The following is a 72,089-nucleotide window of genomic DNA, read 5'->3' as shown; positions in this document are numbered from 1 at the left end:
GCTTTGACTGTTTTCAACTATTTTTAAAACTTTGAAACTGCTTGATTTCTAAGTATGTATACTTTTCCTACCTAATGTTTTACACTATTTATTTGTTTGGCATACTCTCTTTTCCACTGTGTCAAAAAAGCTCTATATTAGACTCAAATTTTCAGAAATTCTAAATTAATCGTGTGAATTAATGTATGATAGACTCTAGACAGCAAAATCCCAAACGCTGGCAGAAATTCTGCCTTTGAATCAACCTCAACCGAAAAGTAGCAAAACTGAAAATAATCTCCATAAAAGCGCAATATTTTACAACATAAAAAAAATCACTATTAAGCAAAAAAATGAAAACAGTCTTTATTACCTATTTGAGGGTGTGGTAGGAAACACATAAATAAAATGTTTCCCATCCTATTACTTGTGCATTATCAGGAGACTTCAATTCTGCAACTTATATTCCTCCTGTCTCGTGTTAATTTTAAGAAAAGTTACTCTTTGCTTTTTTACTAAAGCGAGAGAGAAATGAAAACAGTACTGGGATTGGCCTGGTATAATGCATTTGTAAAGGTGAAAACTTAAAGTGAAATCCAATGAGACACAGGAAATCAAATGAGCTTAAAGTTTAACTATAACCAGGGAATAAAAGGTTATTCATTTTTGCAAAATCAAAGCAGTCTCTGACGAGTCTAATTAATGAATAAAATTCCTGTCTCTTTTACAATAGACCTTTAAACTATTTCTGCTCAGCAGTCTCAAAATGATTTCACTGGGAGGTACTGTAGTTATTGAGCTGAAATGGCAGCTGCTGTTTTTCTTAGTTTCCTTTATCCCATAAAACGATTGGTAACTTATGTTTGGTTTCAAAAACACTTCTCCATTGGTAACTCCCCTCTGCTTTGTTTCTCCCCAAAAAGTTTAATCTAATTTAGAGTATTCTAAGGGGAAAGAATCAGGTTCTTTTTAAAAAGTAATTAAAAGCATGATGCCTTTTATTCACTTGCTTCTGAATTAGAACTGCCCTTTCAAAAAAATATTAAGCTGAACCAGATAAAGTTCATCTTAGTAAATACTACAGTTATCTGGGGATGGAAGGATCTATATGTAAGCCAAGCTTTCCATACCTGTGGTTTAGCAATATCCACAGGAAAGAAAGATTAAGCTGCTCTCAAATTGCATTTTGAACTGTTCAATAGATGTCAACATATTAAATCCCTTACTCTTAAAGATCAATGAGATATATTTTCATATTTGAATATTTCTTTATCTCTCAAATATATTCAGTGCCTTCCTGGTAACAAAATAAGATCGATATCGACCATAGATTTATAGGCTTCAACAAAATATTACTTAGACAAAAGCATACAGTCTGGAATTTTTTAGTGAATCATTTTAGAGTGACAACACTAAATCAAATGAGCGAGGAGAAATGTAAAAAGGTGGAAAATTCTCTGATTGAATTAACTAAGGGCAAGCTCCCTCAGACTTTTCACAACTAACGGTTCTTCTGAGGATAAGTAGGCTAATTAACTAGGTAACTTCGTGCTTCTTAATTACTCTCATTTCTTCCCGAAAGATATTATATGAAATTTAACAATCATCCTATAGAAACTAAGACACATAGTTCAACTTTGTGTATTGAAATTGTTAGAAACAAGACATCCACAGATAAGTACCTATAAGATTATATATGCTGAACTCAAGTCAAGCTCATTGTACGTAGATGGAAGAATGATTTAAGTGATTCTTTATACATTTAAAAGGATTATAAATATATTCATTAATTGCGATGTAAATCTACAAAATACTGGAAATTCTTTATAGAAAAAACAGGTTTGCAGCAAATCAAGCATGGCAAATCAGTAATCTAAATATGGAACATTTAAAAAAAACAGATTGAATACAATCTGTAATGGCGTAATTTATCCATCAAAGTCTAAAAATAAAATAATCTATACAAAATAATTTTCTTTACAAAAGAACTTTAAAAATAACTAATCAAGGGCTTCAAAAACTTCTTAAATATATAAATGTAAAGGATCATTATTATTAATGTAATTTGTTATTAACTTTATATATAAATGTGGACCACTGTATTGAAATCATTCTGAAATGTATTAAAAATGTCTCTGTCTTATTAAAAGGAGTATAGGCAACAATGTTTAATGTTTCTCGTTGTCATCATTATGAATATCACAAAGTTATCGCGACACTGAACTCATCCTGATTTGTTTCTCTGCTTCCAAACCTAATGATACTTTTACCTACATCCTCACTATCATCCACTTCTTCTTTCCTAATCTATGTACAGCTGTAACCTAGAAAGAACTAAACAGCAGTTCTCAATTTGGGTACTGAAACTAGCCATATCCCTTCACATGAAAATTTTTTTTATCCAAAGGTTTCTGGATAGGAGTTCATTTCAAATTTTTTAAATAAGTGAGTAAATAAGCCTGTGAAGTCAGTAAGCAAATAAATAAGTACGTTTGAGAGATGGGCATGCTGGTAAAATAAAACAATGAAATTTTAGCAGGAGAAAATCTTCCAGAGCACCACAAGAGTGAGCATTTTGTATTTACAGATTTTGCACGTGCAGGGGACATGACTTGTTCTAAGACCACTGCTTGTCTAATTATATACCTGAATGATTTGAGAGAAAGCTTATAATGTGGGTGTAGGCAGCACAACTATACTATCGGCAGATACCACATTCCACAAGTGCCCATCATTTTGACATTTAGCATGTTTGAGCATTTCCATTACAACTGAAATACAAATCATATTTTCACAAAGGCCAATGGAGGCAAGTTCTTAGAGCAGTCAAACTTGACAAAGTTCTTTGTCATCAGTTTCCATGTGAAACTTACTTGTTCAAATGACAGTAACTAGATTTTTCTTTGCTTTTAATTTCTTTACTTTTATTATTGTTTAGCTATTCCCCATGGAAGGTAAGGGTTTTGTTGCAACCAAGAAATTCCTCTAAAGTCTCCTGCTGGAGGCTTAACATGCTAAACCAAAGTTTTGTCTCCAGTGACACATTCATAAATACTACCTTATATTTCTGCCAAAAAAAAAGCAACTATCAAAAAATAGAAAACTACTCTACATCCAGACATCCCTTTACTTTAAAAACCTTCCTGCCATTAGAATGACAGAATTATTTTAGTGGTTCTCCCACTAATTCAGTGTTTGTGGCAAATTGTCTAGTGCAAAAACATTCAATTTAGTGGCTAATGAGAAATCTACTTTAAAGCAACTCCTGAAGGAAACTTTAAAAAAGAACAGCTAAACTTGCATTTGTTTTCTCTTCCCATGGCACAACAACCATAGTCACTTACTAATAACCCACTCTGCTTCATGTCTGAGTTCTATTACCCTCACAAATTTCAGAGGGAAAAAGTACTTAATTTTAAACTAAGAGATCCTCTTAACCTGCTCTAATTTTCCTCTTCTCCAGAGCACTTTTTACCTGCTAACATACTAGATTATTTACTTTTTTAATCCATTCATTTGTTGTTGTCTGCACACACACGCACACACACATACACACTAAACTGAAGGCAAGAACATTCATCTGTTTTATTCACTCATGTATCCCAAGCACCTTGGCACATGGGAGGTGCTCCAGATGTATTTCTTGAATGAATAAATAAATTAATCAACCAAGATTTCTTGCCATTTTTCACCTCAAATTGAAGTTACATGGGTGTTACAAGTCGTTAGCTTCTGGAGGGCCCTATATTTAATAAAGTGAGTTCATAAAAGTAAAGGGTCTGAAATCTAGATTATCATATAGGTCCATTCAAGCACAACCTAAATAAATGATTTTGTCCTAGGCCATAGCCAAATAAGCAAAATAAGTTGGCTGGACTTCTTATATTGCAATATCCCATCTTAAAGATGTTTATTTATCTTTTATTAAACCTAAGCATCAGTAGTGAAAAAGATTGAGATTTCAACTAATGTATTTTTTTAAACTTTTTAGCAAGACATATTTCAGTGGGAATGTGGTACCTCTAAGCATAATATTTGTTTCAGGTGAAAAGATACTCATTTGTAACTTGCTATTTGACTCAGAAGCTATCAAAAATAGGGAGGATAAGACCTGGGGCCCATTGCATGTCTCCAACCCAAACAGGAGACTTTGGGTTGGTCTCCTATTTTAACTGACTTTCATGGCTTCGCTTTATTTTTAAAATGAACTTAGCTCAACACATTAGTTAATGTCTCCTTGGGTTAGAGGGTTATAAAAAGAGCTATATGGCCTACAGCTCTATGCCTTTTTTTTTTTTTTTTTTTTGGTGAGGACGATTAGCCCTGAGCTAACATCTGTTGCCAATCTTCCCCATTTTGCTGAGGAAGATTGGCCCTGGGCTAACATCCGTGCCCATCTTCCTCTACTTTATATGTGGGATGCCTGCCACAGCACGGCTTTATAAGCGGTACGTAGGTTCACGCCCGGGATCCAAACCTGGGATCCCCATCACCAAAGCGGAGCACACGAACTCAACCACTACGCCACCAGGCCGGCCCCTCCATGCCTATTTTAAACTCCAAATGCTTAAGAGTGTTCAGACTTTTCTGAATGCTGGAGAACTATACCTTATGAAAAAACAAATTAATTAGAAAGTACTTCAGAAACATTCAAGTTTAGAGAATTTATCTTAATGACCTTGAAAAACAGCAGGAAAAAAAAATGAAATAGTTTCTATCTGAATTTCTCTAAGTCTGCTTATTTCATATTAGAATTAATAATGCTTATATATCAGCTTGAGAGAAAGCAAATGATCCTAAAACAATTGGCCAGCATTAATATGAGCATTTGCAAGCAGGCATATCTATTTGAAAATTATAAGCTACACATGGGCCAAGAATTGCAAAGTAATTGAGTGCATTAAAATAAATAAACAGCTCATGGTGGCAAAGAGGACAATCAAAACAAACAAACAGATAAAAAACCCACACTGGAGAACACATAAAAATGAAGTTAGTATTGCTTACTTATCAGTGGTAGTACTCTGTAACATCAGCCCTATGCTGATAATTATTGACTTGACCCTGGAAAAGTGTCTGATTCTAATCAGTTCTCAATTTTCTCCTTTACGTATGAGGAATTTGGATTAGATAAAAGGATTTTAGTTTAAAAGGGAAAGGGGTGTGGTATTTCACAAAGTTCAATACGTAAAACAAAACAATAGGAAAACTTCAGGGCACCAGAGTTTGACCTGCTTGCCTCTTTGGTTCTCAGTTCCTCTCTCTCTGCCTCCCTCCCCCATCCCCCTACCCCGTATCCCCCATATGCTTCTGAGTAACCTTCATGAAACCTTCAATGCACTTTGTGAAAGTCTCTGGAAGGAATAGACTGCTGTAATGCCTAATGTTCTTATTCTCCTTGAGATGCCATGGTATGGCTATCGATCATCAATTTAAGGTTTATTCTGTTTCTCTACATCATTTATAATTTTATTATCATTCTCATGAATATAATCCTTTCAGAGTGGATATCAGGCCTAAAGAATAGTAATTTTGTACTTAACATTCTCAAAGATAGATATCACACCTCAGGATAGTAAATCAAGAAAGTATTGCATTTTTACAACTTGGCAATCAAAGCACATTTGCTTGTGACTTTTAAAACAGAAAATGTAAAGAGACAATAAAAAATTCTCTGTCGCTAGTTTGAGATATAATTCTAAGAATCCTTTCAGCTTTAAAATTCTGATTTTAATATTAAATCAACTGGTCAGTGAATATCATAGTCTTTCAAATTTATCTTTAATAACATTGAGGAAAAAAACTTCTTCACTATCTTTCAGAATAAACCTGAAATTTGAAATACTTCCCAAGAGCACTCTCTTATCCGAGGGAGTTTATTTGATGTTTTTATATTGGCAACAAAAAGGAGGAGGGAGTTTAGAATGGGGCTAGAATGAGAAAAAGCTTAAATATAAAATTGTTAACCAACTGAAATATCTTCTATATACCTGAAATAAAACATGGAATTTAGCTGTGTCTACTGCCACCTATAATTCATTGAAATATAACACATTCTTCTCAGATAAAAGAAGGAAATTCACAAATGTTCCTGAACACAATAAAAATTCAGCAGGGACCATGGGAACATCAGCAACTTAAGAAAAAACAGCACCATATTAAAAAGATGTCCTTCAATGCCATGGCCTTTATTTATTCCTTTATCCATTTAATTCAAAATTATTAAAGTTGAAATAAAACTCTAACATCAATAACATTTCTGCCTTTACTTCTAAAACTCTTTTTCATATGTGGGTAAAATTTAAGAGTACAGATATAAATAGAGGAGTTCTTGTTACAGTCTCTGATCTATGAATCAGATCTCATGCTCCCGTGCATGTCTTTATTTTAAACATAAAAATATTACATAAGTTATGAGGATGCTAGCTAAATTCAAACTACTAACTTTAAGGGGGGGGGGAGAAGAGCATTTTTTTAAAGGAGCATTCATTTTAAAATAAAAAAATCATGTGTTCTAGGTTGATATCTACTTATTCTTTGTCTTTCGGAGATAAACATAATCTTATATATTTTAAGTCTAGAAAAAATATACTTAATTAGATAAGGAACAATATACTAAAAGATAAATGAAGAAAGAAATTTTTAGAAAAATTCTAATGTGAATTTCAGTAAGAAATAACCATAAAACGGGCAGTAGCTTAGTTTTCCAATCAGAAGAGATTGTCCAAGCTATCTCTGCATAATAGAAACAGATCTCAGTATTCCAAAAAACACTCCCCACTTGGAATCTCAAAAACAGGTTACTATTTGATGACTCTCCGACTGAAAGAAGCCTCTTCCTAGAATTTCTGGGATCCCAAAGGCAAAAACTGGGATTTTTTTTTCCTGTTAATGAGAAATACATTGAAAGGCTAACAGCCTTAATTCCCTCTCTTCCCATACTAGTGTCAAAAGAAACACACGTTGCAATAACAAAGAGGTCGAAACTTTCTAGCCTGATTTACCCTTCCAGAATCTCTACCTCTTGCCACCATCAGTGGTTTCAGATGACAGGGGCTACGTAGGAGCACCTCCCATGAGAGGGTTACTGCTCTCCTTGTGAGTACTTTGCGTACTGGGAAGAGCTTCCCATTTCTGCTATCCCTCAGATATTTCTGTTAGAGGAGGTTTTATTCTTCCTGCCTTAAGGAGTAGACCTGAACAGTATAGTGGTAAGCTTTTCAAGAAGCATATCTAGAGTGATGTAAATATTCCATATGTGAAAGGATTTCAATCTAAAAATGCCTGATTTACAGAGAAGACTGAGACATATCTCCCGATCAGTGAACATCAGCCAAGAATCTCTCCCCACCTTCAAGCCAATGAACTTATTGCATGGATTGTGGCTGCACACTCTCTCCTCTTTGCACTCCTTGCCCATAAATACAGCCCACTCCAAACTCTCAACGGACTTGCCTGTAGGTTGCTACAGTTTACAGTTCCTGAATTGCAATTCCTCTGCTATTCTGAATAAACTCATTTTCTGGTAATTCAAGCTTGCCTCAGTTTACCTCTTTATTTAGGTTGACAGGTACTATTGTAGATCTACTTATCCTATGACTTTATATTTTTAATTAATGCTCAAATCTATCTAGAATTCATTTTTATATATTGTGTAAGATGAAAACCTAAACCTTTCCTTTCACAACAGACATGGAACTTCTCCACTGTAAACCAAGCAAACTTCCACATATAGTATCATTGGACTGTGTGTGACCTGTCCTGTTTCACTGATATGTGCATATTTTCTTATATCAAAAACAGTTTTAACTACTATGCCTTTTTTTTCTTACATGTGTGTATGTGTGTATACTTTATATTTACACTTAAACCCTGTCACTCTGGCCAACTAATCCCGGCTTTATTAGCCTGGGACAGCCTCACAGGATTATTCTTAATCCTGCATGTATAAAATAATTACTAACCTGATTATGGAAATAAGTACTTCTGAACTCCATAATATCTGGATCACAAACAATCTGAGTCTGTCAGTTATGGAATAAGGAAGCTTGGGAATAAGAAAAGAAAAATGAAAATACACTAGGGTGACCAACAGCCCTTTTTCGAACTGACATACCTCCATTTCAGGACACTGAAGAACAAAGAAGCTAGAAGCAAGGCAGTGTCCTCCTCGTCCTTGAAATTCAGGACATTGCTTTGAATCTACCAAGCCCATCAACCTTTGCTTCGAATCTACCAAGTCAATCAAATTTTCTTTTTAACTTCACCCTGAAACACACTTCTAAATTATAATATCTCCTGATTCTACTAAGGCAGCAAATGTCCTCCCATCTCAGCCATATTTACTGTTAACATCTAATGTTCTAATCACAGAGGACTCCTTAGCTTGTCATCTTGACCTTATAAAAAGAATAAAACGATTCAGAATACTGGCCATTGTACTTGCCCTATTTATATTTATATAATAAACATAGTATATATGAAGCAAGATGAACATTAGAAAACAAAGAAAATCATAAGATGATATATCACTTCTGAGTAGTAGCTTGGAGAGAGAAAGCTTGCATTTCATTAGCTGTAAGCAAGAGATAGAGTATTTTTAACACACATGTAACGAACAGTGGATTTTCCATCTTAGGTAAGTTTTCTTTGAAATAACCAACTTAAAAAGATCTTTCTCAAATACAGATTATTAAAAACATAGCTTTTGGAATTGAGTGTAATATCTTAGAAATAGCTTTTAAGATGAATCATAGTAGAAAGTTAAAAAGGTCAAACATTCATTCATTTAGCCAGCACATCTTTATTAAGCACTGGTTACGCAGCCAACAAATCCATCAAAAACGAGACCATTCAGCTGAATGTTTGTTAGATTCCTTGAGCTTAACAATACTTCTCTCTCCTGTCTTGTCCAGCAGAATGAAAATATATTCTTGTTAAATTAGATACTTGGTTTGGTAGTCTGACTAGACAAGGTTAAAAAAATGTTTTGAGAAAATCAGCAATCAGCATTTTTCCATTAAATTAGCAGCAGAAGCCAAGGTTTTCAAATATATATGATAATGAACAAGCAATAATATTAGGTTTTATCATAATTCTAAGGCTGAACATTGGCTATTAGCCCAAGCTGTACCCAAAGCATTACTCAGGTGCGAATGCTGAATGAGGATCTCACCCATGTCTGCTGACCTTAAATTTGGCCAAGTTCTTGTGGCTGCGGATAGGGGGAATAAATCAAATGAAACAAAATTGAGGCCACCTGGCATGATAGATTTAAAGAACCGAGTCCAAAGTCAGGATATTGTCCCATAATTGAGAAGATTAATTTGCTGTTTTTATGATCTCTATAGAAAAGCTTTTTGCCATCAGTGCCTTCACTTCTTTACTGTGCAAGTCCCTCTCACATGCTTCAGATATTTCTTTCCACTAATCTGTATCACTGTTGACGTTAAAATCAAAACAAAACTGTCCTTCTCTAGAAATCTTTGCTTAATTAACTTTAGTCTTTTCTTTACTCCCTATGCACTCAGCATTCATAGTCATTATGTTTTTCCATACTGTTTAATAAAGTTATTTAAACCTTTTTATGTATATCTCCATTTACCAAATTGAATATGAATTATTGAGAAATATATCCATGATTAACATTTATTTTCCATTCTCTCAGTATTCTTATGGCTGTGTTCCCATCACACCAGCACCAATGCGTGTTTTTGCTTCTAAAATTATAAGAAGTTACTAAAGGGAATACTAATAACAGCAATACTAGGCAGAAAAATGGCAAGGAGGAGAATACTGGAGATAAAGTCAAATACAGTTGAGGCTTGAGGCTCGGAATTGGTCATTCTAATAAATTCATTCTAAGTGACTGATTTTCACCAATTTGTTTTTAATTTTGAGAATTTCAGTACTCATCGACATGAGTAGTAGGTATTAATATTGTACATCAAGGAATTGGAAGAAAACTAAGTGAATTTATCAAATAAGAATCCTTTAATCCTAAAATTTTGATGAATATAAAAATAAGAAAAACAATATTTTACAATGAAAGATTCATGTTCTTTTCAAAATGATTTTAAAAATCTATCTAGTTTTATCGTATAAATTTAAACTTACAGAATATTTAAATTTATCTGGAAGAAAGCAAATAACAGTGTTAAAACAACATGATTATGAGAAAAGCTCACTATTGATTTTTAAGTTTTGAAGTTTACTTAAAATTTAGTTAGTCTTCTTATTTGCATCTAGTCTTCAAAATTATAATTTCCTGCAAAATAGGGACAATGTAAAATTGTTTTTGCGCCTCAAAGTAAATACTTTGGTTTGTGTTTCATAAAAGAAATAAAACCAACAGGAAAGTCAATGTTAACTATTCTCAATAAATATCTTATTTAAGGACTACCTCATTTAAAACATCTTGCTATAATAATAGTTAACATTTACTGGGAGTCTACTATGGGCTGAGAATTTTACATATACCATTTCAATTTAAGCCTCACACTGACTCAAGGTCAATATATCATCACATTTTAATAGATATTTAGAATGTCTGACACACTTTGACAGAGTTTCAGAGAAGTTAAGGAATTTGGCCTAGTTCAAATATTTGGAGAAGCAGGGATTTGAGCCCAATTCGGTTTCATTCTCAAGTTTATGTTCTTCGTAATTTACTGTATTGCGGTCTGCCACAGTTGGGCCCCTTCCGAAATGAGTAAGATATAGAACATACCCTATAGGGCCCACATTACACGTACTCTGAATTACTGGATACACTTCCAAAAGGAATATGATATTTTTCTTCTGTCAATACTTATTACCAAAATAACAATAGATATTTTACTTACAGTAAGTAAATAAGATTTCACAATCATCTTCCTTTGATTATTTCTTTGCATATTTAAAATTATTTTTAAATTTCCTTCCATTTCCTGCTGGTACAAAATTGTAAAATAAATTTAATTGTTTAGTTGTCAGAAATTTCAAATTAAAACAATCTTTTCTGAGCAACATTGAAGAAATTCGTATAAAGTGATAGTAGAGATTTTACTTAACAAAACAAAGCGTCCCTTTGAATTTAAGATCAGTTCAGAAATATATACAAAATAAACACTAACATTTGCATTGTGTAAAATGGGTACTCTTCTTGTTTTTTCCTAGCTGTTAACCTCTGATTAAGGCAACAAGGCAATACCTCAGGGACCATTGATCAACATGGTGTTTTTCATGAATGGATGGAGTAGAGGTGCCTTCCTTTTGGACATGCTTGTGTTATCAATTTCCATTCTGAGTCACTAAAATCGATGATTTCCATGTCAAGCACTTCCGCACGAGAAAGAGATGGTTGCTTATAATCTCACTCACTTGTAAGAAAACACATTCAAGCTTTGATTTCCTGACAAAACTTCAAAAAAGAAATAAAACCCTCAAACATATTTATGAATTCCTCCATGGCTCAACTCAATGATGTACCAGCCATTTTGACTAGGATAAAACCAGTATTCCTGTCAGAACAAAATCCGAATAAACCCCATCTCTGAATTAATTCACTTTTTGTTTTACCTCCTAAGTAAATCCAACTCAGACAGACTAGCAAAACATCATAGTGTAATAAAACGAGCCTCAACATGAGCATCAAAAGGCCTAGATTTGAATTTTGTATTAATTTGAAGAGTTACTTAAATTCTGAACATCCTTAGAATCCTTATCTATAATATTGGGATGATAATACCTATAGATGTGGGGGAAAAAAATGTTATAACTTACGTAAGAATGCTTGACATACATTGGCTGTTTAAAAACCATTAGTTATTTTCACCTAAAACAAACAAACGAACAAGAAATTACAATAAATTAAAGCATTTTACAACATAGCATTGTCAAGCCTATCAAATAAGACACCATGGAAAATATACATATACAAAGAGCTATGCTAAGCAGGCAGTCAAATTGAGAGAAATGCTTTTTTAAATTGAAGTACTTATTTTACTCTCTGTTCTGTTTACTATTGTAATTCTAATGACTAATGTAATTCTCAAGCTATGTTTGATATTCTTTCCATGGTGTCTGTCTCCAATAACATTTTCAAATTCTTCAGAAAATAACTCTATGACTTGTAACCCTAATTACAATTTGGGTAATCTCATTCTGTGTTTATAAAATCAAGGGGCTTCCTCTTAAGAAAACAATTTATACTCACCAGACAAACACCAGTATTATGCTGACTGTATCACTGTCAAATAAGAAGCAACCCACTGGGGATGAAAAAAGAGAGAATTCTAGACACCTTTTCTCTTGTTCATGTCAACTTAATGAGGGCTTGCAATTAATTTTTGAAATTGTTCTATATCGACCTTAATGTTTAAAGCTTCATTTCTACCTCTGGGCCCCATCAGTAAAACCCACACATCATCCCTGTTAGTAAAGCAGCTGGCTTTTTAAATGTGATGTCTTGTAGTTCTTATTTACAATCCGAATCACATCATTGATTCTAGTAATCTTTCAGTAAGAGTGATTATTAATGCTGTCAAAAGCAGAGGCTAGGATTCAATTCTTTTTCTTTTTTAAATAAACCTGGACAATTAAGATTAAGCTTAAAAATGCAACTCTAGAGGCCTCTGGGTAATTAGAAATTTCCTGTGGCTGAGTACGTATTACAGCAAAGACAATATCTTCACCTAAAATTCTACACACACCCCAAAATACCTACTTATATAAACCACAAATGGTTAAATAAAAATACTAGGTACTCATCATATCACAGAGGTAACTAGATTTTTTTTTTCAGACTCAAAAACAAGCACTAGATACAATTTTATCTGATTTTTTTTTTATAATTTATGACAGCCATAAGATCTATTTTGTCAACTAAGGTCAAAACAACAAAGACATATACCTTTTTACTAACTCTCTTTAGTCTATTAAAGACTCAGGCGTGTCTTTAACACACTAAGAAATTAAACAACGTATAGAAAAAATAGGATAAAACAAATATGAAGAGGATAAGAGACACTTTGGAGAAATCAGATTTTTCAATATGCAAAGCAATAAAAGAAAAGATTAAGATGAGATAATGCATTTTGATTTTCAGAAAAAGAGGTCATGATGTAATAAAGATTGTCATTCTAAGTCAGATCTATTTATTTGCATTCTGAAAGAAGGTGTGGAACAAAACCTAAGTTTCTAAAGGACATTTTTTTTTAAATCACTAAAGACACAATATGTGAAGGAGCTGACAAGAATGTTAGTATGTTCAGTGTTCATCACCACCCCCTATACTCAGGAAAAATATATATATTTGGAACCAGTACCAAGCACCATTGCCTATTTAAAAATATTCCTGGACCTCTTATTGATCAATCTCTCTTATAGAAAGGATGAGAGTATAGCATCTGAACTGAAACAGTGTTATTAGAAAATGATATCGTGAGCATTAGGATGTATAATTCATGTTGCTTTCATTTGCTCAGACCACTGTAAAAATCCATAAATCATTTTCTTGTTCATGTATTGCTTAAGTGCAATTTGTCATTTTGCATTAGAGGGCTGCTTTAGCTCATCAGTGTTTTTAATTCACTCTTCAGAGTTTAACAAAACGCTGGCCCGGTCTGATAACTGAAAAGACGCTGAAATGTGAAGCCACACTAATATTAACTAGGTTAAACAAAACAGAGAAGAACATTGCTACTTTGAATATTAAGTAATGCCTACAAGAATATCTAGTATTCTGGGTCCCCAAAACATGGATTAGTTTGTTTTCTGTTGGGTTCAAAGCTTTAGAACACAGTAACTAAAGAGTTACCTGAATGCTTATAATAGCACATGCTATAAATCTTTTCCAGAAACTCTAGTCAACGTTCACTCTTTACTGTAGATGATCAAAAACTAAGGCAGTGTCTGTGGCATTGGCTCCAAGACTTGCCTTCCCACCTCTCGAGTTAGGTCACGCTCCTACAAATAAACCCATTTCACGGTTACCCATAAGAGAGGCCACGCAGTCCAGGTCCTTTGCATTTGCTCTCTGCAAGCTCCTTGCTGGGAATGGCAAGCTCCAGGAACCATCCAGCTCAATCCTGGTGGAGGCTCGCGTTTGAAAGACTCCTTATTGACAATTTTAATTTTTTTTCTTCCATTTCTTTAAAAAAAAAATCTTCTCTCAAAGCTCTGGGCACACTGCAATAATAAGAGGATTTAGAAACAAATTGCTTTCAAGTAAAGTTAAGTCACTGCAAACACTCCTTTATCCAAACTCTGGTTAACAAACTTGTTTCCCTCCCGCCTTCACTAGAAAAGGGTAGAGAAGAAAGGAACGCGTTGCCTGGTTTCAAAGTTTGTAACTGTGTACACAGAACGCATTTGTGGGATCCTTAGCGCACCCTGCCTCATTTCTGCTGCACTTAGAGCCCAGTGAAATAGACGAATATGCTTTATCACTCTCATACACCAACCAGGACTTTTATGAAAATTGATTTGATAACCCTCCCCCAAATAATAACTACTTTCCCCCTCTGTTTTAGGATGCAATTTGTTTTGGCCCAAATGGTTGGCGCTCCTGGAGGGGGCGTGGGGGGGGTAGGTGTGAGGGTTATGTTCCCTAGAGATTGCTTCTCCCTTCCGATTCCAGCAATGGCGGGGGCTGGGGGGGCCGTCGAGGGAAGCAGTATACACGGTATTCTGCACTTCAAAGAGGTCGTCAACCTCACCACCGAGGCTGTTATTTATTTAATATGGCCTCGCTAATTTCTGGGGTCTACCGAAAGGAGAGTGAAAAAGAAAAGGCAAAGGGGAAAAAATCTGCTCGAGTCCAGCAAGGCAGGAAGTAAATCGGTTACATTTAAAGAGGCATTTTTAAAAGGCAAATTTAAAGTGTTTTGCTTTGTGGGCGACGGGGTGAGGCTGTTTAACGGTTCCACGGTAAGGACGCAAAGACGACAATTAATCCCAATATCTGAATCTTGGCCCCAAACTAAACGCTCTTGCAATTGCCCTTGGCTGGGGCCACCCGGAGGGAGGCGGACGGCCGGGCTCGGGTCTGCTCTTCCCGGCAGACCTCCCCAACGTCACCCCGCGGGTCCCGGGGCGCCTCAGAAACTAGAAGCCAGAGAGGCGAGACCTCTAGAGGACCCGGGCCGGCGTCGCCGGCGCGGACACAGGCCTCGGCGACCCGAGAAATCCTGCAGAGCCCCCAACAGGCGAGCCCTGCCGAAGGAGAGCTCCAAAGAATTCTCTGGCTTGCCCTACGCTGCTTTCGCCGCTAGGAGACGCCTGTAACCCACGTTTGCAGAGAGCGAGTTCCCCGTTCAAACACAACTGCTACCAAAAAAAAAAAAAAAAAAAAAGGTAGCGCAAGCGTTACAGTGGATGCAGTGATTATTTACAGGCAAATCTGGCCATCTCGCCACGTTCTCATCTCCACCTCTGGAAGCTCTCTGGCTCTCAGCAAACGCTCCAAGTCTGCTCACACTTCGTCTACATTTTGAGAGCACAAACCCTCTTCCCCAAATTCTGGATCTGCACTGTCATTCAGCCGCATGTCTCTCACACGTAAACACGCGCGCACACACACAAGTGTTTCCATACGTACAAATGAAAACATTAGAAAATTACCGTCATTTAAAAAATGCTTCAGGATTCTGATGAGTCAGCTTGAAGAGCTCAAAACATTTCATTTCAATCCTGCAGATGTAAGGAAAGAGCAGCGGGGGGAGGGGTAGAAAGTACAGATGCAATGCCGTGTTAATATTCAGATACACTCGAATCTCCTTTTCATTGATCCACAGGTCCTTTTATAAACTGCCGCTCCATTCTCAGCTGCAGACGTGATGCTAAAATCATTTTAACTGCGGCGGTTTTCGCTTGGCTTTGGCCAGTCGTCAATTTACTGCAGCTGGAAAAGGATTAGCCATTTTTGCTGGCATCCTTTCCTTCCAAATGCTCAAAGGCAGGACCCATCTCCAGGAAAGAGCCCAGAGGGGGCGGGGGGCAGGGCAGTAGACACGCGCTCGCGGGACTCGCGGGGGCATGCCTCAGTCTGCAGTCACGCCCGTGAACACACGCCCTCCTGCATTCCCTGCCAGGAGGGAACGGCAACGTACCTGGGGGTCGGGGAAATGACTCTCCTTTTCCCGCAGGTTGTGGCGGTATTACTCTCGGGTCATTCACTACCAGGAAGCCGCAAGGGACCTTCTTATCTTGTCATAAGGAGACTGAACAGGGGCTGCTTTAATGAATAAACGATCCCCTACAGCCCATTAATGAATATAAAATTATGTTTTGTAAATCTTTTCCTGGAGAAGTGACATTCAAGCCACTCGCTGGCATTGAAGAGTTCGCGCTATATTTTAACTTCATAAGAACTGGGTGCGTGGATGCGCCGCTTTGCCCTTGCGCCTCGGGAGTGGGGACTCAGAGCTGGTCAAACACATCCTTCTAGACCCGGGAGGGCGTGGGGACGGGGGCTCCATTGGGGCTTATACAGAGCCGTGTACCGGGCCAGGGAGGATGGATGTGAGCACCGTGAATACAAGCGCGTTGGCGGACACCCGCAGCGGCACACACTCGGACCCCGCATGTGCACGGCCCTGCCCCCCGCACCCCGCACCCCCACCCCATCTGCCTGCGTTCGCCGCCGCCCCGCTGTCCTCATCCAGTGCGCTTGCCCCAAGCTGGGCAAGAATCTGTGTCCCGGTCTAGCACGCGGGCGGGGTGGGAGGATCTCCAGTTGTCAGAAAAAGCAGAAAATAGCCTGTGCGCGCTGCCGCTGAGTAGCCCTTGGCGAGGTGAGGCGCAGGGATGTCCGGGGCTCGTTGCAGCGCCTGGCGGTGCTCGGTGCCCAACGCCCGCGAGTCGGGCGTTAGGCTGGGGGGCTCAAAGGCAGAGCTCAAATGAAAGTCCTCAGTCATTGATCAAAGCGCTCACAGCTCAAACTAGGTCCCCAAGAGAATTAATCTGTTTGGTAAGAATGCCGTGGATGTACCTTTAGGAAGGGAAGAGGCAAATCTAACGCGTCTGCACGTCTATAGGAGCCGCCAGCCCGCATCCCTTGGCGTGAATCCTCGGCTTTTCAAGACCCACCTCCGCCCCATACTCAACTGCTTCACTGTTTTTCCACACGGCCCCTTCAGACCCTCATGCTTGGTTTGACACAGGCCATATTATATCCGTTTTTTAAATGTCCTGCCAATCTCTACCCGAATCCCTAAATTGGGTAACCCCTGCCAATTAGTGGCTCCTCTGCAACTTTTTCCCGTTCTCGGTGATTTATTTCCACGATCAATAGCAAGGAAAATACCTTAAAGGAAAAAGAATGTCAGCGTCATTGGAAACCCCCGCTCCTGGGAGAGGATACCGCTGCTGTTGCTATTATGTTTTCGCGTTTGCTGATGCAAACAGGGGAACCTCTCTATTCCCTCTCCATTACCTGCGGCTGGGGACTGGGAACTTTCCGCGGCAGAGTCCCCAGCTAGCGCCTCGGGACCTGCCGGGCTGTTCCTGCTCTCACACTCACACTTACCCCTGCCGCCCGGGCGCGGGTTCTGGCCAGCCCCGCCCGGCAGCCGGGTGACGCGCCTACTTGACGGCCAGTTCGGCCAATTAGCGGTGTCTCGGTGGGTGGTGCTCCTCAGCGATTGGTTGGCAGAATGAGGGCGCTGCGTAAAAGCAGAGAAGCGGAGCGCTCGGAGCTCAGAAACTGCCAGCCGAGATCGCAGGCTTTGGGGCTGAGGCAGGAGGAGGAAAGGAGTGGAAGGAAGAGAGCTTAGAGGGAAAGAGGCTTGGGAAGGAAACAGCAGGAAAGAAACTGCTCATCACACTTACAGAGAGGCAAATGACCGTGGAGATGAGGACAGAGAGAGACAAGACTATGAAAGGCAAAAAATACAAATAGAGCGAAAGAGGAAAAAATGCCAAGAAGAACATCCATCCGGAGAAATGAAGAGAATGAAAGTTTTATGCTGCAGAGCCATTCTATGCTCTTCCGCCACAAAATTCTCTCGCTGTTTTTAAGCCCTTGTGCATTTGCCAGCCGTTGACATTAAGAGGCATGTTCAGCGGTGCCAGCAGCATCTCCTCTTCCTTCTCCTCTTCCTCTTCATCTTCCTCCTCCTCCTTTTCCTCCTCCTCCTTCTCCTCCCATCAGCAAGAAGACAAACCGAGGACAGTCTTGAAATATCGAAATTTCCTCCTTGGGATTTGCCAGCGCCGCGTTGCGCCAAGATTGTCGGAATAAAGGACGCTGACTATTGTATTATTATTTTATTAATTGGTCAGTGGGAAGATTACAGATGAGGAAAGGGGCCGACTGTCACCCTTCCTGCGCTAAGATTGAAAAATGAGGCTGAATTGGGGGAAGCCCTAAAATGAAGCGAAAGGAATAAGATTTTTAAGGACAGAAAGCCACAGGAGCCCCCCCCCCCCCACATAGCGCACTTTTATTTGTATTTTTTTGATTTTTTTTTTTCGTGGTGGTGGGGGAGGTGATTGGGTGGCTGACTGGCTGCGGGAAGCTGCTTCCTTTCCCTTTGGAGATGATTGTGCTATTATTCTTTGCCTTGCTCTGGATGGTGGAAGGAGTCTTCTCCCAGCTTCACTACACGGTGCAGGAGGAGCAGGAACATGGCACTTTCGTGGGGAATATCGCTGAAGATCTGGGCTTGGACATTACAAAACTTTCGGCTCGCAGGTTTCAAACGGTGCCCAACTCGCGGACCCCTTACTTGGACCTCAACCTGGAGACCGGGGTGCTGTACGTGAACGAGAAGATCGACCGCGAGCAAATCTGCAAGCAGAGCCCCTCCTGCGTCCTGCACCTGGAGGTCTTCCTGGAGAACCCCCTGGAGCTGTTCCGGGTGGAGATCGAGGTGTTGGACATCAATGACAACCCCCCCTCCTTTCCGGAGCCGGACCTGACGGTGGAGATCTCTGAGAGCGCCACGCCGGGCACCCGCTTCCCCTTGGAGAGCGCATTCGACCCAGACGTGGGCACCAACTCCTTGCGCGACTACGAGATCACCCCCAACAGCTACTTCTCCCTGGACGTGCAGACCCAGGGGGATGGCAACCGATTCGCCGAGCTGGTGCTGGAGAAGCCGCTGGACCGAGAGCAGCAAGCGGTGCACCGCTATGTGCTGACCGCGGTGGACGGGGGAGGAGGGGGAGGAGGAGGAGAAGGAGGGGGAGGCGGCGGGGGAGGGGGCCTGCCCCCCCAGCAGCAGCGCACCGGCACGGCCCTACTCACCATCCGAGTGCTGGACTCCAACGACAATGTGCCCGCCTTCGACCAACCCGTCTACACTGTGTCCCTACCAGAGAACTCACCGCCGGGCACGCTCGTGATCCAGCTCAACGCCACAGACCCAGATGAAGGCCAGAATGGCGAGATCGTGTACTCCTTCAGCAGCCACATTTCGCCCCGGGCGCGAGAGCTCTTCGGACTCTCCCCGCGCACCGGCCGGCTGGAGGTGAGCGGCGAGCTGGACTATGAAGAAAGCCCGGTGTACCAAGTGTACGTACAAGCCAAGGACCTGGGCCCCAATGCCGTGCCCGCTCATTGCAAGGTGCTAGTGCGAGTGCTGGATGCTAACGACAACGCGCCAGAGATCAGCTTCAGCACCGTGAAGGAGGCGGTGAGCGAGGGCGCGGCGCCCGGCACGGTGGTGGCCCTGTTCAGCGTGACCGACCGCGACTCAGAGGAGAATGGGCAGGTGCAGTGTGAGCTGCTGGGGGATGTGCCATTCCGCCTCAAGTCTTCCTTCAAGAACTACTATACCATCGTGACCGAGGCCCCCCTGGACCGAGAGGCGGGGGACTCCTACACCCTGACGGTGGTGGCTCGGGACCGGGGCGAGCCGGCGCTCTCCACCACTAAGTCGATCCAGGTGCAAGTGTCAGATGTGAACGACAACGCACCGCGGTTCAGCCAGCCGGTCTACGACGTGTATGTGACCGAGAACAACGTGCCCGGCGCCTACATCTACGCGGTGAGCGCCACGGACCGCGATGAGGGCGCCAACGCCCAGCTAGCCTACTCTATCCTCGAGTGCCAGATCCAGGGCATGAGCGTCTTCACTTACGTGTCCATCAACTCCGAGAACGGCTACTTGTACGCCCTGCGCTCCTTCGACTACGAGCAGCTCAAGGACTTCAGCTTTCAGGTGGAAGCCCGGGACGCTGGAAGCCCCCAGGCGCTGGCTGGCAACGCCACTGTCAACATCCTCATCGTGGATCAGAACGACAACGCCCCTGCCATCGTGGCGCCCCTACCTGGGCGCAACGGGACTCCGGCGCGAGAGGTGCTGCCCCGCTCGGCGGAGCCGGGTTACCTGCTGACGCGTGTGGCCGCGGTGGACGCAGACGACGGCGAGAACGCCCGGCTCACCTACAGCATTGTGCGGGGCAACGAAATGAACCTTTTCCGCATGGACTGGCGCACCGGGGAGCTCCGCACAGCGCGCAGGGTGCCAGCCAAGCGCGACCCCCAGCGGCCTTACGAGCTGGTGATCGAGGTGCGCGACCATGGGCAGCCGCCCCTGTCCTCCACCGCCACCCTGGTGGTGCAGCTGGTGGATGGCGCTGTCGAGCCCCAGGGCGGGGGCGGGGGCGGGGGCGCGGGGTCAGGGGAGCATCAGCGCCCCAGCCGCTCCGGCGGCGGGGAGACCTCGCTGGACCTCACCCTCATCCTCATCATCGCGCTGGGCTCGGTGTCCTTCATCTTCCTGCTGGCCATGATCGTGCTTGCCGTGCGTTGCCAAAAAGAGAAGAAGCTCAACATCTACACGTGTCTGGCCAGTGATTGCTGCCTCTGCTGCTGTTGCTGTGGCGGTGGAGGCTCGACCTGCTGCGGCCGCCAAGCCCGGGCACGCAAGAAGAAACTCAGCAAGTCGGACATCATGCTGGTGCAAAGCTCCAACGTACCCAGTAACCCGGCCCAAGTGCCCGTGGAGGAGTCCGGGGGCTTTGGCTCCCACCACCACAACCAGAACTACTGCTACCAGGTCTGCCTGACCCCTGAGTCCGCCAAGACCGACCTGATGTTCCTTAAGCCCTGCAGCCCTTCGCGGAGTACGGACACTGAGCACAACCCCTGCGGGGCCATCGTCACCGGCTACACAGACCAGCAGCCCGACATCATCTCTAACGGAAGCATTTTGTCCAACGAGGTAAGGCTGAAGCGAAAGGACCACCATCTGTCATCTCCTCCATCTGAAAGCCTCCTCTAGCCCGGCCCTTGTATCTCTGGTGCACTGTGTATTTATTTTTAGGATATTAGCTTATTTGTGTCTCTGTGGGGTCAGAAATGGGAGGTCACCCGATCCCACCCCTTCGTGTGTAACCTAAACTTCGTGTTGTCCCTAATTTTCCGCGATCCACCCCGCTACGTTTATTTTCATTCCCTCCTCTTGGTGCTTTGCCACCTTGGATCTTCCTTCTTCCCTCTGGCATCTTTCCTTGAAAATCCTAACCCCCTCTCAGTCCTTTCCCTTCTCAGAAATCTGGGGGTAAAGGGCAATGTGCGCGGGCGGAGGGTGGGGGGGAAGAGGGAAATGCGGTGGAGGGACTTTCTGGCACTGGCAAAGGTCTTATTCTCTTTGCGTTTGTCCCAGGCATTAATAAAGTTAATTCTGTTTTGCTTTGTTTATCGATGCTTTCAGTCGCGTGTAAAAAGTAAGCTATAGATTGTTTAACTTTGCACAGTTGTCTAAACTCGAATGCATGTTTTAGTGAATGAGTTATCAGATCCTGGTCCTCTGAACTCGGGTTGTAGAAAAGCCTTCAGTTCTGCTCTGGACAGCATTTACAGACGCTCTTGAAGCCGAACGCCCACACAGTGTGAATTTGAATGAAGTTGCTTTGGCACAAACCCCTGTAAGGGTAAACTAACGAAAGGCTTAAACAATTGTTGTCTTAAATATCTCTCTTAACTGATACTAACTTTCTTGCCACTGTTTTCTATAAATCACTGCTGTTGGCTTTCTTCATCAAAGAATTTGGCTTGTCAATTCCGATTTCTATTTAAAAGATGGAGAAGTGGCCAAGTTGAAAGGAGGGAGGGAAGGGGAGAAGAGAGTTGACTGATGTAAAAGAAAAAAAAAATTTGGACCGGAAAAGGTGTGTGGATGGTGGAGGGGGGGAGGAGAACGCAGAGGGCTTTTGGAAGGGGAAAAGAATTGGGGAGGGAGGGAGGATTATGAAGTCTTTTCTTGGCAGGTTATTTTATTTATTTGAGTCTTAGATATTATTAATTGACTTTCGTGAATATTTGTACAGCTCATTTGTATCTTAAGCACATTTTGAAAATAAACAACAAAATAATTCCATAAAATATCCCAACTTTTTGCTTATTGAGCGTGCTGTTTTTCTTGTGTCAACCAGTATGCACCTAAACACTTTTTTAGGCCTCTGAAAAAATGCCTGCAGAGTACAACCAGGTTGACTCTATTAGAGACAATAGTTTATGAGCCCTAGCTATGAGGTCATTTGCATTCTCTCCTTTAAAAAAAACCCCACACATTTAAAATTGGCCTTTTATTTCTGCATTTTTTTTTTTTACCTGTACTGGAAGTCTAGATGGCAGTGTCTCTGCAAATCTCCCTGCCCTTACCCAGCAATCACCAGGGTGAGGTTTTAGGACAGCTTGGAAACTCATAAAAATGTACACAATTACTTAAGGTAGAATTAGCTCCTAACCTCAAAAGCAGAGTGTTAGTTAAACCCTTAGCTTTCAAATGCTCTTGATTTATTTATTTTTTTTCTAGACTAAACACCAGCGAGCAGAGCTCAGCTATCTAGTTGACAGACCTCGCCGTGTTAACAGGTATGGACTCTTTTTTTTTTCTTTCCTAGCTTGGTGTATGGACGATTTACTATCTACTAAAAGTAGGAATTAGGTATATTATTCAATATTGAAATATAAAAAGTATCAAGTATTTCCAATTAAGGCAGGACATAAATACCGATTATGTTGGGTTTCCTAGACAACGCATTAAAATATGAATATATTTCCTTTATATACAACTTAATAAATATATTTGAGTATTTTGTCAGCATACACTCCTACACTGCCTCTGACAGTCTTTCTATTTCAGGTGTATATATACATTTGTTTTAGGAAAATGATATAAACACATACTTAGCTCCAATCATAAAATAATGCCTAAACTTTACATACCTTAAGGGCTCAAACTGATTGCTAACGTTCAATTTTAAAAAGTTAGGCTTAAGTTTATGAAAAGTAGCTTTATGCAGAAATAAAGCCAACAGAGAGGTCTGTGAATCTGCAGCACCATTGGTGACCATGTGGTGGCAGAAGAATGTTTTCTGTGTTTCTTCACCTTTTTTATTCTAATATTCATATTTTTGTACTTCTAGTTCTGCATTCCAGGAAGCTGACATAGTAAGCTCTAAGGATAGCGGTCATGGAGACAGTGAACAGGGAGATAGTGACCACGATGCCACCAACCGCGGCCAGTCAGCTGGTAAGTGTGATCAAAGGGCAATCTAAATGCTGGCTTTTATACTTTTTTTTTTTTTTTTTACTAAATCTACGAAAGATGGTTTTTCAGTTTATTTTTGGTAACTGTACAGAAAGACAGTGTCGTCCTATGTTGAAAATTGTATACTCACAGAAGATTGTAAAAATTTAATATTCCTTTGGAAAGTCAGAGTAAAATTCAGTGTAGAATATAAAATATTTCTTCCTTATGTAATGTTCTTTAATGGTTTTATGTTGCATACAAGAAGCCATAGATCTCTCACCGGGTCTAGTCTCCAGTCTTCAGTCAATTAATGTATTATTAGACTTGTTTATGGATGAGGTAACTGAAGATGAATGAAATTGATAGACCTGCACAAGGTCACAAGAGGATAAGTGGATGATTGGGGACTAGAATCCAAATTTCTTGCTTTCCAGAGCAATGCATTTTGCACACCACTGAATATTGAATGAGAGAAGGAATGGTGATTAAAAGTCATGAATAGGTTGAAAGCAGGATTTCCAACCCTGGGTTCTTAGGCTTTAGGACATAGGTAAACATTTGATAATGTATATTTTCTGAAGTGTCCTAGGTTTTCTCATGTTTTCAACAGGGTCCATGACTTATCAAATTTGAACTCTGTGTATATTTGTATGTGGGCTTAATGGTAGTCACTGATGGGGTTGCAATGTGATACATATATATATATATATGTATATATATTTTTTAAGGAAGACCGGCTCTGACCTAACATCTATTGCCAATCCTCCTCCTTTTTTTTTTTTTTTCTCCCAAAGACCCAGTAGATAGTTGTATGTCATAGTTGCACATCCTTCTAGTTGCTGTATGTGGAACGTGGCCTCAGCATGGCCGGAGAAGCAGTGCGTCGGTGCACGCCCAGGATCCGAACCCGGGCCGCCAGTAGCGGAGCGCGTGCACTTAACTGCTAAGCCCCAGGGCCGGCCCATGATACATATATTTTACTTTACTTTTTTCTATATGAATTTAACCTTTACATTTTATAGGGTCCTAACAACTCTAATTACTAATACTTAAAGAAAACACTTACAAGAAGTAAAATATGTACCTTAAAATAATGAAAATAATTTCATAAAATTTGAGTTTTCTTTCCACTTCATTTGCACTTCAACTATGAAGGGTGCTTGTTGAATTGTTTTTACTTCTTCTTTTTCCATTGAATTTTGTGTTTATCTGACACATAAGCAAACAGAAAGGGGAGCCACCTTGTCTAACTACTAACAATGTCCATCATTGGACCCTCCCTGGGTTCAACTCCATTCGCTTGAGATTTGGGCTTTACGGGTTAATGATCTAACCATAGAGTGATAGCGTCCTCATTTTCAAAGTTATGCTGGTCCTGGAGAGCACCCAATCCTTAACACACTTGGTGGACCTCGAACAGTGCTGAGGCAGTGTGTCAAAGGGCAGTACACGCCCCATGGTCGCCTGGCAGCAGTGGCTGCTGCAAGCCACTCACTTGGCTAATGTGTGCTGTGTCTGAGGCTGCCTTAGCCTTGGGAAACGCAGGCAGGATGAGGGGAAAAAAGACTGCTCAAGGGTCTCTTTATATTGCTGCAAGTCATTAATATGCAGACCTAATGAGACTTGAGAACTGCCAAGAATCCCCGGAGGTCCCTGCCCCTTGCGGGCCTTCACGCTAAGTGAACAGAGCATCTATTTAGTGTCTGGGAACCTGACAACAAACCAGATCTTGCCAGAAGTTTATATTTGAGTACAAAGTCCCTTTCATTTTTGGCCTATATATGGCATATGATTTATTGTTATCTTTAAAAAGCTGTACATTTAGAATTGCTCATTCCTATTCTTTTCTCAGAGTTTCGAATATAACAGCCTTTTAAAACTTTTAAAACAAAATGTTTAATATTTTAAAAAGAGTATCCACTGCATGTTTCCTTGGATGAATTTTATCCCTTTCTCACTCCCCCACTTCGTTTTTTTTCTGTAGCACGCCAATCTCAATGAACATTTCAATTAGCTTAGTCCCTTAGACATAATGAGCCATAATAACCTAACCGAAGAAAGAGAAACGAATAAACATCTACAAAAAGTGCTAAATTTGGAAGATGAATGGGAATATATTCTTATCAATGCGCCTTCCTAGTAGCTATTTTATTGCACAGGCACTCAGTGTTGCCATTTTGGTAATGTTTCTTTCAAATTATTTGAGATGTCGGTGCATTACAAGGAAAATTAAAATGCTAAATTGTGTTTTGGAAAATATTTTTAAAAAGCGAGACAGTTTATATTTTTCTTTATCAAAATGGCAACCTTTTCTCCTCTCTCTAAGTTCTTAAACATGTAAAAGTATTACAGAATTAACAATATATTTTTGTAGTTCATTAGCCATTATAGGGTAGCCACAGAGTATTGGGCACAATAATTGCTGTTTTAAAATTGCAGTAACACACTTGTATTAAGAAGTGATGGCACCTTTGTGTGCTGAATTGCAATCAGATTTAATATGTCTAATTTTATTGCAAGAATTAAAGTGTTTCCTTTTTTAAGTATAAAACGCTAAATGCACAGAATTAAAATGCATTTACTTCATGACTTTTTTCCAGTCCATGCTGATATTGTGTACTATAAACCTCACACCAAGTAGCTAGAATATTTCCCCAAAGTTAAGCCCATTCCAGGTAAATGAGTACATCTGTTTTATTTCCTTGTAAAGCCGGGTACTAATGATGTTCCAATTTTGGAACATTTAGGAACTATTGTTCATAGCACATCTATTTCCAGGTTTAGGACATGAAAAAATTTCACACTAATAAGCAAATCTCACTCAGCTCAATTTTAAGGGGAAAAACAGATTATCAAGGAAAAATAGCACTGGAAAGATATAGATTCTGAATTCTCTCCTTTAGTTTGAACTTCATTCCATATTACGATATACACCATTTTGCTTAGTGCTTCACCTGTTTAAACTTCCTAACTTTTTCTTTATTCCCACTTTCTTTTTCTATGTTAGCATTACTTTGTATGTATTTATTTAGATATGCCTTCTGTTTATTCTTCTATGAATAGTTTTCTTTTTTGTTCCCCCTCCCAACACACCCCCCACTTGTTTTTCTCCTTTCTAAGCCATTTGCGGTCACCAATTCTGTTCATAGAAGGGCTTTAAACACGGAGGCAGCTGCACGGAGAATCACATAAGCTTGTTCAGTTTTCCACTGCACCTGGCTCCATGTGTGAAATCCTTCGGCTTGACCACTGCTCGCGGGCACTTTCTTTCTATAGCCTTGTCAAGGTGCTTTCCGTTTTTTTCAGCACACTATTGATGTATTGGTTAGATATGGCAGAAGTCCAAGGAGATGTGGTAAATGCATGCATAAACCTTCACAAGAGGAAAAACTGACTAATCACAGCTTAAATAGCCAAAATAAAGTCAAACTGGACTTAAAAGAAACATATTTTCAATTTTGTTTATTATATCATTCGATTAAAAGATAGACTTTTTCTCTAATTTAGAAGACTGATACAACATTTTTAGTTGTATATTCTTAAATATTTTAATATTATTGGAGGTAGATCGAAGGAGATCTATTTAGTTGTAAGAAGCTTTTTTTTTTCATTTATTAAAGACTTGCAATGTCAATAGTAGCATTAATTATGAATTTTTTTAATAATTGTGCCTTCTTAAAATGTATGTTGAAGAACAGAACCCTAATAAGGGTTGATTCAGTTACTGTTATTTGTTATAGTTTACCTGAAAATTGTCAAATTTCTCTTCTGGTTAATTTTTCTTTCAGTTATAAAGGAACTGAGCTTCTAATTGTGTTTATTTCTTAACTAATTATTAGGAGATTTATACATGATGCATGGTCAAAATTTGGCCATAAATTAAAAAGTAAAGTGATTTGCATTGTCATTATTTTCAAACAAGGAGATAAAGTACATCATGAAATGTATTAAACCATTACACTACTACTACAATATCAATAAGAGAATTCTTGTTTTATCATAAAATACCAATTTCCCTTTCTCAACTCCAGTAAGAATTTAGATACTGGCAATTAGCTCTGGCTTTGTGAATAAAGTGAATTTACACCATCGTTTGCAAAGTTTATTCAAGTTTCTTGTGAAAATCTGAGCTACAACTTAATAATGCAAAGAGATTTATAATTAGAAAAAATATATAAGATAAAATGTTGAGAGAAAATGGGGGAAAATACATACATTTTGAAAGATGATAGATAGGGAGAAAGGTTTGATATGTACGTTTTGATTTTTTTTTAAATCTTCCCCAAAACCATATTATTCTAAAAATTATAGCAATTTTTGTAGTTAGAGTTAATATCTCCTAGTTTTCTGCTGCTAAATGGTGAAAGGAAGACTGAAAATTTCCTCAAAATATTGAGTGTTGATTTTCTTTAAAAGTAATCTATTATATTTTGAAAAAAATAAACTTTTTTTTGTGAAGGCTTGGTGCAAGAGAAATAAATGTACATGTAATTTTATATTATTACATTAGTCAGAAAATAGCACAAATTGAATACAAGTATATTTTTGAAATCACAATTTGTTCTCAGTGGTAATATCACTGCCTCTGACTATAAGGGACAAGTTACTTGCCAGTTAAAAAAGATGTATTTTAAAATTTGTCTAAATATATCTTTGCATAACAGCCAGTCTATCACGTCAGCTGTCATGCCTTGTAGAACAGATTATTTCTGAGAAGCAAAAAAAATAAATAACGAGGAGAAGAAATTGCAAGTAAAATATATATGTTGAAGTGTTTCTTAGAAATTACCAAAACTTCAAAGCTGAAGTTTGGCCTGTATTTTTTTGCTATACAAATTTCACAGGTTCTAAAGTAAGAGCATTTGAGTAAGGAAAAAAAGATCAAGTTAAACTTATTTTCTCTTGGGCCTTCAATTTGAGCCAGTAAAAAATTCCAAGAGCAATGTGAAAGGTATGCCTTTTAATATGTCACATGTCCTGTAATACCTGGCATTCCTGTGCATCAGGTAGTCATTTATCACAGCGAAACCTAAATACACCTCTACTTATTTGGTCATTAAAATAATATAGTTAACGGGACTAGTGATAAGTGAAAAAAGGTAAAATAATGTTAGTCTTTCAATGGCTCCCTAAGGTGAGGACTGGTAATGGGAAAAATTTATTTGGTTCTCAAACTATATATCTAAAAGAAAAATTTAGAAAAATCCATTTTCAATGAATGTTTCTGTTACTTATTTGAAATCCATTGAGGTACTATTTATGGTTTTTTTTTTCGGTGAGGAAGAGTGGCCCTGAGCTAACATCTGTTGCCGATCTTCCTCTTTTTGCTTGAGGAAGATTGCCACTGATCTAACATCTTTGCCAATCTTCCTCTATTTGTATGTGGGACACTGCCACAGCATGGTTTGATGGGCGGTGTGTAGGTCGGCGTCCAGGATCCGAACCTGCGAACCCCGGGCTGTCAAAGCAGAGCATGGGAACTTAACCACTACACCACCGGGCCAGCCCCCCTATTAATGTTATTTTTAAAATTTTTGTTTTTATGTCTGATATTTTCCTCATGCTTGTTTTGTCAGTAAAACTGGTGAAACATATTCACCCACAATTTGTACCACCTTGCCTTTCATTCTAGTTATATAAAGCTGTGTATTATTACTATGGGAATTCCACTTTAAAAGGATTAGTTCATAAATTTATTAAGAACATTACTTACAAGTTTTTTTTCCCTTCAGGCAAGTAACATTGTTCTTCCAACACAAAACTTTCTCATATTCCTCATTTTTCCTGTTATGTGCATGATATGTTTCTCATACCACTTCTCAACTCATGAGAACTTTATTACATCATCTAAGGAAATTTTAACTAGCTTCTAATAAATAAACTAAGCAGAAAACCATACACTTTGAGAGAAGAAAATGGGCACAATTGAGTATAAACTACCCATAAAAATAAGTTCTACTAAAAGTACCTTCTAACATAATCAAACATCTTAATAATAATGTTGAGAGACTAGTTTATTAAAATTTTTCTGTGTGAAATTATCATATACCAAATTATAAGAGCACTTGGTACAAGTGCTCAAAAGAATGTGATAGGTTGTTAATGGTCTCATGTGGTATATTTAAAATGATATTTGTCAGTCATGTGAGGAAAAATTTTATTAATTCCAATATTTGCATCAGTACCCATCTTTATCAGGATCCACTAATACAATTCTATCTTAATATTTGAATTAATTCTGTCAACTTCAAATTTAATTTAACAAATTTATTTTTAAAATAAATAATTGCTTATAATAATTTTATTATTAATGGTAGTTCCATCTATCAAAAAAGCCTTTTTATCACCATCACACTATAAATAGGGAACATTTATAGTACAGTGTTTCAAAATACAAATCTGTCTGGTTCTATAGCTTCTACCTACCTCGTACATCAAGGTATATCAGGGACATTCTCCTTCCCTTCCTCTTTTTCTTTCTACATATCTTCTTGCAGAAATGGGATAAAGAACAGAGCTTCTATGGTGTCTAGAGAAACACTGATGTGTTTTACATGCTGTTCTTTGTCGGGTTCCTTATCCGAGCTTCAGCTCACGTTTACGTTCCTCAACAGTTCACTGACCAGTAATTTACTTCCAGGCTTATGCATGATAATTATCAATGGAATGTTATAATCAAAGTCAGACTTAGCATTATACATAGTTTAATTTAAAATAAAAAAGTTATTATAAAGTGAGATTAATATATGATAAGAAGCTTGGTGTTATTTCTTTAAACATAATCTACGTAACTGGCTGCTCTTAATTCTAAAATTCTTGTGGGTAATCTAGAGAGTTAATAATTTTGAAAAATTATTTTCTTTATTTTATATAAACAGATGTTAACATTTACACATCAACAGGTAAATTAGTATGTGACGGAATACCATCAGGAATTTAAAAACTAAAACTTGTTCAAGAGCTAAAATCATTGATGATATTTATGGAAGAAACAATTGTGTTCATTAAATAGATATTACTCTGTTGTTTAAAAAAAAAAATCCCTAGTTTTTCCAGACTAGGCATGCATTTGAGAGTTTCTTATATACATACTAATCATACTTTGGTTATTTCAAATTGATCCTATTTTAAAACGTATTCAATAAATGTCTTACTATGTTTAGAAAAACATTAACATGCGATTTTGGTTTATGTACTTGTTTTTCTGCATAGTGCTATTTATCAAAATGAATATCAAATAGTATTCTATAGTGCTCAAAAATTGTTATGCTTTGCTTTTGAAACACAATGAGCTTTCCTGAGTCATAAACAGATAATATTTAATGGTCTTGTCAATCTATAGGAGACTATGAAACTCGAAGATGTCATTTGAAATCTTGGTATTCTAGGATTAGCAAGCAAACAGTTCTGTGTTGACTAGGACAAGTGTTTTCCAGTATAGAACAAGCAATAAGGTATTTGTCAATAGTATCTGCAGCTGATTCACATTGCACTTGGTTACCTTGGTTTCACTAATTACAGTCATTTGTTCTGGATTTGTCTAAGGTGGTAAATGATAAGTGGTTTATAGTAAGAAGGGCTACCTGAGTGTCATTGAGAAATACCTTTTAGAAAGTCATCTTCTAGAAACCTAAGAAAACAGGTTCTTGGCCGCTTATGAAATCTTGTTTCATTCTTGTTATTTACTGGCTTATCAGTATGTATGCCATAAATGTCAGGTGACTTATCATCATTAGCGATTATGGATTGTGAAGGCTTTCCATTTGGGTTTTTTCTCTGTTAAGAACTTCACTAGAGATTTTTTTAAATATTCATTCTTTTTCTACTTACCATTTCCTAGTTATTTAAATAATTTAGAGGCAACATTTTTTTCCCAATACCTTGAGTAGTTAAGAAACATCTATCTCAGAGGCCTCTTTGCTGAAAGTCTTACCCTTTACAAAAGACTACAAAGAGATTTTTGGTTCCTGTCAGTTTAAGACAAGAAAAATAAGATGCCTTCACCAATTACTCTTTATGCTGCCTGTAATCATTCATTTCTAAGCAGCTGGTCATGTTGGTGAAGCCTACATCTGTAGTTTCTCTATTTCCTGTTTACAGGTATGGATCTTTTCTCCAACTGCACCGAGGAATGTAAAGCACTGGGTCACTCAGATCGGTGCTGGATGCCTTCTTTTGTCCCTTCTGATGGACGCCAGGCTGCCGATTATCGCAGCAACCTGCATGTTCCTGGCATGGACTCTGTTCCAGACACTGAGGTGTTTGAAACTCCAGAAGCCCAGCCTGGGGCAGAGCGGTCCTTCTCCACCTTCGGCAAAGAGAAAGCCCTTCACAGCACCCTGGAGAGGAAGGAGCTGGATGGACTGCTGTCTAATACACGAGCGCCTTACAAACCACCATATTTGAGTAAGTATTACATACAAGGCTGGATCAAAGTATTCCCTTTGAGGGAATAAAGTTCAACGCACTATTCTTCTTAGTGAAAACAGAGTTTGGGTTGTTTTCAGATACAAGGGTAAAAGTGACTCTTGGATGCAGGCAGCACTTTACTATGGAAAAATGAATATACTTAACAGGAAGACGGGTTGTTAGGACGGAGTTGTTGACAACAATCAAACATAACTTTTGACGTTGTTGAAAACATTTTTCAAATGCTCTTCGTATTTCCTTTGAATATTGCTCTTTTGCTTATTTGATTTCCGTGTGTTTTGAAGGGCTTAATAAGGTGGAAAAACATCTCTAGACACTTGAGTCACTGAGAGATCTCATTTTCTTATCAATGCCAGCATTGGCGTCTAATCATCCTTTTACCATAGTGACATTAAACACGTTAGCCATCACTTCGGCCGTTCCACGTGATTTAGTAATATGTTGGTGTGGATTCAAGTCTCTGATCAGAATTAGAGGAACTATGTGATGGAAGCATATCAATACAGTGATATTCTTCATTTACTTAAAATAATAGTTCTTCTAACATTGTGACATTGATAATTGCACTCAGCTCTTGTAATATTGGGACCATATTATCTAAGTGAATTATTTTATACAACCACTGTGAAAAATAAAAATACTTTGAGATTCTATAGTATATTTCCTTTGAGGATCTTGGTAATGAAATTGTCGCGTTTATTCTCTGCTACATAGGAATCTTTTCCTTTTAGTTAATGGATAAATACCACTGACAATTCAATATTTTGGTCAAACCACATAAACTAATATTTATTAAGGATGAAACTTATAACAACTCAACCAAAAGATGATTTTTATCTTGTATAGAAGATCTGATGTACATGATATTTTCTTACTTTCATCTTCTAGTGCAAAAGAAATCATGGAACCATAAGCTAGAAACAAAAATGAGACAGATTGCAGATGTATCATTTCTTTTATGACTTATGAAATGGGAAGAAAAAAATACTTAAAGAAGAGAAAAAGCTAGAAGAACATATATTTTAGCCCTTATGAATGTAAATGTGAAAGGCATGGGTTGAATGCGCTGAGGCTGTTTACTACTCTGGGCATTGATAATAAGAATAGACAAGTGACATATGGTTAAAGGAGCAAATCTGCCATTGGATATATACACTGTGATGGCAACAATGATCAAATGATGTTTTGTAAAGGATTGTGTTCAGCTTTTCAAATTATTTAGAAATACCATTACCCCAGCATGATATAGTATTTTAGCATTTCAGAACCAAATAATTGTGCTTCTCTATAAATTGTTGATATTTGTTTTGCTTTATTTTTTAAAGTCATAAAATACAAGAAAAGCACAAATGCTTAAGGAAAGGAAAGTATTGAAATGTCTAACATAACTGAGAAGTAATTTGGATGCTAAATCCTAAAGTTTAACTTACACATCTACACACACCAGTGATTTAAAGTAGCCTAAAATCGAATTTTAATAAATGAAGACTATGATGCAGTCTTGGCCCTTAAAACTGAATTCTGGATTTTTAATTTTATTTATTATCAAAAGCCAAGCTTTTCCAAATTTTAAATAGCATATTCTCACTATTGTTTCGCTTAAAGTAAAAATATATATTGTAGAGATACATTATCAATAATTTCAAGGCAAAAATTCAAAGAGTATATGATTCAGAGTAATTCAAATTTGTATTTCTAAATACAAATATTTGCTATTAGGATATATTAACTAATAAGGCTATATCAAATATAGTTAAAAAATCAATTCACCCTCTTAGTGAATACTAGTCTTGATGAAGTTTTCACTTACATATAGAACTGAAATTTTAAACATCGACAAATGTCTTGTCTCCAATGACTAGTTTTTCTTTTTAATTTTAAGATCACAGTAACAATTTTTATTAATAAAAATATTAAAGCTGCAGATATTTTAATGCAAATTTCTCTACTTCTTAAGAATCAAGTGTATTTAACTGAGAAACTTGATTTCAGAGATTATGGAATATGTTAGTAGTTATGTGTGTTGCTAGAAATCAAAGAACACATCTATTATTTTACCAAGAAAATTAAGATTTGTTTGCATATTATCCAGATATATACTAGAATAAATTGATTTTAAATATTCTGTTTTAGCCAGCTCACGCTGCTCAAAATTTAGGGTTTGGGATGAATTGTGATCTGTGTGAAAAATAAGCAGAAATATAGGTATTTTTTGTTGTTTTTACTTATACTCTCCTTAGTTCTTCATATAACTTTAATCACGTGTGAATTTTTTAAATTTCTAGCATTTAATGTCATCTTAGACTCACACAATTATCTTTAAATTTACATCATGGCTCTGATTTAATAGGGATAGGCAATTGTATGGTTAATCTAATAGTACAAACAATAAACCAAAACTGTTCCTATTTTGCTCCCAAATTTACATGGTGATAGTTGTTAATACTTGTACATTTATCATCAGGAATGGAAATAGTCTCACCTTCTAAGTTGAAAAGCACGTCCCTTACGTAATTAAAGAAGCTAAAAATTGACACTAATTACTTGCTTTTAATCAGAATGTTTAAATAATTATTGAGGTGGCAGTTTTTCTTTTGCTAAACATGCATTTAGTTCTTTAATGAACATCATGTACCTTTTGATGTTAAGAAAAGTAGCTGGATATTTAGCTACTTTGTAAAGCTCTAAAAAAAGCCTAATGAGGCTACCACTGTCATTTATAAAGTGACAGAGAAATGGTGACATGCTTACTAAAACAAATGAGATCATTGTCTATATCCAGGAACTTTCTATCTCTATACTTCTGATTGCTAAAGTTAAGATTAAAAGTTGCAAGAAGCCAGCTTTTACACAAAAGTATGTGTATACGCATGTTAAAAAAATGGACTTTATGTTTTTTAAAAAGATGCTTAGGGGTCGGCCCCGTGGCATAGTGGTTAAGTGCTCGAGCTCCATCGCTGGCGGCCCGGATTTGAATCCCAGGCTGACACGGAGGCACCGCTTGTCGAGCCACTCTGTGGCGGCATCCCGTATAAAGTGGAGGAAGATGGGCACAGATGTTAGCCCAGGGCCAACCTTCCTCAGCAAAAAGAGGAAGATTGGCATGGATGTTAGCTCAGGGCTGATCTTCCTCACAAAAAAAGAATAAATAAATTAAAAGATGCTTAAATACGGTCATATTTCCTTTTATGTATAAGGAAAGATCCATGAAGAGCATACACGATGCATTTAATGAAATGGAACTCATTTTTTTAATCAGGAGTAATTTTAAACACATCTATTAATGCTTGCCTCGTTAGTCATGAGCACTTTATGAGCACCCTCTCTCTTATTTTTGTTATAATGTTCTAGTTTGCTAATTCTCTGATAAGGACCAAAGGGATGCATAAAAGATTGAGGAAATAAATTTCAACATGTAGAATGTGTTTGTATATTCAAAACACAATGTTTAGATTTGTCTCAAAATGTTAATTTTAGCTTAGCTTTACCTTTAATTTTTATTAGAGTAATAAAAAATACTAAAATAACACTTTAACTTTAAAAAAAATTAATTATTGTTTTCAACACGTTAAAATGAAAAAAGAAAATATATTCTCTGGAGTTTAAAAAGAACATTGCATTTTTATCATGAAAATTTCAAAAATTTGTTTAGAATTATAGAAGTCTTATTTAAACTAACTTAGTCTTTCAAAAGACCCAATAAAGTTATACATAAAACTATCTGGATAGTCTCAGCAAATAAAGAATGTGAAAATAATTTAAGTTCAAGAATATAATTGATAAAAGCAATATTAGTAATATAATTTAGAAAAACCCAATAGTTAAAACAATATCTTTAATATTTTTTCAATCTTGCTTATGATTTTGTAATTCTTGCTTATGATTTTGGCACATTTTGAACATCATCTCTTAAGATTTTTGTCAGTAAACAAGCATGTCTTTTGGTTCAAAATCAGCCTAAACAATACAGTACTAGATGTATAAGAGTTTGTTAGTTGGAAACTTGTTGATTTCTTGTCAATAAATGTAATCATTATCTAAGAATTGAGGACAATCATAAGATAAATAACAAATGAAATTTCATCTAAAATATATTTTCTTTCATTTGTTTCGTAAAATATACTTTCTTTCATTTGTTTAAGGGGTCATACAATAATAAATTATATTGAATAAAGTGAAAAAACTACATTGACAGAATACTTTTTAAAGCCTAAATCCATGAAATTTTCTAGAATCATAGGACTGAAGGGAACCATCTATTGAAAAGTCATGGTCCATCCTGCCTTCATATCATACAACACTTAGACTAGTCCGTATAGGCCAAAAAATCACGCTAGCTGTCTGCTGACCTAACTTTATTTTTGAGCCCTTTTGAAATTTCAGCCTAACTCATCCATATCATAAAAAAGATGTCAGAGCTTTGAAACATTGCATTTAAAATATTGCTGACACTTCACCTAGACTTCTTTTTTTTTTTTTTTTTTTTGGAAGGACATAGACTTCTTTTAAGTAAACTTCATTTTGGGAAAATTCTTTTGGGCATCTATCTTATTTCTATGGAGCACTTCAAGGTTTTAGTTGATTGAAATTGTAGAGTGTATCTTGTTATTCACTCCTTTTCCAGTTCCTTCATTATTTCAGTCTGTCTTCTGTGGATTTTCATAATTTGTTGAACTCAATAGTGTGGTAAAAGCATATATATCATTCAAATTAAAATGACTTTTCTTATTGGTATACATTACCCTCATATTTATGTATTCCTGTGTAGTATTTTCTCTGAGATTTGTATATTCCTCTAATGTCATAAATATAGCATCACTTTATCATATATTAAAGTCCACAAATAAGTATTTTTATACATGGCTTTTTTAACATTTCTGTCTCATAGGTCCATACATCACTAAGTGAATGGACATCTTTTTCAGGATTTTTTTCTTTTCTAGTAGATACGTTAGGTTCTGTTCACCTTTTCTCCAAGTTGTGCTACTTTTTTCATAATATCCTCTTTCTAATATTTTTGTTTTCTCCCTCTTCTTTATAAGAATACATCTAGATTTGTGAACCTAACTAATTTTCTCACTTTTTTACATTATCTCTTTCTATTTTTCCACTACATTTTTTAATTCAATAATTGAGAATTAATCTCTCATAATCAAAATAGTTTACTCACCTCAACTCTGTGAGCGGGAAACAAATGATAACTCAGAATCAGAACAAATCCGATCCCAGTTCATATTCTCTATATATTGACTGTTAGAATTTAATGTTCACTGATTTTTATGATATTTTACTTCTTTGAAAAGTGCTAATCCAGTCACAATTCATATCAATACTCCAGTTAACTGATGCAGCAGCTGACTGGAACTTCCTTATAACTCTAGATCGATGAGATATTGTAACATCTCATTTCATCTTCTTTAGTTGTTGAGTAATGGTCTACCTCAACTAATATGATTTAAAGTTAAGTCTATAAAAATCCTTCTAAGATGGAGATGTGAAACAGAAGAGTTCATTTTACATCTGTACATCTGGCAATTTCTGTAGGCAACTTGTTTTTTACTTATTGAGAGATTAGTGCTTCTCTGTGACTTATCACATGTCATTTAAAATTTGTGCCTTTGGGTGCATTGGAACTAGTTAGTATCCAATACTCTCTTGGCGTGTTTAGACTCGTTACCCAGCAGTGCATATTATAAATGCTAAATAATTATGTGATAAAAAATGAATGAATGGAGGAATCAGTATTTTTAAAGTACCCAAATTTTCTTTAATGCTGTCATCATACTTTCATTTACCACACGTCTGCACACACAGTTTTTGATATCTCTAGGCAAACTTTCCTCTTCCAATTTTTAAAAATTGTTTTAAATTAGTTTTGTTTCTCTCTACTTAGTACCTACAACTTTTTAGGAGAGGAAGTAGATTTTGAACTCATTCAAAATATTGAAATGCACCTAACCAAGGAGTTTTGTAAAATATGATGGAGTTTTTCAATACTTTGAGATTTTAAACTTCTCTTGATTTATTCTAAGAATTTATTTTATATCCTAAGTAGGAGTTAAATTTGTCTCACATTTCTTAACTCTCTTAGAATTTTAATTACTCCCCTTTCTTACCAGGTCTGTGAAGCAATCTTTCTTTTACATATTTTATTTACTAACAGCTTTCATACTTTAGATCTCATCTTCTTTTTTTATAAACCTATGGATATATATTTTCCTTTGGTATAGTCACTTATTTTTCTGATTTAATTCCCATTTAGGAGTTATTTATTTACATGTTATTAATTATATTTTTTAGTTCACAGATATATGGTTAAATAAAATATTGCACATTGAAGGGTATATAGAGAAAACTTAATTGACAAAAGTAATTTATATCTTTATTCAATATTTTACACTCCTTAGTATGTGAGTCTTCATCTACTATTTAAAGTAGTTTATTTTGTGCATACTTGGCATTTTATTGAGTTAACATTTAGCAAATTAATATTATTTCTATACCTCATTTTATATTACAGATCATTTCCATCCTCTTTCTTATTTTGTACATTGGAAGTAAATCCATATAAGCATTTGTCCATCATGTGAGCCTAACAAAGGAAGATTATCAATTAAAACACAAATAGAATTATTCAATGAAAAGAAACATCTTCTTGGGAACTTTTTCCTGCCTCATCATACCGAAGATTTATGGGTCAAAATTTAAATGCACTAAGTTATAAAGATATTGTAAATAGTCTGGAATATACAAATCCAATTGCTTATCAATATCATTAAACATTATTCAATACTCAATGTGCCAGACTTTTTTTGGGTGAGTCTGTGTCTTCTGAAATCCTTTTAGTAGGAATTAGATAGCATCGTTCAGATAATATAGCTTGGAAACTGTTTTGGACTGTGAGGTTCATTGTTCAAGACTAAATAGTACTACTGAATCAAGACTAAATTCAGCATAATGTGAATCAATTTACTGTTTCCCAAAGTATAATAAAAACCTTGGAAGTTTTAAATTAAGCTTCAAGAAGACTCCCTAATTACTGCATTAGTGATTCCTAATCACCTGCATCGTTTAGGTGGGAAGAGGGTAGAAGATTTGAAAACATTGAACCCCCAAATGTAATTACATACAAGAGGACATGGGTAAAAACAAATTCTAAGCTAGAAATTTTGCAGATAAATCAGGGTTTTTTTCTGATTCTAAATTGATACATTATGTGACATGACATTTATACATTGTGCTTAGGCACAAAATCATATTCTTTCTCCTAGAGATACGTTTCTTTGAACTGTAAATTGAAAGATTATGTGTGAACTTCCTTTTAATAAAATTTCTATAATCTGTACAGTAGAGTGTTATTTAAATTATCAATGATAGCTTTTAAGTCCTTGAATTCAACTTTCTGTGTTCTATTTTCTGATTCCGTTGTATGGATACATTTGTGCATATATACACCCCATATAGAAGAATTATATTTTAAATTTAATTTAATTTTTAATTATATCTATCAATAACCAGGGAAAGAAGAGACAGTGATTATGTTTTAGGGTAAATTTATTTAACTAATGGCTGGCTACTTCATTATCAGAAGCTGTTAACATGACAACATGGTGCTTTTTGAGAAACAGATAAGTGATACAATCAGTTTTGGTCTGTTCCTTTATTTTTTAAGGTACAGGTTGTACTTTTTGAAGACCAGTTCACATTTCATAATATAACAAAATTAACCATGACGCCATAGAGAAAATAGATGTCTGTAATATGAGGAAAACTTTATTTTTACTGCTTGTAAAAATGTAATCAGTAGGGCTTTTTTCCCTCCTTTAGTGTTGACATTAGCCAGAATTCTACACTAGATTCCAATAGTGGCTGTGTTGAATATTTAATTGTATATTTTACACATTCTAGAAAATTGACTTTAGTTTGTTGTCAAGTGTTCTAAGTTTCATATATATGCCAATACCTATATTTCAGCTGAAAATTGGATAATTACTACATTATTCCATAAAAAGCATATTTGTAAATGTTTTCGTCAAAGTTTTCAAATAAGTGCCTTAAAAAAGAAAAAAGACCTAAGCCTAGAAGTAATACATAAATAAAATCAAAATCAAATGTATATTTCCTAGGTTAAATTTTGAATAACCCTGGATAAAGAAATAGCCAGGGCAGAGTAGTTCTTTCATATCTAACTAAACATATGGTTGGGTATGACTCCAAGTGCAACACATGGTAGAAAGTTCTGAGTCAACAATGGCAACTGTAGGTAAAGTGTATATAGTAGGTTGTCTTGACGGTGTACACCTGATGGTATATGTAAGATAAAATATTTCACATGTAGGTTTAATTGAAATGGTGGTAGAAATAGGTCCATGGATATGGGAGTTAATGTTATAGATTGACAGTTCTTGTGATTTATTCTTAGAAAATGTTTAGAAAACCTGAAGGCAGACCTAAAAAATTAGTATAAAATTCTTGCACCTTTTTTTTCGCCATTAATAAACCTGATGCCAGAACTAATCCCCTTGCTAGTCACTAATAGTGTAGATTTAAGGTTTATTTGCCATAGAATTATTCATCAGATGATTACATTGGAGGTCATGAAATCTAAATGTGTTTTGGTAGATATATTTTGATTCTTGACTTAACCTCAATCTTTTTGATAAGAACAATGGTAATAGAGAACAATATGGTGTAGAACCGGTGGAGTTCTACTAAGTTATATTTGTAAACACTTGTTAAATGATGAATAATTTCAGGCGTATACAAAAACGGAGAGAATAGTATACTAAACTTTCCACGTTCTCCAGCTTATTCTTGGCGAAATTTGTTTCATCCAAATGCTGACACACGCCCCTTCGCTCAGATTTTTAAAGCAAGTTCAGAGATCTTACTGTTTAGCCCATTAATATTTCAGCATTTGTTTATTAAAGATAAAATTTCTTTTTAACATAACCACAAGAACAGTATTCTTCCTAAAAAAAATTTCCTTACTATCATCGATTGTCTACTTATTGTTCAAATTTCCATAATTTTCTCATAAATATTATTTACATTTACAATTCATTTGATTCATGATTAAATAAGGTTTATAGATAGTGACCCATTTTTATTTTTTATTTTTAAAATTTTTATTACTGTATAGCATGCATATAGAAAAGTGTAAAAATCACGAATGTATATCTCAAGAAGTTTTCACAAAATGAGCACATCTGTGTAATTAGTGACCACAACATTAACTAAGCACTGTGTCTAGTAGCCAGAACATTACTAGTATCTTAAAAAGTCCAGGATTCTGTTTCCTTCCAGTTACAACCACCCCGGGGATTACTCCTGTGCTGGCCTCTAAGCAAAGATCAATTTTTCCAGGTTTTAAATTTATATAATTTGAATGAAATAATGTAATATATTTGAGTTTCACTAAAATATAATAGCCAGTTATTCTCTTTGATAATACAGGGAAACCAATCATCAGAGCCTAAAATATACCAGTGTGTAAGCTGAAAAAACAATTTAGTTAGGAAATGTTCTCCTTGGATATGACTTTTCTTACTATCTTTGGAGTTCTCGTCATGTCTCGTCTTTCAAAATGCTTGATACTTGTCTTTATATCTTTCTTATTGATTGAAACATAATCTTCTGTTAACTTGGTGTTTTATAGAAACAAATATTTAAATATGTTGATTTGAATACCAGAATATAACAAAAGAGCAGAAAAATTGAGATGTCTGTATTTCGCATTTCTTTGAGCCTAGATTAGAGGACTGTGGCAAACTGGAGACTATAATGCTTAAAGGAGACTCTGAATAAAGTAAAGAGATTAACATTTTGGAAAATAGCATATCTGAAGAGACTTTAAAAGGACTGAGGTACTGTGAATTGAGAAGAAAAGGGGAGAGGTGACATAAATGTTAAGTGTTTAAACAAATACTACACAGACAAGATAGTGATCAGTTAATCTGTCTTTATTGAGAGCAGAAAAGAGGAAACCGATCTATATTGCATCCTGAGAGATTTAAATTACACACTATGGGAAATATTCTGACCCCAACATTGGTATTTGCTCCTGAAACACTTTACCTAGAAAGCTTTACAAACTGCAGACGTATGCATATGCCAACTGTGATTTGGTGAAATAGCACTTTCTACCCCTGTGATGCATTTCCCGCAGAATGCTTTTCTCATCGCTGAGGCTGGTAAATGAGTGAAGGGAATGAGGCTCAATTTTACTGGAGGATGAAGGAAAGGCGATTGAGAAAGCATGGGTTTTTATCTATTTCCTTCCCTTCCTGTTTCTGTGTGGATGACATCTTATCTTTCTTGATTTGTAATTTTGAGATCATAGTATTAGAAGGAAATTTGGGGAAATGTGTAGATTCCAGAAGCTGAGTATGAAAATGTCATACATTTTATATGTATTTGCAATAAACAACATAGACTGTGTCTATTAAAAGTATGCATTACAACTTAGAGATTTAAGATTTCATATTATATATAATTATAATTTATAAAAGGGAGACAGATGAGTTTAGACTTTAAATATCTTATTTTGTTAAATATTGAATATTTCCTTTACTGAGTTGGCTTATTTCTCCTATAATAAGAATTTTCCACTTTTGGTATCATATTATCGTCTGCTGAATTTTAAGGAAAATCCTTGGTGTCAGTTACTGTGAAATGGCTTACAATAAAATAAAAATGAAACAGCCATTATTAATGATTCAATGTCAAGTTGCCTACTCTCCTTAAACCTAGTAGTAATACATGGCTTCTTAATTATTTTAGAAGATACAGCAAGCAGGCTGTATATGATCACTATATTTTGGGTTGATATTTTGGAAAGTAAAGTAAAGTGTAGTGTTAGCTTGGTAATGTGGAAGCATGAATTAATCACACAAAAAAATAAAATGAAAGGGAATAAAATCAACTGGGGAATTGTAAGTTAGCTAAACATTAATGTTAAATTTAATAATAGTAGTACCTACTACTGAGTGCCTGTTTTATAGGCATACAAAGATGAAATAAGACATGATAAAGATGCCAATTTAATAAATATGCAACCAGCGTTACAAGGTAATAGTTATTCTCATCAATCAAAGGTCATGAAATAAGCCCTATGAATCTCAGGCTATAGTAAACAATTTTAGAATTAGATATATGAATATTTTATGATTATATAAATATACTTAATTTTATATAGGCAAAGGAGTTGTTTGGTATTAGGCAATGTAGAAATGCCTTTTGTTGATAGATTGGAGTGAATTCTAACTCCTTGGAACCTGAATTAAGCTAAGGACTTGGGAAATCTATATTTTTTAACTATGTTATGGAATGGTGTGAAGATAATTATTTCTCAAATTACAACAACAAAATATTGACTCATTGAAATTACTGGGAAAGGTAATTTTTTAAAAATGCAGGCTTACACTAGAATTATTTTTAGGAAATACTTGACATTCAATAATTTAATTTTCATTTCTCACACTTAGAATTGAGCTTGAGAACTAGAAACAATCCCTGAGAACCTAAATTGCTTGCTTTGCAAGAATTCTTCACAGAAATTATGTTTTCATAATGCTTATAAAAAGTGTGCTAATATATCTAATATGGAGAAATATTACCTTCCCTTTAAATGAAAACATTTAACATAGTTTACAAATGACATATTAGATTGCTTTGAAGTTAATTTTAAATCTATGTCCTTTTTAAAATCTTTTAAAGCTTTTCATATTTCAGTTACTTTCTAATTTCAGAGAGGTGTCAATAGGTCGTATTTGTAATGCTGTTATTTATCGTAAAGTAGTGCCATGGCAGTTTAGAACCATAAAAAAGTTTTTAAGCAGCTGCTCTAGCCAAGTCTTCCCAAGATACTGAAAAAAGTATCTTCCCAAGTATACTGACAAAAGATATTGACAGTGTGACCCACGTTCAAGAAAACTTACTGTTAAGCACAGACTAGATTCCAGGCACAGTGGTCTTCGGTTTTGTTTGCTCATGAACTCGATTATATAAATGTTCTCAAGGGCAGCTCTATAGGAACATGATTATGGTTCACGAGCTCATCACAGACTGATGTGAAAATTAAATCAATATCTTAATTTAAAACACAAATGTAGTAACTAAATCAATTGAGAGGTATCCAGGGGGAAAAATAGAAATACTGTGAGAACTCTGGTTGAGAATGTAAAGGGCGTCAGGTCAATTTCATTGTCAGTGATCACACATAACCTCCTGCATCCTCATTTAACATGAGGGTGCTCTACCATCCTGCACAGATCAACCTATTCAGTTCAGGTCATCTCAGTGTCACCTGCTCTGGGCCCTCCTAGAAACACACAAAAGCTTTTAAAATTATTGATAGCACCCCACCCTATATGTCATGCAAACCAACAACCTTCCTTTGAGATAATGTTGAAAAAAGTTAATAAACCAACCTCGGGCATATTACAGTACCAGTGAAAAGTTTCCAATTTCTTTTATGATGTACATGAAGCACCTGCTCACCCACTTGGATTGTGGTGTCCTTAGTGAACACTTGATAAATACTCTAGTCTTATTATTTTCAGGATAGATTTTTCTAAGCATCACTAATTTTATCCATTTTGGCTTTATGATGGCTTGGAACTTTTAATTTCAGAGGATATCATTTTCTGATTTTGTTCTTAAAGTATGCATGTACTTCCTTTGGACTCATAGCCTATAATGGAATTATGAGAGTAGGTCATTTTTTTTTAATTTGGCTTATAGCATTATATAAATTGCAGGTGTACATCATTATATTTCGACTTCTGTGTAGACTATATCATGTTCAGCACCCGAAGTCTAATTACCATCCGTCACTGTACACATATGCCCTTTTACCCCTTTCGCCCTTCCCCCATAAATATAGAGTGGGTCTTTATACCTGTCCTCATATCAGAGAAGTGATGTGGTGTATTTAAGAGCTCCGGTTACAGGACCAATCTGCCAGGGTTCATATATAGATCCAGTCAGTTACTGGCCGTATAACCTCTGTAATTTCTTTAACCTTCCTGTAACTCATTTTCCTCATGTGTGGCATAAATCCTCAAAAGCTCATTGCGGAGATTAAATTATTTAACGTATTTAAAGCAGTGAGTGCCTGGCCCAAAGGAAGCCCTCATTAAGTGTTCAAGGCAACCATATATTCAGTTGAAATTGGAACAATGACATCAGCCTGAGTATGGAGAAAATTAAAATTCTGGGCTTAAATAGAACTAATTATACTTTCTTTTACTCCCAGAGAAAAATCAGACTCCAAATGTTCTTTTCACGATATATCACTATTTTACATCTGCAGTATATATTCTTTCACATAATACATATGTTTTAAAAGTACACTATCTCTATTTTTCTTTTTCATCTGTGAAACCAATGGAATGGATAGAATAGAACCAAAGGTATAATGCCTAGCAAAGACTAAATTGTATTCGTTTCCTGATGATGTTAGCCACAAAGCTTGATTATAACATTTAAAATTTCGTAGTCTCTTTATTTTACTTAACTGTGCGTTTACACTGGGTGAAGATACTTGATTAGGTACGACAAACAGTGAAAATAATCTGACAAAGAATACTCTTTTTTGAAACAACAGATTTTTGTTTCAGTATAGGAAGCAGCTTATTATATTTGATGATTAGAGGAAAATGAAGAATTTATATTTCTTTAGGCCAAATTTTTTAAAAAGTGATACAAATTGATGTCCATATCCAGTTTGACTTAATCTACATTTTGACAATTTGGCTAGCCTGTTAGGGTGAATTCTGGCCTTAGACAGGATAGTGTTTCTGTTCTGATATCTCTGTGTGAGAGATACAGATGCCCTAAAATCATCACACAAAATAAATGAAAACAGTCTGTTAGTGTGGAAAATAGGGTCTTTCTATAAGATATACCAAAGATATCTATGTCTGCTGTAAATCAGTATGTGAACACACAGAAACCCAAAGATTTTCTTGCCTTCTTTTTTGTCACTAAAATCCTATTATCTGATATACCTGATTCTCTCAGTCAGCCTTATGTTTATATTTTTGCACCTTTGTCTTTCAAAGTCAGACAGAACCAGCAAATAATGTCACAAGCCCATTTGAGAAATGCCCCCTAACTGCCTAAACTTTACTTTCTGTTTGTGTTTTTTTCATTGCGTTCTCTGTGCAATTATCATGATTTTATGATTCTGTATGTTTTCTGTCTTCTGCCTTCCACGTCACTTTTGCATATTTATCACTATTTTGCCTGAATAACAAGAGACCTAACAACTAACTTCCAGTGCCCAAATTGCATTTCAATGTTGTATACTCCTATTTCTACTTATGTTCATGTCTCATTTGAAAGCAAAAATTTCTCATTTTTTTATAAAATTGTGAAATTTACCGTATTTAATAGGGCTGTTTCCCAACTATGGAAGAAATGAAATTTTAAAATAGATTTAATTGTTTTCTCATTTAGTGTTTCTGTGAATGAAATTGCAGTGTCAACAGCAATTAAGCACTTCTCAAACTGCACTGGTTTTCAATGATTCTACCTTGTTTTAAGTTTCTTATCTCATTAACAGATGAAAAAGATATTTACTTGATTAGAATAAAATGTCTTTGGCTATTTTGGGGAGAGATCCCTTAGAGTGTAATCAAGGAAAGATTTATAGAACTCTACTTTGGGGCCAGTATTGGAGCACTCTCTGCATGATTTTAACTGACAGAGAAAAAGGGCCTTCTAGAAGTGCAGAATTGCATGAACAAAAGTGCCAAATTAGAGAGCAAATAAATATGGAGAAGTGAATATTCTATGTTGCCAAATCTGTAAGAGAAATCCAGGGGGAACAGTGGAAGTTAAGCTTTGAAAGTTATGTTTTGGATTGATTAAGACATGTTTTGAATAATAATACCAATAGTAATAGTAGCTAACAATTGTTAAGAACATATTACGAGCCTGGCGCTACTCTAAGAACTTTTCAGATATTAATCTAAGTCTTACAATAACCATATGAAACAGGCATTCTTACTGTCTCCATTTTATAGATTATAAAATTAAGAAAAAGAGATGTCCAATAACTTACCCCTGCTCTCATGGCTAGTGAGGGAGACCCAGTCTTTTGATTTGAGACCATCTGATTCTAGAGTGTTTGTGACCGATTCACTACTTGAATCTCAGGCTTAAGAAACTGAACGCTATTCAGAAAGAAGTCAGTAAGGATTTGTTGTGTGGGGTGGGGTTTCTGTTTTTGTTTTTGTTTTATTAGCAGACTGTTATTACAGTTGTCAAGTTTTGTAGCCATAAGGGCCTGGTGGAAGGAAAATGACAGGATTACTATTAGAAAATTTTGAAAAAAATTTATAGTATTAGAATCCTAAAAGTAACAATAAAAGGTAAAGAAAGTAGTTATCAAGGATTGTTCTCAAGTCTTGAACCTGAATGGTGGGGAGAAGATTGCATCCCCAATACTACTAGTACTACTGTTAATAATAAAGCGCATGTTCTGGGACGGAGTCAGTTTTGATTAGAAAACTGATACCAATTAGGAACACCCTCGAAAGTCCATTTCAGTAGAATGGAAAAAGTAAGATGAAAAATTATGTCTGATATATATATCAAAAATGCAGAATTTTTTACACTTTCACAGTTTAATTATTAAATAATAATTATTATTAATTATTTAATTTTGAGGCAGTGTATAAAACATGTGTAGTTTCTTTTTTAAATTAAATTTTTGGAAGTGAAAAGTAGACACCAGGAAAGATGATAACTGAAAACCTTAGAAGATGGAGATATAGCAGGGGTTATTTTTGGATAGGAAAGATTTGATCAAATGTATGCGACCTTTAATCACTTAAAATGTTATTTTAAACACCATCATTAAAATTGTCCCTGTGTCTTTACTATTTCTGTGAGTTGCAGACCAGATGGTTCTAGGGTGACATTTACTTGTGAGTGTCTCTCTATGAAACAGTAAACCCAGAAGCAATATTTTATTAAAAAAAAATTGTCTCAGTTATAAAGTGAATTTAATATTAGTCTATAATCATTATCTGCCTTATTTTTCCTTTGTTAAAATTTGTGGGAAAAATTCCCCATGCTTTTTTATAGGTTCCAGCTTTTATTGTTGCTAACGCTACCCGAGGCTTGAGATGGTGGGATAATATCACTTCTTCGAGCAGCTCATTTCACCCCTTTTTTTCTTTCACAATTATCCTTAGAATTGAATTATCAGCCACAAAACACCCAGGCAGTCATTTTGACTGCAAAACATTTTGTTATGTTTGGAAGATTTAGGGTGACGGAATGCAAACTATTTCCAGATGTGTAAAGTATAAACTCTGGAACCTCAGCTGGGCTCTGTGCGCAGACTCACGTCTCCTTTCTTCTGTGTTCCCCAAACTCAGTCCTTTCAGCCTAGCTCACCAAAATCAATGAAAATATTTCTACTTTTCCATCTGGCTTCTACTGTCAAATAGTTATTTATTTGTATTTATAGACATTTGAATTTCATATTCTCTTTTTTAAAAATTTTGAGAAGGTCTCTGTTGCAGCCACAATACTGTTCACATTTTTGCTAGCTTTAAAAGTTTTTATATTTAAACCCTGCCTACACTTTCTTCTTCATGTCATTCAATGCTTGTCAGCTCTTTGATACACCATTTTCCCCAGACCCGTATACTTGGATGCATTCCATTCTCCTTCTGGAATGCTCGCTCATCTATAAAACCACTCCTCACTGCATCTGCGTGGCCATCTCTTACTCATCAATTAAGATTTCAACTCATTTTACATTTAATGAGAAGCCTTCCCAGACAAAGAGATATAGACATTCTTCTTGTAACTTCTTATAGATTTTTATACATGATTGCTGTTTTTAAAACATCTTGTAAACAATTGTTGGCCCATTGGACTCAAATCTTTTAGAGCAGAATCCATGTGTATTCGTTTTAGAGTCTCAAGTCCCAGAACTTTGTCTGGAGCAAAGTAAACACCCATAAATGCTTAAGGACTACATCAGTGAATCAATGAATAAAACATCCTGAAACCAAGGCAGCAAGTGCATTTTTGATCTTAGTTATCTAAGCATCTTCCTGACTTTCATAAATGATATACTGAACGCTAAAACAAACAAACAATCCCACAAAATCTAACTGTGTGCACTCCCAACATACTCTCCACTGGATTTCATACTCTTTCAACCTGTCGTGATTTTCAGGTTCTTTTTATTCTAGCCTTAACTATACTAGTTCTTTTATTCTTTTTTTCTGATTGATCACTTTCTCTTTAACAGCTCCCTAAGCCTCATGTTTCATCATCACCAACTGCTAATTTCACTAATCTCTTTCTTTTCAATTGTCTGTCACATATAATTTACAAACATATACATAAACGTTAAGTAAATACAAGGTAATCTTAAACATGAACGGAAAGGGGGCTCCACTGTAGGCACATGATTAGGGGCAGGAGGTTGTTGATGATACAGGATAATTATGCTAGAGGCAATTTATCTGACTTTCCGTTACGTTTCTGGGATTTTCATGTAACAATTTTTAATTCTTTGGTGTTTTTACTCATCATCATTATTACGTTAAGTTATTTTCAGATTTTTTCTTAGATATTGTGTGTTATTTTATGACATTGTGGCAGCTAATGAGTATCTCAGATGCTTTTTTTAATAATGATACAAAATTTTGATGTTTTTTGAGAGATCTTTATTATGAAATGTGTAGGTAGGTTTGTATGTTTGTCATATTTTAATAATGATATAGATATTTCATATATAAATATATGTTGCCAATGCTGTTTAACCAGAATCTTTTACTGGCCCAAACAAAGGTTAATTATTTAAAATTAGAACTTTTTTGTAGATTTATTGTGATACATTTCTAGACAGTAATGGATAACATGACTTTTATTTACTTTATTATGTGGTTAAATATTTGCAGTAATTAAGATGAACCGTAATCAAACACAAAGTTTAAAGTTATAGAATTTAACATAATTATTTAAGGATATGAATCTTGTCATTTAATTAGAACATAACTAAAATGATTTTTAACCTTTAACAAGCATGATGTAATCTTATTTCAACAATTTAGCATTTTTTTGATGTGTTTTAAAGCTGAATTTGATTTACTGCCTATCAGTTAAAGCTGAATTTGATTTACTGCCTATCAGTTTTCAAATCTCTAATTATCTGATGATAGATTAACTTGAAACGGCAAGAGGGAGGTGGCTTAATGCGTTTCTAGAATATAACTAATATTAAAATATATACCTAGGCTTAGATTTTAGAAAAATAATTTAAAATTATATTTATTATACAAAGAAGTTAAAAGATTTTGTCTAATATGCTATATCTATCTCACAGAAGCAAAGATTTCACTCAGAACCAAGGTTAAAATTTAATCATAATACAAAAAAATAATTTAAATAACAATTAAGATTGTATTCATGTATGATAATCAGGCAATTAGTCATTAAATATGAACTTATATTTTAGATTACTGAATTTTATCTCCTTTTGAATTCTGACATCTTAATTTTAAATCATTTCTGATGGAAATATGTATACAATTTATCACATGAACTACAGTGTTACAAAATAATTAGAAAATGTCATGCAACATTTTTCTAGAAAACCCAGTGTAACATTTGCCTCATTGGTAACTAGAGTCATCTGTGATATCGTGAAGCAGATGCCTTGAGTATAGGGTTGCCAGTTTTAACAAATAAAATACTTAACACCCAAATATTGCATGGGGCATATGTATACTAACAAATTATTCATCATCTATCTGAAATTCAAATACAACTGGGCACCCTATATTTTATCTGGCAATCCTATTCAAGGGGTTATTGAAGCCTATAGTCTTGGGGTTCCTAACCTGCTTTTGTGTGGGGGTGATTTTCTGGATACAGAAAAACAGAGGTCAGCTTTCACTTTTCAATGTGTTAGCATTTCAGCTCCCCTCTGAGCCTGCAGTTTCTGTTTTTAATCTGCTATTTGCTTTGACATAGAAGTGACTGAGTTATGTTAGGGGAAATCAGATCATCAAATATATTGAATAAATAGCCATACTTTTACAGCCAGTTTCTAAGTCACGTGTGTTGTGTGTCTTTTTTTAAAATAAACTTGTATAAATTGTGTTATAATATTTTACTTACCAACCCAGAAATTTTTCCACTTATTTTCATGGCTTAATTATCTAACGTTTTAGTTAAACTATTTTGAAATCTTACTCCTGTTTAAGTAGGCTATTAGTGGTTAATGAATCAGATACACGGCTATATATTTTTAAAATGAAGGTCTTATGTATTCATTCTTAAGTTTTTCTCATCATTCATTGCTGGAATTTATGCTTGGTTTTCACATAAAAGACGAAGTTGTGCACATCACTAGTAGCTGGTCTAGCATTGTAATACAATTATGTTGTTTGTTGCAAATAGGTCTATACAGGCATAACACCCCTACACATAGGAATAACCAACCTCATTCAGGCATTTTCCACCTTCTGCTTTGAAAATTAATGCTAATTTCAACCTTACAGGGAAGTAACTAATTTGATCTCCTTATAATGTTGTTTTGAAGGAAACTACTTGAAATACAAGTATCTAAATGTCAGTAAATATTATCAGCTCCATAATTCTCAAAGAAAAAAAAGAGAACCATTTATTCTTCAAAGGAACATATGGATATTTTGTTAGAATTTTAGATACACAAAATAACAGTATTTGTCTAACTTAAAGTATCCTTTGCCATCATTAAAGTAAGATATAATTGAGTAGATCGTCTTCAAAAGAAATTTAAAGAGTACTTTATTGCCAATGTAAAGGGTATGATTTTCAAATAGTTCTGGAACAAATCATAGTTTCCACAGTTTAGTGGATTATGATAAAGAATTCCAGAAAAATTTGTAATATTATAAACATGGAGAGCAATATATGTTAGGGTTCCATTTCCTAAATATATACCAATGTAAGGTCGGAGTATTTAAAAAATAATTCAGTCTCCAAACTTGATTTTAAGCTACCAATGAGGCAAGGAGGTTTTGTTTATCAGAGGGAGCCTGGTATAATGGCCAAATTTGTTAAGCTTCCAAGGCATAACTGTTGATATTTCTAGGTAAGTTTGGAATAGATCCCTTTAATCTATAAAATTCTACACAAGTACATTGTCATAGTAGGTTTTTTTTTTAACAAATATTAGTTAAAATTTTAATGTTTTTAGTGTTTGAAAACTAGGTATTTAAAATATTGACAATTCTTGTGTCTAGATGGAAAAGTTATACATGATTACTGTGTGTTTTTAGATATCTTGCTCAAATCAGTTCAGATGATGATAATCAAAGTGTATTGTCTATTGAAGGGAGTAGATACACTATCAGTAGTGTTTGTTGTAGCATTCAAAGCACTCCATTAATATAGTTAATTAGAGATAAAGATTTTTAAACTGAACAAAATTGAGTTCCTGTAATTACATCTACCCTTTTACAAATATTAGTGGTAGTTGACATGATTACGCTAACCCACAGAGTAGATATTTCCTGGGGAACCAGTTGTAAATGTACTATCACCTTTGTGAGATGATATAGTTTTAAGTTACACAAGCACACACACACGCAAGTATATAGAAATTTGTGAAAGCCTATGGGTCCTCTATCTAGAAGGAACCCATGATGTTTCAGAGGACTCAGTTCCTCATACAAAGCTATGTGAGGGTAATGGCATACTGTCATACTTGTGGACTGTACCTGTGGACAAATAGAAGCCCCTATTTTCAAGGCTACATCTTTTACTTAATAAAATTTGGTTTAAAAATAAACTCCAAGCAATACTAAATTCTGAAATTTTCAATGGTAGTAAATTCAGGGATCTTCACAACGCATCGACTCTACTTGATCTAGAGGGTACCTTCCGGCTTATAAAATAAATTCCTTCTTTGCACACACTGCACACACCATTCTTAGTGGGAAAATGAGGCCCCATTCATTTTTAATCCATAGCGTCAAATTGGTATAGTCTCTATCACAACTCAGATACAGTAGTATTGGTAACATTAGATTCTTAGGAGAGATGGTGACTGTTTGAGGGTGCCAGAGTGGCTAGAGCTAGAATGTCTATGAAGAGAATATTATGCTCAGCATCTTGTCTCTTCTCTTAAAAATGATCCATTTTACTCATTCATTAATGTACATTTCTATTCCACAAAAATACACTTGCCAACTTCTTATATCTTAAAAAACCCATAGATTTGTCTTTAAATTTAATAAACATTTATTAATTGCAAATTATGTTGTAAACATTGCATACATATATAGACTAAACTAAAAATAAACATTTGGCTTTACTACATATTTCTTACATGAATGGTCTGAAGGATTGTTTGAGTCATTTATTTCACAAAGTTTCCTTTCTAAAAGACTAATCAAGTTTACATATGGGAAACACCTCCTCAAAATGAACTCTTGTTTTCTAGATATATTCTATACTTTCTTATCTCTGTCAAGCTAGATTAAAGAGGCATAATGTTTGATGAAAGGAAAAAGGAAATTTAGCACAAGGATGGTGTGAATATTACGAAATAAGTATAAGAACTCAAGTTTATGCTGCACTAAGCTATTACTATCGGACAGAAAGACAATACGAATTATACTAACAGAAGGCTTTCGGTCTTTTTATAATTCATAATAAGCCATAGCATATAATCAGTTTTTCCTTATATATATATATGATATATATCTCATGAAATATATATATAATGAAATATATATATATTTTAAAATATATTAAAATATTTTAAAATAAAAATATATATATTTAAAAATATATAGATATTTCATGATATATATATAGTTTAATATCTTTTTGTGAGGAGAAAATCAATTACAATATGAATAATATACAACTGTATTTTAAAAAGTAAAAGCAAATTTAAGTATGTTCAAGTGAGAAGATAAAAGACAAATCAAGCAGTGACCAACTTTTAATAGTTAACACAACTGTGCTCATTTCTGGACTTTAGGGTTAAACAGAAAAAGAAAATTCTTTAAAGAGATTTTAAAAGAGAATCTTCAAAAATGGTTTAAGAATAAGACAGAGGAAAGTTAAAAGAACTGATTATTCAACTGGACAGATCTCTAATGGAGGCTTGCTTTTAAACGATCTTTCCGTGTCTAATATGCTTTTACACAGGGAACAGAGAGCAGGTGTCTCTGACTTCTACAAGGGGTAATGGGCTTAAACTCTGGTATGCTAGATTCACGTTATATATAAAGAAGAGTCCTGACTGTGAGCTCATTAAACATTTGAGTCAGCTCCGAAGTAGGTTACTGATCTCAGCCTCTGGAAGTTTTTCACCGTCGTGGAGAGTCTCAATCATCTGGGATGTTTGAAGGCTGTTCTCTCTTTCAGTAGCAGAAATAGATTAGATCACTCACAAGCTTTATTTATTGCTTTAGCTTCTGTAGTTTATACTCTCACAAAGTATAAATGATATTTTGCTTCCTGCTATGCAAGTAGAAGAATGTGAATATTCAAATTATTAATAATCAAATGATTATTAACCATTTTAATATATTATACAAAATTATTTTTCTCCAGGCTATTATTATACTATTATACATGGTATAAATAGGATAACAGTACTGATATTTTTACAATTATTTTTGCAACATACATGTTTATAGTCATTCTTCTTAAGTCATTAATCAGAATTTTTAAATGTTCCACAGTTTAATATCATACTTTACAAATTACCAAAGGCAGTAACAGGATTCCACGATATAAGGAAAAATATGCATCATGGAACTTTCATTAAAAATTACATATATATGCTAGATATATACATACATATATATTAAATGTATGCATACATATATATGCTAGATTATAAGAAGGTAGATATTTGAATATCTCTTTTCCGTTAAGAGAGGTTTTTCATCCGCAGTTCTGACAGTAAGATAATGTCTTAAATATAACATTTCTATGACTCACTATGAAGAATAAATGCAGTGAATGAAAAAATAGAGGTAAAAAGGAATACTAACAGTCTTTTTTCTATTACATTTGATTTGACTGAAAAGAAAATCTTTCATCCATATCAAGTGACCCATTCCCTACATATACTGATGAATAGCTAGGGGAAAAATGCATTCGTGAAATGAAAAGAAAAAGCAGAAATTCTCCAAGTATGCTTTGATAATTCCAAAGCATATACAGAACACATCATAAAGCAGAGAGATCCAATGTATTTGACCCATTCTCTCTAGCCTGAAATGTTTCAGCAAATGCCTAACCATGATAGTTAATACTGAGCAATAATTGTCCTTGGCACTGACTCTAAAATGTAATAACATTGATTTTTTAAAATAATATTTGTGTGCTACTTGTCCAACATTAACCCATACAGCCCCCAAAGAATAATGATTATTCAGTACTCAAACTCGCTTCTTAAGAGCCTTAAAACAAAATGTATGTGACTATAACCTTAGTAATAATATAATATTTCATTTTCTTTAGTTTGTCTGGCAGTACTTTACTTTTGGGAAATTAGTGTCTGCAATGGAGGACATCTTCCCTCCCCATTCTAATTTGTTTGACCTTCAACCTCAGCTCTTACACTTGTCCTATTCAGGCTTGCACTCCTGAATTAACAAATAAGTAGGAGGAAGTAAATTTAATTAAAGACAATTATGTTTTTCAGAAAACTACCGGAATAGGTGCACTTTAAGTAAAAGCATCACACATGTAACCTTAAGCAGTAATTAAAATATGCCTTTTAAGCTGATGTTTATATTTAAGATATTGAGTATAATGTGTGCTAAACTTCTATGTTCTTATAACTGTGAACCATTTTAATAACACAATTTCTTTTTGTATTCTGTCTAAATCAGATGAACATATAATATCTATGCTAATAGCTTTTCCCATAAGTAATCTTTTAACCTAATTAGAAATATTTTACTGATTTAAACATGTGTTAGGCTGACTAATTTCTGCATTTATACTAAGATGTAGCTTTTCAGTATAGTCATTTTTTCACATAATGAATTAGTTTATAGGTTGAGTATAAGTCACTCCTGAGTTTCTTTTGTCCTTGAACTAGTAGAATAATGTTTCCTATAAATCAGTATTTTCTGATTTATACTATTTAAAGAAAAAACTTCAACCTGTAACTAATGTCTCCAACTTATTTTGAAAAAAGTATTATTATTTGTAGGGTGATCATATCTCCTGGGTTGTCCAGGAGTGTGCAAGATTATGTCCTGTGCAATTATAAATAGTGGTCCCTTTTTCTCACACAATTGCTCAGTTTGGACAATAAGTTATTTGGTGACTGTGATTATTTGCTCCAGTTCATTTTATAAACCCGAATTTATCTGGTGGCTAACTATGCTAATTTACTGAAGAATTTTAAATTCTGATTGCTGTAAACAAAATATATTTGAATCATTTATACTCAAGTTTATCATGAAACAGGGAATTTAAATTCAAGGGCATAGGAAAATTGGATTTGAATCTTTTAAAAGAGCAGGGTTTCTATTTGCTTATAGAATATTCTCTGTGCCATTCTGACCAGGTAAGTTTTATAATAGCTACCATGTAGTCTGGTGTTGTAGCTAACTCATTTTATAATTCATGATATTATAAGACAAAATATGTTTTGATTGCTTTCAATACTGGTTACTACACAGTACATGTATATATTCATTTTCACTTTAATTTCTGTCAATGGTCGTGGTGACTTTTACAGTTTTAATTGATGCGTGACTGCTGAATGGTGAACTAGTAAAGACGTATTTGATAGTTTAGTGAGAAACTGAGTTTGTGAGGAAAAATAATTGAGAAGATCAGGGAAAATAAATTAAGAAAAATGTATAACTAGATAATCTACTTAAAATGAGTGGAAATACCATAGGAAAGGAAATGAACTGATCAGCATGTTCTATTTAAAAAAAAAAAAGCAACTATTCACCAGATTGCAACAATTCAATTATGCTATTCAGTATAGTTTTTAATTTTTAATGAGATACACATATACAAACAAGTGTGATTTTTATCACAATTGAACTATCTTGATTTTAAGCACATTTTTCTATCTGTCTGTTTTGACCCAGATATTGATCTAGGGGCTGCTGTTTCTGTTCTCATTGTGCTCATGGTCAAATATTACAATGATTATGGATAGGTGGGGAGAAATATCTTTTATCACTATAAATAAATAAAATACTTAAAATTATAAAATCTGAATGATTCAATCTGAGCATTCTGCTTCATAATTCAATATATTTTATAAGACTGGAACAAATTCCGTAATATCTTTTTCTCATCTTAGCCTTTACTCTCTTTATGAGAAAACTGATTCCTTTCGAGGGACACATTTACTTAAAAAAAAAAAATTGTAGGCCATAAAAAGATTTGGTTTTTATATAATTTAAAAAATGAGATAAAATAAACCTAGAAAATGTGTATCAGCCTTTAATTTTTTAACTACATAAACACTTTCTGGTACAGTTTTCTCTATTACATATTGATTTAATATATATAATTTAGAGTTTATTAAATTAAATATATAACAAGTTATTCATAGATATTCTAAAGACTGTTCTAAAAATGTAAAGGCCATACATTTTTTTCTATACTCTGATCTTGTGTAAATATAGTGAAGTAGAGATTGTTTTGTAGATAACTTAAAAAGTTAATCTCCACATAATTGGCAGTTGGTGTATAAAGTATACATTATCCATGTGAGACAGATTTGTAAAAGTGTCAAAATTTTCATTTTCAGAAAGCCAAACAACAGAATGTCTGTGACTATTAGAAACCAAGGTAACACTGAAATATTTTGACACTACGTAGGTCTGGTATGGGGATACAACTTGTTTCCATTGTATTTGCCTCTTTTACAATAATGTGCAGTTCTAACCACCAAAAGTCAGGCTCTTTTTCTTAGAGTATTTTTTTTTCTTTTTCACAGCACGGAAAAGGATATGCTAGTCAGTTCTACAGGATTTACCTGAAGCAGCATGATTTGCACAAAGTCGACCAACAAAAGCATCAACTTTTCAACTTCATTACCTTGGCCATCCAGTTAGTTGTGTGTAACTGAGTATTAGATTGCCGGCGGAGTCATCATGGCCAATTATAGGACCTAACTGCTCTCAGCAGGCCTGAGAAATGAGTTGAAATGTGCAGAACTGTAGAAACTTTAGGCAACTGATTTTGCCTCTCCGATCAGTGTGTGCCTGTTTACAGCGCTATATATCTTTCTCTCTCCAAATGTCACTGAGCCCTCTAGATGTTTATATTCACCACGAGAAGCCAGTCATAAAGATAAAGGAAATTTGTGCATTATAAATGCAATATCACTGTTTTAAACTTGACTGTTTTATATTATTTTTGTGTGATCAAGTGTTCCCCAAACTATTCCGACTTTACAAGAGAGATTGTGATTATGTTCCTTTCACCCGTGGGTTATAAAAAATGTTGTATTCTGAAGACCCACAAAATATCAAAGACATTCTGTAGTTTATACACCGTGTTGCAAAGTGTTTACTGTACTATTTCAAAGCTTCTAAATAAATATAAAATATATATATTATATTATATAATTTTCCTAAAATGTGGTACAACTCAGTTGGTTTTTAAATGGATTCATACAGTCCATATCATACAGTAAAGTAAAAGGTAATTCAGGGTCCCGAAAATAAACTTACTAAGAAAAAAATAATCATTAATAGTTTCCTTCCAGTTTTCATATCTTATTCAACCCTGTTTTTCCTTGTTTAAAAGAAAATGAAGCTCTAGGCTGCAAAATTTTGTCAAGAACTCATACTGAATTTTCAATGCCAAAGATATAGCTGTCGATGTTATCAGAGGAGCACCAAACATGTACTATCAAAATAGCTAACAATCTACAGTATTTCGATTCTATTTCTATGGCTTTGAATTTAGAATCATTTAAAGCTTTTATAAAGAATCTATAAATTGACCTGTATTTGTTGTTAGGAAAAAAAGCAAACACTGGGTGTCTGTACATTTTGTGGTGTAAAATATGTAATTGAAGATTACTATTTTAAGAAGTCCTCAGTCATATAACTCACACAGAATTTTGTTTTACATAGTTTTACGTAGTTTCGTGACTTCTAATAACACATGCATATAAAATCTATTTATAACTCTATATGAATATATAGAGATATATAAATATCTGAACTGGTAAAGAATAACTATAAGATATAAAGGATCTCTAAATTTAAAACAAATTAAATAAATTTGGAGATAGAAACACAGCACATTATTGTTTCAGTATTATGTGTGAAAATTTTAGAGTTTAAAGGTAGTCAGTGTTTTATCAATGAGAAAATTCTTCATGAGTCAGCCTTGAAAAGTGAAGCTTGTCTTTTATTTTTATGTCAATAAGGTTAATTATTCAATTCAGTAAGATGCATTTTCCTTTCTTTTACATATTTTCCTTTTTTTCTACTGTTGTTTATTGCTTGTTGAAACACAATCAAGAGAGGGGAAAAATCAGGGATGTGAGATAATCTTCTAAGCAAAAACTGGAATTGTCACAGCTCCCCTCTAAAAAGCCTTCAACATATATGTTTAAATGTTTGCCCAATCCAAGTTTTGAAATATTTCTCTTAATTTTTCACCGATGTTATATTCAATGGTATTTTGAATCTTGATCTGTTATTAAAGAACAGACTAAAAATTAACACACAACAAAATGTTTTCCACCTAATTTTACGTCACTTAAGTGGGAATATTTTCCTTAGATTTAACATTAAAATACTTACACATATTCATAGGTCTTTGATGTGTATATTTGAGTGATATCTTGATATCACTTATTTGACTGTTATCCAGTTAGATATTAGTATCATAATCCCAGTCAATTTACATGTCAAAATAATGTTTGTAATGTTCCAGTCTTTTGGGGACCCTTTAAAATATACAAAGCTAATCCATCATATATGACACAAGAAAGCACATACATTCACTAAGTGCAGCAGTAAAATTTCCTCAAACTTTTGGCATTATTAAATTAATATTTTGAATGATAGACTATTTTAGTAAGAAAATGTTTCTATATAATTTAATTGGAAAAAAGTCTGTTTGTTGTAATTGCTTTTTAAACAAGAAAATGATTTTCTTGTTGAGTCACTCTGCTTTAATTAAAACCTTTCATTCATCACTTTACAATTATGGGGGAAAACACACATCCATCTGCCTTATTACATGCATTGAAAATAAGGTTATACTCACTTCATATACAACAGCTATATTAATTCATTTGACATAAAGAAATTTTCTTTAATTATTTAATTCTTTATATCATTGTATATAATCTCCCTTGAACTAACTTCTTATACCATATGTTTGTGTATTCGTTTTTTTAAATATATCATAGTAACCAGTTATACTAATTATATAGTTATACTAGTTCTTAAATTGTATCATCAATCTTCAAAAACAAAAAACAACAATACTGTTATCTAATTTGTGGGACATAATTTTTATGTTTAAATAAGATTATTTAAACATAAAATACTAAGTGATTAGATTATTAATCAACTATCTGTGGCGTCCAGAATAACCCAGAAGTTACAATAGAGTAAAAGTATGATTTTAGTAAGTTGGCTAAAATGTTATCTACCCATTAGGGGGACTACAAAATAGAAAAATGAAACCAACTAATAACGAAAGTTTCCAATAAACATTTATTAGATTGGCATGCAAAAGAATTTTAGAATAGGTTTTCTATTTAATCTAGTCATCCTAATATCCAATCTTCCATAATTTTATACATAGCAAAGAAAAATAATACCCAAATTATTAGACAATATTTCATCAATAAAATATTTCAGAAAAGAATAATCATGACATTTACTCCTTATTAACATGGTTAGTTTTAGAGTAATAAAAAGTCAAAATATTTTCCTGTGGAAACAGTGTCTTAATGTTTCAAAGGTATGTCAAACGACAATTTTTAGAAATATTTCATCCACACGTAAAATTCTAATTTTTCACTTGTGAACATAATTTTGTGAAATCATTTTACATCAAATATTTAACTATCACATCAGAATTACTTTACAGATGTGATGATGTTTGTGTTATTATAAGTGTATCATCTTTCTTGGGAAATATGTATATTTTGTTTTATGAAGATATTAAATGCAATGCCTTTATCAAACATTGCAAGTTAAGTACTGTATTAGAAGATTTAAATATTTTAATTACTCATTCTCCTGTTTCATTTCTTAATAGTGTTCTAATTCGCTGTCAGATCTTTTGTAATGTAGAAACCCTCCTGCTTCTCCAATAAGAGGAGGAAAAAAATCCCTCATAGTTCTCGACATAGACGTTAATAACTGTGCATTAACAGTACCATTTTACCTTCCAAAAGTTATTTACTGGAGTAAAGTTCATCTTTAATATAATTACTCAGAATGTTGCAAATGTTAAGCAGGATAAAGAAAATTATTCACATTATTGACTGATAATAGCAATGTTATATGTCATTACATGTGATATTTTTTCTCCCCCTCATATTTCTATGTGTGCTTTTAATACCCAAGGAACTAAAAAAATACCTAAAACATTAGTATACTTGATAATTTTTCTGAAAATCTTATATTTTTCATATTGTAATTTCTTGGGTGTTCTTTATCTTTTTCAACTCTAATTTTGTAGTGGTAAAGGCTTTGCACTTAACATCCTTTTTATGTTCCTTTTTAACAAGGAAAAACAGAAAATGACAAAATTCCATATTTTTTATGCCTCGAAGTAGTAAAATTATTTTATATATTGTTAGCACTTCAAGGACTATCCCTCTGCTAGGTCAAACAAAATCCTTATACCATAATTTGTGAAACTACTGCTGAGTAGAGTATTTTTTTTTCTTCTAAAACTTGGCATAGGTTTTAGACTATAGCATTCTACGAGAATGCTGGTAGGTGGGTGCCGCCAGAGTATTGCAGGCAATAATATGACTAAAATTCTATCTTTAGTGTGCATGCATGTATTTCTAACCACTGTTATTTTTTAAGTATCTATAAAATTAGAAAAATGGTTTTTATTTCTTGAAAACTTGTCACATGCTTAGTTGAAGTTTTACACCCCAGATGTTTTTGAGTTGCGTGAAAATGTTGCATTGATGATGCAAAAAAATTACATTTTCACATGAGACTCAAAAATTTCTGAATGATAGAACTCAGATTTCCAACACATCCATACATCCTTAAGCTGAAAGTCAGCAGGGAATTTCAGCTCTAAACACATTTTCGAGACAGTTATCTGTGAGTGAAAACAGGGTATTATAACAAAAGATGAGTTTAAATCTTTAACTATAGTGTTTGTTACTGTGAATGCTATAATAATACATAAGTAAAATGAGTGTAAATGTAATATATTATTTTATACTGCTGTATACATATGAAATAAATAAAATTAGGATACATATTATGCCATTTTTCCATGCATGGATCTTCCACTGACGCCTGTGGGAGCTTTGAATAAAAATCAGTGGCAAAATATGGCCCTAACTTTAAAAACAACTAATGCTGATCTAGTAATTTTAGTCCTAATATAACAGGTCTAAGGGGACATCTGTTCAAAACTGAGTCTCATTTGAAGCAACATATGCTAGAGCTAAAGGATTTCACTATATTTATAGTTTTGAAAGTAGGCATTTAGTTCCATAAGATTCTCATGATACCCACAATGAATATTTTAAATATATATTTTTCCACCTGACGTTATATTTTCTTTTTAACTTTTTTGATTTGTAGTAATACCAAGGGTCCACAGGGATTAATGCAGAGGTTGTATATAAGATATGAGTGCCTTCAAGCAATAAAAGAAAAAACATTTTATCCAAAATTTTGGACACAATTTATTTCATATTGAAAGTCAATGGAAACCTAAGAAAAAATAAGACTCATATGGGTATCATTTTCCAAGAAGAAAATATAAATTAAGGTATAAATTTTTTTATAGTGTAAAAACAATCTGAATGACTCTTACAGAAATTTATGTTCTGAAATAGCCAAAAGGTTATAGAAGAAATGTTGTGCTTCTTAATCTTATGTGTGATTTGTATAACTGATGTTCTTGAGTTCAAACTATGCCTGTCTGGTCAGAGGTTCATTTTATGAAGCAACCAGGAAGAGGATTAGGTATTTCTCTTGCTTTAAGCATCTAATAAAGCCAACCCAGTGGCAGAAAAGAATTGAATAAAATATACAGGAATGACAGTTCTCAGTGAAATATTAACAGCTATAATTACAAGTTGCTTTGGTTCCCCTGTAGACCTGTACCTCCTATTTCTTACTTTTACCCTTTCTGGGAATCATATAATGGACTCTTCTGTTTAATCAAGATTATGAATTTTCAGAGGTAAAATTAAATTTTATTAGATTACAAAGATATATTAAGGTCCGACAACGAGGGGATGTAAGAACACGTGGTAATATCTGCCTTCAAGAAAATTCTAGTTTACTTTGGGAATGAAAGAAATTATAGGAAAATGTTAAATAATCAAATGATCAAATAGTTAAGTGATCAAATTTGTGGTCAAAATCCAACAGTGGGTCATGAGAGCAATTCAACGTATTAAGAGGATAACACAAAAACAAAAATAAGCAAATAGAATAGGAAAAAAGTAGAATAGAAAAGTATCAACACACGTCACTCATGGTAAAAGCAAATAGTTCTTTGTGAAACATTTTTTCAGATACATGTGTGAAATAGGTCACAATGTGAAATATATTTCTGACTGTGAATCATTGCCCCAAATGCTTGAAAAACCCCATACCATATGATCTCTATTTCAAATTTAAACTTATTTCATGCTGTGGAAAGACAGGGACAATATTTTTTAAAAGTCACTTCACATCTTAATCCTAGTCTTTACCTTTGTAAAATATGGAGAAGTACGCTTAGTTGCAGAATTTTTGTGAGAATTAAGTGAACTGATGTATGTGAAATGCATAGCACAATGCTAACACACAGTAAGTGGTATATTTTATTATTAATATTATTTTCCATTAATCTACCACTACTCTTAGTTATCAAAAGTATGGAATACAGTCTACGAATGGAAATAATTCTTTTCTCAAAATTCCAGACTGCTTTAAAGTTGTCTTTAAACAGTGCTAATTTCAAAACTTCAATATGAAAATAGACTTGACTTTGGTATGGAGTCCAGGAAATAAAACTCACAGCTGCTGAGTTCCAGTCATCTCCCTCAACTCTCTTTTGCGAATCTCAAATTGCCCTCTATCCCTATTACTGACAAATATACATGTATGATTGCACTAGGACATATTTACCTGATTTTTTTCCTTGACTCCAATGTGCTTTCTGAATATCTTTCTATTCCCATGCAAATAAACGTTTGTTGGAATTACTGCATATATGACAGAATCATATTTTTCACATAGACTTTATATTATAAAAATTAATTTGGGCAGAATTCAGTAGCTGCTCGATAGACTTGGATTTTTTTTTAATGGTTCTAATTGCAGAATTCTTAAAATTGTCTTTTCTTAGCTTGGCAGACCCTGTTCTCTAGAGCTGTCCTTTGGCTGTTCAAAAAATTTTTTTTAATTCTTCTTTTCTCTTTAATCAATTGAACATTTTATTTCCTTGTCATGAAAACTAGAATTTAAATTTATCAGCTAAAATAAGGCAGTTCATATTAATCTGTGACCACAATCAATGTTTCTAAGGGAGCATTTATATTTTAAAGGAAATGTATTAATCCAGGTAAAAACTTTTATTGAGAATATTGTGTGGATGAAGATACTTTTTGTTTTATTTTCTCTTACGTACTTTTCTTTAAGAGCAATTGATAATCATCGGGCAACTTCTCAACCAATCGATTTGGGAGTAAGAAACGTTTAATTAACATTGCCATTACCTAATCTGGAACACAATCCCCAACCCCTTATCAGTGTGAGTGACTCTTCTAATCATGACAAAAGGAAGAAAACAATTGTTGACATAGTGAATTGTATAAACCGGAAATTCAGAATTTTATTCTAAAAGCGCTGGAATTCTTTTAGTCTTAGTTGTGTTTCTTAATAACAGAGTGAATGGCCAATTTCAAAGTTTTCTGGCAATATATTTCTCTCAATATTGATATCTGTGTGTGTGTGTGTGTGTGTGTGTGATGGGGAGAGGTTTTAATAAACACAAGAGAGACTCATATGAAGGAATACATGGAGAGAAAGAATCATCTAATCGGTAAACACATTCTATGCCCTTCTATTAATTAGTGTTTAGGATATCAAAATGCCTGGTGGAAGGTAATAATATTGGCTTGAGCTTTTCCACACTTGGGCAATCGATGATCAATTTCTTCTGACATTGTGTGAAAACAACCCTTACTTATTACTGGGCTACACAGACCAGAAAGAGACAACACAATGGTTATAATAAAATATACCAACTAAAGTTGAATTAGAGAGAGAAAGTGAGAAATGAGAGAAAGAGAGAGAGAATTAAATCATTATCTTCTTTCATTCTCCAATAAGTTTTAAGAGACTGAAAAGCAGTTTTAATTTTTGAAGTCCATGTAGTAGTATACATATATAAGTTAAACCAAGGAGAAAAGTAATGAAAATAAAAGATCCTTGGGTAATCCTCCTTAAAATAGGACAAAGAATGAAGTAAAGTCATATAGTATGGCCTAGGAAGGAGTAAAAAAGAGAAGAGAGAGATATATTTTATTTAAAAATATAGTAATACCAAACTCTCTCATTGGGATACCTCTGTAGATGCTTGCTTTGTTTCTATAGTTTCTTTGACAAAGATGTATGGATTCACATGCCAGTGTTTGCAAATATTACTCAGTCTGACGGTGTCTCAACGATCCTAAGATAATGCCCTTGCAATTATAGGGACCAGAACAGAGGAAAAATTGGCAATAGCATTAACAGATCATGTGGAATCATGTGACTTGGGCATGACATTTCATAAAGCTATGTGACAATGATGCAACCCTGTGATTATCAGTTAAGCGCGGTGCTGCTAAGGTGGGAATCAAGTTTCCAACTGCAGATCAGTTACGTGGTGTGAACAAGGTATATTAGGTATTTTTAAAGTTTAGATATTAGCACAGAGTTTTAGTTTAAGATGTCACATTTCCTTTAACACTCTATAGAAAAGCCTCCAGTATTAGATACAACAAGAATTAAAAGACGAAAATAAATACTGCAAATAACTAAGCATTACTTAATTTAGATTTTGTAAGATAACTCATAACATTAAAAAGAAATTGGGTAAGTAGAGCCCAATATTGTTGTAAATCTCTAGCTAGGAAACAAATGAGCACGATTAACTTACACAGACTGGACTAGTAAAAATGGAGGGGGAAGGACAGAACTGAGAGACATTTCAGAGGACAAATAGACTGCACTTCCTCTCTGATTAGATGGTCGGCTGACTGATAATGGAGACAGAGAAGCTCTGGGTGAGAGTTTTGGTTTGCCTGAGTATATCCTGATACCTTTAAAGAAGACAACATCAAAGAAAGAGAAAGGTTTGTAAGGAAAGCAATCTTATTTTAGAAGGGCTTGCTAATTCTCTCTTTATTATTCAAGTTTTACTCTGCTTGCTGTCCAAGTGGGACCTGAACTGCATTACATTTTAACATTTCCAGAAAATTTTAGACTTTTCTCCTTCTATCAAATGATAGTCTCTCTCCTGTATTCTGCGTTATTCTCTGCCTAATAATTGGTGATTATTATTGCCATTTAAATTATCCCTAAGTTAATTTTTTTCATTACTTATGTTTATTTGGAATAATTCTATAAATATGTAATATGTAAATTACAAATATTCTTAAAGGTGTTTTTTTCCTGTGTAACTTTGGCTAGTGTATATGCCAAAGGCGGGCTTGACCAATTTAAAAAGGACACAGATTAAGTCAAACCCTCTGGCTCTTTTTGTGACACATATATGACATTACATAATGAAGAGGAAGAAATGTGAATAAAAATAAATATAACACATAACAACTGTAAAAAAACTTATTTATTTATCCTCCCTTTCCATCTGAGTTCAAATAATGTTTTCAGCAAATATTTTTGAAAAAGTCATGACACTTTAATGCTGCTTGACCTGTATTCATCAACCATCATCTAACCTCTATTCATCAACCATCATCTAAACTCTACTAGAAATTAATCTTATTTTCTTATGTGTTTTTTTTTTAAGTGGACCCTATAGAATAATAGAATTTTAGTGCAGAACAGGGCCTTGAAAGTATTATGGTCCTTATCTTACCTATGAAGAAGATGATACAAATATAGATCAGCTGATGGAAGAAACTAACCATAGGCCAACACTTACCCAAACCCTTTCTCTTGCCTCTGAAATCTCAATCTGGGTCAGGATATGTTTCCAGTCTCTGTGTCTTATCTTAACTTGAAATCCTAGGAGTAACTATATTTAAAATATACAAATAAGTTATAGCATCCAGAGCTTCACTTTATATTTTAAAATTTCAATGCTCTCCCTATGCCACATGCTCATCCGTGAGGATGATTCTCACCTATGAGGCACTAAGAAATTTCGCCTAAGAAACAAGATAGTTCTGATTGTCCTTTTATGATTTATATTTAGAATAAAATGTTGTTTTAATATATGCATTTTCATTCTTCTTAACAACATGTTACATTGGCAGTGAATAAGCAAAACTAGAGTCAAACAAATATAAGTACTTTTCTCAGAAAAATCCTATTTAACAAACTGCTGCTTCACCAGGAATAGGTTTGAAAAACCTGACTTTACAAAATCATCATCATCCCACCGAATAAATTCACCCAATTTAGCTCAACTTACTTCACCTAGTTTAGTCAACTACTGAAAGAAAAATAAGAAGATAGCTAAAGAGTTGTTTTAGTCGTCAAGTATTCAACTATTCACCCTGTTGGTGAGGGAGAGATTTCCACCCAATTATGGGATGGAGAACACACAACATCTGACCCTGGACCGACAGATGAAATTGGCAACTTATTAGTCACATATTCTCACAGGCTGGGGAAGAAGGACATCACACAAAACATGGGGCCACACTGGGTTTACACTCAGAGTGAAAATTGGGGGCAAGGAGAAGCAGACGTTTTTGGTGTCAAGAGGGAGGGTTTTTCTCTGGTTCCTACTGGAGGATGTGATTGGTTTATTTAAATTCAATGACGTTGGCAAGGTAATGAAACCTCACTATTCAAGAAGGAACTGTGACTGGTCCCCGTGATAAAGCTAAGAGATCTTATCTTAGGGAGGAGAACAAGGAAGGTGATGCTAGGCCATTTGACACACTCCTGGTTATGCCAGATGGGAAGCCAGCACGTAACAGTGGGCCTCATTTTTAGTCCTTATACCATAACTGACTCCTTAATGCCTTGACATCAATTTTTACGTTGGTGGTGAATTGAGATTTCTAGGGAGAAGAAGTGCCTCTCTAGGACCTGAAGCATGCACTTGACCAGGAGGAAGAGGACCACATTGTGAGGAGGCCTTCAAAAACCTCAACTTTAGAGGTGTTCCCTTTATGGCCATTAAAGGAAATTGAGGAACCTGCATGACACTAGTATAGGGAGTGCATGTCCTCAGGGGATGTGAATTTAGACTAATCCATGCCTGTCGCAATAGCAGGGGGTAGATTTGCTCTCTTTGGAGTTTTTTAAGGGGGTCATTATGCCTCTCAGTTAAACTGATTGCCTGGGGTCTAGATGGGACATGGAAGTTGCATTGAATGCCTTCTTCAAGAGCCCAACATTGTCTATTTTGAGAAGTGAAATGAAAGCCTTGGTCGCTATCAATAATCTCTGGAATTCCAAAGGAGATAAGGAGCATTCTAGTGAGGCCTTGCATTGTGGCCTTAGTACCCGTAGTGACATCTGTTACCTTGATTTATATTTTAGGTCTCTGTGAGGCAAGAGATTCCCAGAGACCTTTACCTCAAAGGGGGCAACTCTTGTACAATACAACAAGAGTTTACAAAAATGTACAGTTGAGGTCGTTTCCGAGCCAGGGTATTTGGTGCTAAGAGGCTTGTGTGATGTGTGGCTGCTGTGCTGACCCTTAGGTCCTTTCATTTATTGGGACATCCTGGATAAGGAATGAAAAGCAGGAAGATTTCACTGAACTCCATCATATATAATCGTGGCAATAGGATCCATGTAGTGTGTAAACTCCCATTAATGCTCACTCAGTTGCTCCCAAGGTGATCTCCAGGTTGCCAAGGGGTCTGGGAGAGGGTTGCCCTCCTCTAGCACCATGCCATCTGGCAAGAGACTGAGGAGAGGTGAGGCCAGACCCTCCTGCAGGTGGGATACGTCAGAGGGTCTAAGTTTGGCTCCAGCCTGTAGAAAGGAGGCCTTGGTAACTGTGCAAAGCTTGTGGAGGGCTGCTTGCATGACCCAAGGCACATTGGCCAACTTGGTATAGAGGAATAGGTGCTTGGGGTTTGTGAGAGACTATTTTCAGAAGAACTCAGTGTGTGGCCAAAAATGACCACTCCGATGGTATATGGTGTGAGGCCAAAGAGGGCAGTTTCCCATATCAGAAGTTCATGGATATTTATGGTCGTCATAGTCGGCCATATGAGAGACCTCAGGAGGGAGCTAGGAGAAGAGGTTGCTAAAATCTCCACAGTGAAGGAAACTCTGAGGATATTAACGGGAGTGTCTGCTGATTTCAATTTAGATAGATTCTAGAGCCTTTTGTTGCAGTGGTTCTCATTAAAGATGGGCTGATTTGCAAGTAACTGTATAAATAGGCTTAAATAAAATTTGCAAATAAGTAATATGTTGCTTCTAGAACCCAAAAGATCGAAAAGATATTGGATTGTAGAAACATTGTGGGTACTGAGAAGGATCAGTTGCGGTTTCTTGACAGTGTTAGGGATGAAGCAGCCCTCAGTTTACCAAAGAATTTTCAGGAATTTAACAGAGGCGGCAGTGCCTTATGTGGAGCAATGGCCCATTCTCTTTTTGAGAGCAAATTTGTGAGAATTTCTATGTCCTTAATGCATGTGTCTAACGAATCTCCTCAGAGGAGGACGTCCTCCATATAATGTCATATCAGAGCTCCTGAAGAAGAGTATATACAATTAGGATCTTAGTAGCAAAGCCTGTGTGTTATAGCAAGTCTGCTGAGGAACTCAGGTAGCCTGATAAAGGTGTGTTATGCCATTTCGGAGGTGAAGGCAAACTGTGGCTGGGCGGCTGTTGAAATAGACATTGAACAGAACACACTAGCCAAATCTATAATAGCAAAATATGTGCCAGTTGTTGATTGGGTTGAATTAGTAATTGCAAAAATATTGGGTGTTGAGTATGGAGGCTCTTACTGGATTGGACCACAGCAATAACGTTGTGATAATCCACCATGAGCTATCATTCATTCTTGCCAGACTTAAGAACGGACCAAATTGCGCCATTAAATGGAGAAGCAGTAGGCATAATCACCCCTTCACTCATTAGGTCTTGCACAATAAGTTTTAATTCACAGTGGAACATATTAACTATATTAACTTGGGGTGGGGTCCATAGAGTCCTATCTGTCAGGCCAATTGTAGTGTCAAAGACAATTTAATTTTAATATATTACTCACTGTGTCAGACTCTTCATGCCCATATGGAATTGTGCTAAAATTAGGGCAATGGGTACTATGACCACGAGAAATTTAGGAAAGGCCATAGTTCTGATGATTAAGGTGGAACATTCCTATTTGTCCTCTATTTTGTATTCAGTAACTCTTCTAAGATTATAAGGGGTACCATATTTAAATTTAGTGGGATGACCAAGTATGACTGTCATTTGAATCCTAGAATTGATTAAATCGGTAGAGGTTTGCCATTTGGTACATTTCAGTTAGGTGTTAGTTAATTCAGAACCTATGTTATAGAAGCACAAAAGCCAATCTTATCTTTTTGGTACATATATTCTTTTAGTAAATTTTGGATTTCAAATTGGGCCAAATTGTGTTCCTTTGTTTCCATTTTTTTTTGGTTTCCTCTCTCTGTATCCAAGATTCCTTTCTTCCTGCCTGCCTTCCTTCCTGCCTGCCTTCCTTCCTTTCTTTTATTTTTTTCTTTGTCATTGGATACATTTGGTGGTGGTGGTGGTGGTGGTGGTGTTCTTTCTACCTGCTATTATTTATAATTTTTTTACTCCAGAATGCCTCAAATCAGTATCATCACTGTTGTGGCCTCCCCCAAGGCAATGGTTGCATTACAGGACTTAAGGATCCTCTTTGCTTTGCCATGGGGGTACCATGTGTGTTTTTCCCTATCGTCTTGAGAATCAGGATCTTCGTTGCAACAGAAAAACAGGCAACAGAGTGGCACAGTGGAAGTATTCTTGGCCTAAAACCCAGAGGTCAATTGTTTGAAATCAGCCTTTGCCATATCCCTATGGGCTGCTGCTTTGTTTTTTTTCTCATTCTGTACAAATTTCCTGAGCCTATTTTGGATCTATAGTCATGTAAAGTAGTCATGGCTTTCAGTTTCTGTCTCCGTCTGATTGTCCGTGGTGTAGACTTTCTGGGTAGCTGAGGGGAAAAAGTTCGAGAGCCCAGCAGCCCACCTGTAGACGGCTATCGCCTCCTCCAGGGAGTGTCAGGCAGTGTCTCCAAGGTCAGAATCCACCTCCAGTAAGGTCATTTTGTCTATGGTGCTGCTTGGGCCATCAAGCCCTGTGACCGGAAGATTATCCCTTGGTTTGCTGGTTACTAGCAGCATAAGAAAAGCCCAGCCATATTGACTACGGACTTTTCATTGGGAGAGCAGTTGCTTCACCTCCTTCATTGTTTTGGGAGGGGCTGATACCCAATGCTCCTTCCCCTTCTCATTATTATTTTTTTTCATCAGTCCGTGGGCCATGGGTTGCCATGAGTAGTGTCCTTGATACTCTTGGGAGTTAGGAGAATATGGGACAGCAGCAAGAGGAAACAGTAACACAGGGAATGGGCAAGGTAGCTACCCTTGCCTGAACGACACTTGTGAGGTGACTTGGATGCCATGCTTAATTCTCCCCAGTGTGGTCATTTCCTTCCTTTCCATAATGAGTATCCCTGGCTCCTCCTGATGGTGTGCAATCACAAATACCATCCATATGGCTGCTCCCAGCAGCTAGAAATGGTTGGTAAGTTAGACACAGTGACCAGAGAGCTCTAGCTTATCCTTGGTAAGTAAAACTC

At 35.4% G+C, this 72,089-nt stretch overlaps 1 protein-coding gene across 2 annotated transcripts; it reads left to right on the top strand.

Annotated features, from left to right (window-relative positions):
- Positions 1-17,678: 17,678 nt before the first annotated feature.
- On the top strand, positions 17,679-58,562 carry PCDH10 (protocadherin 10). Of its 2 annotated transcripts, none has more exons than XM_004426499.3 (5): positions 17,679-21,131; positions 22,728-22,786; positions 23,341-23,447; positions 31,548-31,853; positions 57,847-58,562. In XM_004426499.3, the coding sequence occupies exons 1-5, from the start codon at positions 18,501-18,503 to the stop codon at positions 57,864-57,866; spliced, it is 3,123 nt and encodes a 1,040-aa protein (XP_004426556.1). In that variant the 5' UTR covers positions 17,679-18,500; the 3' UTR covers positions 57,867-58,562. The 2 variants fall into 2 exon arrangements, with proteins under 2 accessions (XP_004426556.1, XP_004426555.1); XM_004426498.3 differs by lacking the exon at positions 57,847-58,562 and adding an exon at positions 38,398-38,656.
- The last annotated feature ends 13,527 nt before the right edge of the window (positions 58,563-72,089 follow it).

Source organism: Ceratotherium simum, chromosome 12, assembly GCF_057802395.1.
Source record: "Ceratotherium simum simum isolate JZ-2026a chromosome 12, ASM5780239v1, whole genome shotgun sequence".
NCBI classification, from domain to species: Eukaryota; Metazoa; Chordata; class Mammalia; order Perissodactyla; family Rhinocerotidae; genus Ceratotherium; species Ceratotherium simum.
This window is presented reverse-complemented; position numbering and strand designations above follow the sequence as displayed.

What these genes read in the sequence shown, in the direction of transcription:
- PCDH10 (XM_004426498.3), top strand. Translation starts at nt 18,501, where the DNA reads ATGATTGTGCTATTATTCTTTGCCTTGCTCTGGATGGTGGAAGGAGTC. An exon ending in AGACCTCGCCGTGTTAACAG is followed by an intron (nt 22,787 to 23,340) that starts GTATGGACTCTT and finishes TTGTACTTCTAG; the next exon opens with TTCTGCATTCCAGGAAGCTG. An exon ending in CAACCGCGGCCAGTCAGCTG is followed by an intron (nt 23,448 to 31,547) that starts GTAAGTGTGATC and finishes TCCTGTTTACAG; the next exon opens with GTATGGATCTTTTCTCCAAC.